At 38.7% G+C, this 72,089-nt stretch overlaps 2 protein-coding genes across 4 annotated transcripts; one reads left to right on the forward strand and one right to left on the reverse strand.

Annotated features, from left to right (window-relative positions):
- Positions 1 to 1,986: 1,986 nt before the first annotated feature.
- LOC139726735 (COMM domain-containing protein 4-like) lies at positions 1,987 to 28,996 on the reverse strand. The gene is made up of 10 exons (XM_071637728.1): positions 28,867 to 28,996; positions 27,829 to 28,017; positions 17,878 to 18,035; positions 9,389 to 9,460; positions 8,536 to 8,601; positions 7,159 to 7,198; positions 6,141 to 6,260; positions 5,453 to 5,533; positions 3,158 to 3,334; positions 1,987 to 2,070 (listed from the first exon to the last, which is right to left on the reverse strand). Exons 1-10 carry the CDS (start codon positions 28,994 to 28,996, stop codon positions 2,030 to 2,032), a joined length of 1,074 nt encoding a protein of 357 aa, XP_071493829.1. The 3' UTR covers positions 1,987 to 2,029.
- LOC139726717 (kelch-like protein 24) lies at positions 11,156 to 36,912 on the forward strand. 3 transcript variants are annotated; one of them, XM_071637703.1, is made up of 2 exons: positions 11,156 to 11,283; positions 31,645 to 36,912. In XM_071637703.1, exon 2 carries the CDS (start codon positions 31,760 to 31,762, stop codon positions 33,905 to 33,907), a length of 2,148 nt encoding a protein of 715 aa, XP_071493804.1. In that variant the 5' UTR covers positions 11,156 to 11,283; positions 31,645 to 31,759; the 3' UTR covers positions 33,908 to 36,912. The 3 variants fall into 3 exon arrangements, with proteins under 3 accessions (XP_071493804.1, XP_071493802.1, XP_071493803.1); XM_071637701.1 differs by lacking the exon at positions 11,156 to 11,283 and adding an exon at positions 18,936 to 19,402; XM_071637702.1 differs by lacking the exon at positions 11,156 to 11,283 and adding an exon at positions 28,822 to 29,044.
- Positions 36,913 to 72,089: the final 35,177 nt, after the last annotated feature.

A 72,089-nucleotide genomic window follows, 5' to 3' on the forward strand; every position in this document is an offset into this window, starting at 1 on the left:
TGCTGTATGGGTCACTATTATGAACACTTGCCTGTTAACTGAATAAGTTCACGTACTACATGTATAAGCTGTAGCTGAATGAATTGTCACTAAAAATTTCATCACTATATAAATTGTCATACTTTACCAATTATTTCACACTGAAACTTTACTTAAACTCACAGGACTGTATTGAAGAAACATAATCCATGCCATACATTTAAAAATGCAATTCTTTGTAGTCATGTACAAAAGTAACACTAACATTTGCATGGTAAACTCAACAGTAACATTGAGGATCAAATTGACATATCTCTACATGTTAAACCCAAGTAGGAAATATCACGTACAGTACAACACATATCTTTACATTATAAAGTGTGAGAACAGACATCAGATCTTCAACTATGATAAATTATAGCAAAATATAGTCATATAAATGTATAGAAATGATCACTAGTGGTTTTACTACAATTTCTTCACAGTCTCATTAGGTGGTACCTACCTACAATCTCGCTGAACCTTGACCACAGAAAATGGATTTCAATTTAATGCTGGATGAATTATTTTCAATCTCATGCAAGGCACTCTGGCATAATAACAGCACTGTGGGCTTTTATAATAGGCCAACAGGCAGCCATAAACTACTAAATGTATTTGGAAAGATGAATTCCCACAGGTTGATGCAGTTGTCACCAGCATGGCAGAAGGGCCCTAAGGCTTGGAGGCTCAAAACACACACACACACAAAATGATGATGGCATCATATTCTATGAAAGAGTATTCAAGACTCTGTCAAATTATGTCACAAACAGAAATTTGATTTGGGAGCGAAATGTTGTGCTTTGACCCATCTGCCATGCAGGCGACAGTATGTCAAAGCTTGGACATTAGCATTACATAAATACAGTATGTGAAACACTGTCCTAAGTGTCACTTTTAATGTAAATAGATCGCAAATGTTCAGACTGGTAAAAAAATTATGTTTTTTAACACAAGCCGGACAGTGCTATCTCTATGTTGAGATATTTTGTCCCAAGTGACAGCAGTGCAAGAGAAAAAGTTAATGTATGTGTTTAATTCAATGAGGAAGTACCCATTGGTAGATTTTAACACAATTCAACCCCACATCCTGTCATTTGCTGCGTAAATCAAGGAAAAGGTTTTAATGCTCCCCAATGTATATAAATGTAAACATTTAGTCACTTGGGGTCGGGTTTGTACGCTGGCCATATCCTACGTGCAGCAAACATAAATGTGGTGACTTTACCCAACCACGTGCAACACACGGAGGTCAAGCAGGGGGTCGCACACAGTCACAGTCAAAGCATATATGCGGTAATCACATCTAATCTTTCCCTTTTTATCATGACTACAACATTGTCACTTCACAACAATTGTAACAACTACTGAGAAAATCTACAAAACTATGGTAGTTTGGAGGTACATACAGAACTCCATGTTTTTGTGTTGTGTACTGTCAAATAAAGCTCACACTGTGGACTGGCACAGCGTTGTTGACACATTGTTACAGAAATTAGATAGCACTGATGCTGTTTTAGTTTTTACAGTTATGTGTTATAGGGAGAATTGAAATTCCTCAACACTGTTTTATGAATCTCAGCAGGACAAAATTGTGAGCACTCTCCACCAGGACTCCTCAACCATTGATACTAGTAGCAGAGAAAATAGGAATCAATGTATCACTGAAATGGCACAGGTCACACCTCTCCCTAGGTCATAGCATGAGATTTCAACTCATGATATGTGTATTTCACTTAAGAACAATCAAACTTATGCATAGCCAATACTCAATTGAAGCACACACACACACACACACACACACACACACACACACAAATGACTTTCATACACAGGTGGCAATGGGCTGGTTGTGCAGGTGTATGCACGGTGCCACCTGTGGAAGTTTGTAGTGGTTGTATAAAGCAGGTAGCCACTAACATATGTTTGACTGTATCTCAAATGCACCATGAAGTAATATAATTAGTCTGCATAAAAATATATCTCAATAATCCTCCATGTATTCTTCTCATGACAGTCCCTCCATCAGTGTCAGAGTCTGCCTCAGCTCTACAGGACACAGAAAATACACACAAATACAAAACAGAAAATGAAGCTTAAAAATGATGGTACGCTCAATAAATCATGCATATCTCAACAGTATCATCCATGCACAAATTAACAAAAGAGAACAACAATGTATATAGTCAATGTGGGGTGCCAATTACCTTCACTGTAAATGGATTCTCTTTCATACAACTGTAGTTCAAGACACCCACTAACTGAGTTCAAATTGATCCTTCAATTCCTTGCACCGTTCTTTGGAAGGGCATCACCATGGCTGGATTTGGGTAAAGCACTAAATAGATATCCTAGGAAACTAGGTACTTTTATCGTTCACTGTCAACCACGGAGAAAGCTTGAGGTGAAATCATTGTTCATTTTGTTGTTGCTTTCAGGCGACACAAAGGTGCCTTAAACACATCGATAGACATTACAGGTAGTCATGTGTTATGTGATTCACTGTCAAAGCAGGAATTTGCTAGAGGTGACATACAACATATCATCTGATACACACAATCAATTGACTTTAAATCTTGCAGAATTTTTGTGGAAAGTTTTTGAAATTTGTAGCAAACTTCACAAACTCCATCCATACGTGCTATCATGCCTTGAAGTCTTTGTGTTGCCAAAAGAGCAAGCTGACTTTTCTCAAAATGTGACTATACTTCCCTTCATTCATTAGCCCATTAAATGCGAACTGATTTTCCTTTGACAGACATTTTTCATTTACCCCAGCCCGAGAATACTCGGGACTAGTCTTCAATGGGCTTATATGTACATGAGTACATCAAATGAAATCATTCACCTCAAAGTATGCAATAAGTATCATATTACAGCAACATATCAAACTTGCATGCATTTGTTTAGGGTTTTTTTTTGGGGGGGGGGTGGGGAAGGGAGGGGGGTCAGGGGGACATTTTAACAGCACATGTTTCAAATGACTAATTGTTAATATATCAATTATTAAGGCAAAGAGATAAAAGTTTGCTAAATTGTGAATCACTAAAAATGATAACAAAGAAGGTGTTGTGACCGAAAACAAACAACAAATCAGTCTCAAAGTGGAGGAATGACAATTTACAAACATATCTACCATTTATGAGAATCCGGAACTTGTCTGACGAGACTGAAAAGGAGGTGACATCCATGGTGTCTGTGTCTGGGTTGCGCAGCTTCAGTCTGAGTTGTAGACTAGGCTCATTGATAGCCTGAATCTCACTGGAGCCGAGAATGTAGTCCACTCTCCAGTCAACGGAATCAAACTTGGATACTGTTGGGTTAAAAAATGCAATGGATGAATCATTTTTCTTCTACCAGAATAATTTGATTGTTTTTGTATGAAAGTAAAGGATGTAAACCTAACCCCGACCAAAACACATCAATCAAATTATGTTAATTGCTCTACTGTAAACTTTCCCAAGAACTTTAGTAGAGACACTTTGCTCCAGTTTTGCACCTTGGTGAGTAGGGACATCATGGGCAAAAACATCTTGTCTGCAGACAAAGGTTTGCGGCATATTCACACTGAAGACCTCTGTCTGTTCAAAAGTCAGTCACCCATATAGCAACTTCTCTCAATAACATTTTTCTTAGTCTAATCTCACACAACACAGATGATTATGACATCAGTGTTTTCAAACAAGGTGGGCTAAATTGTTTTCAAAAGTTGTGAGACTGATGTGCAAGCAAGTCACCCTGTATAGCACAAAACCACTAATATCGCTAAGCAGTAGCATTAAGAATTCATAGACGAAATTGACACAAGACATTCTGCAAGTATGCAGGCTTCACAGAATCAACAATCTAAATATAAAAAAAAACATAAACATCAGTTGCCCGCACACTTAATGTTTGAAGTGGCCCTATGATTGATGAAGCATAGTTGAATTGAATGTGACTTATATTAAACATTTCTAAGTGATGTAATTCGAATTAGAAAAATTAATTTGGTGATACTGAGAAACCTGTCATGCTTCTGAAGTCCAGCAGTAATTTTCCTGTAGATAATAACATCCTGTCCTCTCTAAAGTGACAACCCTTTTTCATCATTTCTTTTTTTTTCAGCATATCCTATATTCAAGGAAGATAAGTTAGAACTAGTTTAATTAATCAAATCTAAACAAAATCAGGGGGAAAAAATCTACAAATTTGCCAATTTGAAACATAAACATGAACTTCAATCTTGAAGAATGGGTTGCTGATTTAAGGATCTGTCATAAATGTAGCGATGAAGAAGCTTTCTATAGTTTTGTGACCAAAATGAACAACAGTGTAATGACCAAAATAGGGCTCAAATGAAAGAGAAGTATTTATTCCATCCTATGGAACACTATCAATGAATGTGGATACCTATCATGGGATACGGAACCTAACCACAGAAATGTGGTTTTCAGGACATGGTTGGATAACCCTTACTATATTTTATTCTCTGATTGGCATCTTGATCTGCTGGAGTGCTTTCTTAAATGACCAGCACAGATGTCTGTAAATTAACTGCCAATGAATAAGACTACCTAATGCCCTAAATACCTATTGGGTCACCTTGGCCTTTCTGTTGGACTGAGGCGCATTTGCTGCTCTGGTGTGCGCTTGCTTACTTTTACTTGGGTCAAATTTGGGGAAATTCATGGACGACAGGTGAAAAAGCATGGCAAGAAACAGTTAAATGCCCAGGCACATAAAGATCTTAATTCACTACCCACAGGGGTAGATTTGAAAACCATGAATAGCGCCCTTCAGCTAATATATGCCTCAAAGCACATGCTCACTGGTAACAGTAAACTCCAGATAAGATTCTTTGGCTGTGTGTGTACTTACATAGAGATAAGTGATAAAGCAATTCTCGGTATCGCCAATACCTAAGTGCCGTCCACAGAGAGCGTTTTAGATGCGTCATGGGATAGCTCAGGGGACAAACTTGCCCCGGTTTTGCCTGCAAATGCACTCAGATTACGCTCTGCTTTATCCAGGGGTACTCTTTGTTGAAGATTTCGTCGCTTTCCATCATGTGACAAGCACATTGAAGCCTTACAGTAGTTAACCATGACTCTAGTGACCGCAAATCAGCAAAATTTAGAAACTTTCAACTCTGTTATGCTGAATTATAGCCAAGAATAAAGGGGTAAAAATGGAAAAGCATACAAATAACTCCATGGAATTGTATGGGAACTGCGACTCGCACGAGACAACAGGAAGCGAACAATGGCACCCAGGCACACTGCATCTGTGACAGGGCTCTTCAGCGTGCGCAGATGTTTTCTGCGCACTGGCAATACCGAGAATTTGTTACAGGGATTCTCAAATATATCTGAGCCGGGCCAGTCTCGAGCCGGGCCAGTCTCCCACTACATGATATCCCCCTGCTAACAAAGTGTTGACTATGACTTACATCTGAGGCTCTGTGACCTCAGTTGCTCCTGCATCTTGTCCCTCTTGTCACCATAGGACCTGCTGAGGGCAGTAGAATGCTCTGCATAATAAACAGAATTAGAATTCATCAATCTTAATATCACATCTCATGACTGTCATACCCAAATCCACCACTTCAGCTCATGGCCTTCCTTCCATGCACATTGCATCACTTCAAAAACTTCAGCAAGTATGTGATTTACTATGTGAGTTCATCATCAACATGCCAGGCAATTTTCTGGTTTACAAAAACTGTGTCACAATGTTGAACATATCCTGCTGTGCCTACTCTTTATTTTCAATCTATAATCATTTTTTTTTCTCTTTCATTTTTGAAAAACAAAGCAGCATACCAAAAGATGATAATACTGGCATATCTTTCACAAACCATCATGGAATGTGCACCTGACACAGACCTCAAAGCATGTATTTCTGACTCATGGTGTGCAGTCTTAGCTCCGATGAAATGTGCTGGTATTCTCCTGCACACCTCCCATTGTCATTGGTATCATTTTCATACTACTCCTTCTATATCATCACTATTATTCTATCATCATAATTTTAGCTGTAACTACAGCAGCATTATCACTTCTATGATTTTGCACAGTGTATGTCCTGTATGCAAACCATGCATCATGCCCTAAATGCTGCACAGTGTACTACTATACCTTTGGGAAGACCCAGCTGTTGTAGTTCATTGGACAAAGATTCCCCATCTACGTTGTACTTGGCTGCACTGGTCAAGATGAATGTCAAGGCAGCAATACTGGCCTTCACATCCCCTGGCTCTGCAGATGCACAATAGGAACACCACAAACATGATTATGGGTATGTACATATTATATATATGTGTATACGGTGAAACAATAGAGCTGATTTTAAAATAGAGAATCTCTTGCTGCAAGAAAAGATGGGGGGGTGGAAAAAGAAAAAGCAAATGTTGGTAAAACAAAGATTAGTATATCTTTAAGTAGATATTGTCCTTGGATTCCCTTATGAATGGACTCTAAAATAACGTTCTGCATATATGCATTCATATAATGTGATTTAGAATGACGGCATGAACACCAAAGTTGATTTGCTTTGCATTCCTTTCTGTTAGAATTCTAAATGATATATCATGATCAAGGCCCATTTAAGAAGCTGATGATATACGGATTACAGACAAAATAATATCCTGGGAATATTCTCATTTAATGCACATCCATTGAACAACTGGTAGAAGATTCAGCATTATGATAGAAACCAAAAGCAGTATTTATTTATTCTACTCAAATCACTATTTTTGTTTGTACTTTCTGGTTTTTCCTGTGTGGTTTTTTTTCCGGGGGGGGGGGGGGGGGGGGGGGGGATGAGTGAGCAAGGTATTCTTTTTTTTGTTTTTTGATAGCAATTAGTGTTGATTCCCATTACAAAAGATGCCATTTCTGCAACAGTAAATGTTCCAAACCTTTAATATTCTAAAATCCAAACTACAAAATACTAAAATAACAAACAGGATTATTCAGTGGGGAACACTTGAAGCTCAAAAAGTTAATATTCATCAAAAGTGTTGATTAATGGGGCAGAAATAATGCTATCAACATTCTCATATGTTAATATCATTAAGAGTTTAAAATACAACATAATATGACAAATGCAGATGATCAAAGTACTGGTAAAACACTGGAAATGAATGCTTCTCACCATATTTGGCATCAGCTGTCAACTTGTAAACTTTTTCATACTGCAAAGAAAGCCAAGAATTGAATCAGAGTATGTTTAAGTAACCTATACTGATCATGTCACAAAAAGGCATGCATAATTGAACGGAAACTTTACCACACTCTACACATTTAGAAAAATCCAAATATTTGAACTGTTAAAAATTTTCACATTTTGCATTGCATTCAAACTCAAACTCATATAGTTTGAAAATTGTCATACTTCTTTCTAACCACAGCTCCCTTTAAGCTTTATGGCTGTAATAATCATTCTAACTCCATGACCAGAACTTAAGCATCAAACATTTTATGCAGGTGATATTACTTATGTTGTATAGTACATGTTTTATAAGAATTCCATACATGCTGTATTTTTCAATTCTTTTGACTTCTAAAAACAATGTTTTGTTGTTTTTAAATTGAAAGGTTAATCGCAAGTAAAACGACTGAAATATTCATGTATGTTAGATATTTACAGGAAATCCTTTGTTGAACAATTTTGCAAGAGATAATCTTAGATGCAAAATCCAGATGATAAAGTATCCCCCCATTCCTTCTGATTTATATGGAAGATATTTACAGTGTACATTTGAGCATCAAATCAGACAGCATTACCATAACATAAATTACTACTATTATGGGCACTGTTAGCAATTTATCTACTAGTTTTGATGAATTATCATCTGAGGCATCTAAGTACATTTATGCCATATTTCACATGTTACATTTGTCTACCAAAATAATGTGCACACTTTCTGAAACTGTATGATTTACTTCAAATATATGAATATCAACTAACAGATTCATGGGGACGGACAGCGGAGTTACTGTAAAGAACAGAAGTAGTTCAAACAGTCTCTTTAAGTTGAACCAAAATATACGGCCAACATTGTATAAATGGGAACATGGCTTTATTGGGACAATCATGAAGAGGTCATATCAGAAGCCTGTTATTGTCAATACTTAAAGAAGTGGAGGAACTGATTTGGGACACACTTTCATAAAGTTGTCATATACAAATTGAAATTCTTATCCTGCTAATGGCACAAACCCAATAAATAAGCCCAAATTGAAGCCATGGGTATTCCCTACATCTTACTTGTTATAGAACTACATAGAATGCTGAACGGCAGCACATGACTTATGGCCAGACTAAACATTATTTGTGTATGTATGGGGTGATATGTATGCCCATTTTTTAACTTTGAGTAGTACATGGGAAACTGAACTCTTGCCTCTATCAATCGGAATAGCAAATCAAATTGGGTGCCAGTCTTAATCCCAACTTGTCCCAGAAGAGCACTTGGGATTGTATTATATACTGGCATGGCAACACAGCACTTCATTTCTCATCACTTACATCAATTTGCTCTCCTAATAAGTCCTTTATGACTTGGCCACAAAGTTGTTTCATCTTTATTGAAGTCTGCAGAAATGAAGTACAAATCAATACACAAAAACAAAATGATGAGAAAATGTTTCAATTCTAGCTTGCTTATTGTGCAAAAATAGTCAGTGTTATATGGGATCATGTCAGTTTACTTGCGGTTTACCTGTTTACCTATTTGACCTTTCATTGACTATTTCTTTTTTTTCTGGAATTTCAACCAAATGAAAGTTGAATATTTTATCAGGCAGGATTTTACCTTCACTTTCTTTCTTTTCAATTGATGTTTGTGAGAATTACAATTCATCACACTGCAAAAGTTGTGGATGGATTAAAGAGAATTGCGATAATCTATATCTCTGAATGCTGAAAAACATGCTACTTTTCAGTTTCAAACTTGAAACTATAAAATTTAGGTGACTTACTCAGAAGAGAGAGCAGAAACAGGAGAAGTAGTACGAATCATCTAACAGAGAGACTAATATAGTTACACTGACAAAATAGTGCACATGTAGATGGCTACCACGGACAGGGAGATAGGCCAAAAGATACTACAAAAGGGAAAAAGAAAAGATCAGGCCATGAATTTGATCAGATCAGTACACATCACATGTGTTGAATAATATTGTTATTTGCTCCATCACTTTTCATTAATTTCAGAAAGGTAATTAGGGAATTACAATAAAGACATCTTAAAAAGAGCCAAACAGCCAACCACTGAAGAGGTGCTGACATTGGATGCCATCACATGCATACAAATACTACTCATTTCTTGCACCTCTAGAAAAGAGCAGCAAAGACGAATGTGCTTGGAAGTAAAACATACTATTTTACTGAGAATGCTGATTTCAGCGAGGACCCAGTCTGGACAATCCAAGTCTCCACAAAACCTGAACCTCTGTAATCACACAGAAAGGAAAATGAAATAAAAAAGCACTTTAGGATTATGTAGAGGATATTCATATTCAAAGTGAGGAAGACATAATATTCTTAAATCTGTTGTTTAAAGCCAAAACAGACAGTGTAGTGCTATTAAAGGAGGGCTCAAAATTCATCTTCCACTATCTAGAATTTGCTTGCAATACATTAAAAGGGTCTACCAAGATTTGCCAGGATGACAAGTTGTTTTGGAATATTTTGAGATTAGAACTGTAGGATAATTTCGATCATAGTGCACAATTTTTATTCCCGAAGAGCCCTCCCCATTCAGCACTGTTGGGAGGTGGAACGTTATAAATGTGATGATCAATTTTGCCCTTGCAATCATGTTCTTCAACAAGCTGTATACATGTACATGTGATTCACTATATCATAGCACGGAAGATCGATGGACCCTGATCATCTTTATTGGGAGGCAGACATGCTGCCAAATGAGCCAAATCACCACCCTTGATCTTGTCCAGTGAGTAGGTAGTACTATACTATCTTACCGGTATCCGTACACTTGATAGTGTTGGTACTAACTACATGCAGCCGCGGTCGCGAAGCGACGCACTGTCTCTACAGCGGCTGCGTGTAGCTATGTTGGTACTAGCTTCATCTTTATTTATGGAAAGGGTACCTTTCATACCCCACCCAACTTTTTTATTTCAATCTCTAATCCAACATTCCAAAAGAGGTCAAAGTTTTAATGGGGTTGCATGTAAATGGGATGTGGTATTTTCAGCAGGGTGAACATTAAAGAGAAATTATCAACCCAAACATAAACCCTAACCCCATCCCTAAATCAAGCTAACGCTAAACGAAACCCAAATCAAAAGACACCAGAATCTGCATGCCCTATTTATGTCTGGTTAGGAGAGGACTCTAGAATCCACCACAGGCCCAATTTTTTCAACTTCCTCAGCCTTTCATGCGGGTGGTACTATATTGTACATCTTATCTTTAGACCATCCAACTTGGCATTTTTAAATTACCAATTTCTGTAATCCTGGAGCATCGTCTACAAAAGTCAAAACATCAACGTAAACTTACAACCCCTTTTGTGTTAATGCACGGAGATCGGTCATGGGATCAGGATCAATCTGACAATTTGAATAAGGAGATGGTGTACTATGTACTAAGCATAGAACTACTGGCTGAAATACTACATAGTAGATTAGTACAAATTGAATTTAGCTGGTGCAATCATTGACCGAAAGATCGGTCTGTATCTGTCCGTCGGGGAATGTTCCGCGGAGACTGCGTCTGGCTTCACGGATCCCTCCGTCTACGGAGGACAGCGTTAATGGCAAATATAAAAGAGTCCTCCGGACGGACGGATCTTTCTGTCTAGTGCAATCAAGGAGGTAAATTTACGGTACGAGTAAATTTTTACCTTCTCCTTGCTGCTGCAATACCCAGCATAAAATCATATAGGTGGGGCTACATTCTAGTTGTACGTTTAGCTTGACGATTGATAAGTTGTTATGCCTAAACGCAATACAAGTGTATGTTTCAAGGAAATCAAATGATAATGAATGGTGCAAGAAGTGGGGGCTATACTCACCATTTTGCATTTACGCCTGATGAAAATCAAAAGAAACAGTTGGGTGTCTCTTGCGAGCACGACACACTATCGGGTCGGGTGGGTGAGGGTCAGTAACTTGCAGCTGTAACGTTTAGGCCTATATCGTATGTGACGTTCTCTGTGGATCACGAGTGCGAGTACGAATGCCGCCGCCCATCGAGCCCTGAGAAAATGCATGAACGAGCCCTCTGGACGTGTCTTCTCAGTCCCAGGTAGGTGTGTGCACAATCATGTTATCTGTGTGTTGGGGGAGGGGGAGGGGGAGGGGATGGGTGGGGGGGGGGGGGTAGATGTGAGCGAGGGTGATGACGGTGGTGATGGGGGGGGGGGTATGATAGGGTATTACTAGTACGTTGCACACTGTACCGATAGGTACACTTTTTACTCCATTATCGCAAATAGGGCAAATAGACAGCAAGTGCTAGAAAGACCATTTTACAAGCAGATCTCTAGCATGGTGATACTTGTTCTCGGTATATAGTGCTGACTTTAAGTTGCACATAAACACTCAGTATATAGGCCTACACATACAGATAAAGCAACGGAGAGACTAGAGATGTCGCAACATCCCAACAGAAGGGGCTTTTACAGTTGTTGAATATTATGTCTTTTGACGCAAAAACATACAGAACTTGAGCTATAAAATGACATTTTTTTTTTTTACTCATTTAAACTGCGGTTAGAAACGAGTGAAAATTCAGAACCTAAGTTCATAACTTTCTTATTATTTTAGGAAGTCATGCTCGATTTCGATAAAGCGTTCACCATATGAAGGTTCAGTTGATTTTACTCTGTTTGCTTCAAAAACTTGAGCAAAGACAGGCATTTTCAAGGATGGCACTTCAATGTGCGTTTACACTATAATGCATACATACCGAATTATGCATTAAACGTGGCCATGTGGAGTCATATATTATCAGCTTGAAATGCATGGGCAGCTAATACCTCGGTGGTAATAGTCATGATAGAGTGCAGACTTCGTTAATTGAGTCTGGTTGTATATAAGAAAACAAGAGCATCGACTCAACTTCACTTCTATTGGACCTTTCAAGATACCATTGCGTTTCTTTAGAGATGTATGATGTATGTGTTGATTTAGATTATTCATCGCAACCCTCCCCCTCAAAGAATACACTAACTCATATCTTTTAAAACTTTAAAATAGTTATTATCAATTTGACACAATTTTACAACCTGCATATACGCACATCACGTGCGGACACGATGTTGACTTACAAATGGCATGATACTGGCATATCAATATTTCCTCCAATGCAGTGGCGGATCCAGGCGGGGGCGCACCGGGCGCGCCCCTTTGATTTTTGCTAAAACAAAAGAAATAAAAAGAAAAATTGGGGGGGGACGTGCGCCCCTTTAATTTTGTAAAGGCCCCCCTTAAGGAATTCCTTGATTCGCCCCTACAATGGCATGTATCTCTAATATTGATATTGATATCATAATTGGCGTATATCTTTTGTATAAATGTCTATCATGCTTATGTATCTATACACTTATAGTGTTTTGTGTATGTATCCATTGGACGTAGGCCCATTTACCGATGTAACGTATATGCATGCAAACAAAACAAATTTCAATTATCATTGGGCCATAAAATAAAAATGAATTCTACCTTAAATGAGTGCCCGACTTCCTGTTGCATTAAACAAAATACGATATTGATCGCCCATGACACAGAAAATCGGAAGTCTCCTCAATCCCTAATTTCATTCCATAATCTGCATGTCTTCATGAATGTTCCGACAGGCAAGCGATTGCAACCATACAGACAGAAAAATAGAGCAGGAATATTTAAATTGTTGAAAAAAGAAATGACGTAAAACTTGAATCGTTTAGGCTTGTCTCTTCGTGGAGTCAATTCGTTTCCACGTTTTTTTTATGGCTTTTATTGATACTCTTCGTTTTTATTTGATAGCTCGAGAGCTTTATCCTTCATGACGTCATGCATGATACAGTCGTGCGGCATGCTGAAAGTTTACAAGACAGGAATGTGCCACCATTTACATCACGACAAGACAGTCTCGTGGCTCAGTACAGCGTGTGGCATTTACTCTTCCTTTCGTTCGAGACAATGACGTCATTAGACAGATGAAGCGAATGTATCCATTAAACTGCAAAGAATGTGCAGTGAAGCTTACTGCAAATTGGCCATTACAGACCATCCAAAACCCGACTCGAGGCAATGAGACAAATTGTGTTCATGTCAATTAAGACTTGACTATCTATCAATGAACGTTGGTCTCGATCCAAGTTCCAATTATGGTAAGGAAAAGTAATAGGAGAGTTATGAGGGCATGACATCATTGCCCTTTCGGGTGGGGGGCGGGGGGGGGGGCATTTTATGAAGCATTTTGTCAGATTTTTTTTCTGACAAACTGTTATAAGGTACTGAAATCCTTGCATCTGATTGGCTGAGTGCAATTTTGTCCGACAAATTTGTCGGACAAAACGCTTCATGAAATGCCCCCCCTAATTTGCGTATGAGACAATGACAAGTGTATAATCATTTTTGCGCGAAAACATGCAGGGCCTGCGTGAAAACTACAGAATTTTAGAGCTTGTACTTTTGTCCGCTCTTTGTGGAACTCTCTTGGTTTGACTTCTCGCTTCTTGTCAATTAAGCCTTTGGCACCATCAATCGTTCTCTTTAAAAACTATATCTCATTGGTATACGGGGGAAGCCTTGGGAGTGGTCGAGGAGGTGCACCTCGTTGGACTGACTACCTCTCTGACAGAAATTGATTCGTTTCATATCATGGTTTTGAATCTCATACTCTCTCAGATTCGTGATGTGTTTCACAGGGCTCGTTATTGGATGCTTTTGTTTGCTTTATACATTCATACTGATTTTCAGAGTTCACCCGATGAATGGTCTGTAATATTATTTGCTAATGATTCAAATCCTTTTTTTTCACATCTTGGTTGAATAACAGACGATTGATTGTCATGGAAACTTCACAATAGTCACTCAGATATAAATTTTAATCAAGAATGTATGCAGGAATTCTACGTAGATTGAAAAAAAATTCTTGTAATAATGCTGGTACATGTATACCATATTATACCTTAATTCTCCCATACCTTCCTCATTGTGTTCCTGCCTGGGACAGGTCATTTAAGCCATACCTTGATGATTTATAAGTAGTTCATTAGAAAGCAATGAGGATCATATATTTTGCATGTAGATTATCCCCGTTCAATTATATCCCGAATGGTAAAATGCTAAAGTGATTTATATCATTTTCATGTCTAAACTACACAAACAAGAAGTCCCATCACCGGCAGCGCAATCTATTTTGTTTGTTGAAAATAATAGTTTTCATCATTACCCTACAAGACAATATTCTCTTCATTTACCTCTGTTGAGAACCCAGGTCATGCAAAGAATAGTTATTAGTTCAGACTGGCCTCATATTTTGTATTCCTATGCCATCAAATGTAAAGCTATCCCCAAACTTTTTAAGAGCATGGCGTAATTAGTGTATGTTGAAATATATAAGTTACTATCAGAAGAAAAAAAAGTAGGCCCTATTGTTTGTTATGTCCATTTTCCCCACATCTTGCTAGTATTCGTCACTTAAGGTTACCAGTATTTGCATTCAAGCTATGTTTGTTTGTTTGTTTGTTTGTTTGTTTGTTTGTTGTTGTTGTTGTTGTTGTTGTTGTTGGGTTTTGGGTTTGTTTGTTTTTTGGTGGGGGTTAGATTTCCGTCCATAATGGTTTATTGTAACATTTTTTTTTTGCCAGTTCAAGAAGAACTGTTCTAATACATTGTTTATACTATACATGTATTTTGTTAATGTTATCTAAATGTTGTTTCATTGGCGTATCATTTATCATCATTATGGAAAAACAAATTAAATCAAACAAAATCAAACGTCGCACTGAACACGCGGACTTTTCTTTAATACTCTTGTTTACTCTGATGTATTGCTTCTTCTACCCTTTCATGACAAGATAATTTACTTATCAAAATATAACTTATGTAATAATGAATGGCTTTCTACAATAGTCACATAAAACTCTGCAAACAGAAAGGGTTTATGTAGAATAGTCTCAAGTATATAGCTAGTCCTGTCCAGTGAGAGTGTATAGAAGGAAACAAAAACCCTTTTGAAGGACAGGCATCATATTAACGGAAAGAACATCGTTGACGTAATGCGGCAAAGTTTACCTCTAACGTATACTAATCTACCTTTAGTGATATGGACGATTAAAGGTGATGATGATTAACGACAATGATATCAATTGACAATTCTCGATATTGGCGGTGGCCAGGGGGCCCGGTGGCCAGGTGGCCCGGTGGCCCGGTGGCCCAAGGCCACATAGGAATTAATGTCGGGCCACCAAATTTCCAAAAAGGTTATGTTTTTGTGGCCGAATCAGGCGACTAAGATTCAAAATGGATCGTTAATATCTCGGGCCTCCAAATTTCAAAGTCAAGGTTTTTAGTGGGCCACCAGAGAAAAAAAAAGTTAGTGTCGATCCCGGCAATAAGGTAGGCCTATAGCAATAATGACAATAATTATAGTCACTTTCTCACTTGTAGACATGGTTAGACACAAATAAACACACACACATATATACAATCGATACACACAATAGCTTCTGTCAAATATAAGATACGTGCCAAGTCTGCGCTTGCTGACGAGTGTGCGAGACTATAATCCTATATGATACAACATTCCTTCACAATGAGCCACATGAAATCCCTATTGGAAAATATGACTCACCTGTTAACCCGAAGACATTACAGTCAGCATTCCTTCAATCTTTAATTACGTGACGTCATATCTTAGGCCCCGGTCACGCAGACGCGAAGACTGGTCGCCGACCTCCAGCAACCCCAAAACACCGGCGACTATCGACAACCGTGGGTGACGAAAACCTCCAAATTCTCAAAAGTGTTGATCTGAAACTAGATGCCGATCTGTTACTTACCAGTTGCCGACTATTTATTTGCAAACATTTTACCTGTCAAGTTGTGTCATGTTGTGTTTCTCCTGTTTTGTTCCGTCCTGTCTTAAATTATTTTTGTGCTATATAAGTATTTGCAAATAAGTATTTCATAAGATTTTTTTAGTGGTTCACAATATACAAGCATGCTTTTTAGTGGACCTCTCAATTCTTTTTATTTTGTCAACTGAAGCATAACTTTGTATTTTTGCCGGTATGCATGTTTATCTTTATCTGTATCATTTATCCTTTGCAAAACCGAATGTATATGCTTAATATAATTCCTGATTTATTCTGTGTTATGTTTTGTTGGGAAAAAAAAGAATGAAAATAAATGAACAGAATTGAATTGAATATGTACCGGTTGTCAAGCGTCTTGCAAACGTTTTGTGATCAATAATTATGTGTGTTCTTGGAGACAAAGAAACATTGATGAAATAAAGGAATACATTTGGATAAAAAGAAGAAGCCGAGATACTTGGGAAACAAGGAAAGGAAGACAGGCACAGAAAGAGACTGAGAATTCAGCACGTGCCTGAGTATTGTTCAGCTGACAGTCTTCATGTTCCAATCGTTTCTTTCTATAAGATGCTCTATCCTGACGTCTTGTCAACAGACTAACCGACACTGAGCTCTTAATGATGTCTCCTGATTTATCACCTTGTGACATGTTGCTGCATAAACATGAACGCAATTCAACCTCAACCATAGCGAAAGAAGAATGGCCAATGCCAATGTAAGCAGTCCTATTTACATACCTAAAGCAACAGCATCACGCCAAACAGTATACGTGTAACGATAGGTCCGAAGCAAAAAAAAAATGATATATACATCAAACTATGTCATACAAGAAGAGCCATTAGCCGTGTGTTGTCAACGTCCTTCCGACGACAAAAATTTCACATACACCCAAGCAGCATCATTGGTTCCAATTTTTCTTAAAATTTCATCTGAAGACATCTGGGGACATTCAATGAATCGTTTTGTCAGATATTTCTTCTTTTTTTTTCAGACAAACTGTTATAAGCTGCATATATCCTTGCATCTGATTGGCGGAGAGCAAATGTATGTCAGAGAAATAGCCGACAAAACGCTTCATGAAATGTCCCAGGTCTCAATCTAAGCGCGTAAATATATATCATGACTTTTATGACATTACACTTTGTGTGGACTTCAAAAAGACGTTTCTATCAGGCATCCTTGGACTTCATCTCATGTACTTCATGAATGTTGCATTCTGTCATTTTATGAAATTGCTGAAGTTAATGTTTAAGGTATGACTTTTCAGTTCGGACAGAACCGAACCTATAATCGGAATAAGGATACACCCCTCACCCAGAGAGAGAGAGAGAGAGAGAGAGAGAGAGAGAGAGAGAGATTATCTATGACGATTTGAAATCAAGATTACTGCTTTGAAGGACTATACTCCAATGAACAAATGCTTTGCCAAGACTTGTCGGCTCTGTTTGCACGCCCTCTTCTAAATCACACTGTTCTTCTAGGTGTCAGACGCTGTGCTTCTCTCTTCTGTTATGATCCCCTTACCCGGGCTGTTTACCATCGCAATTCTCTCAGCTGTTCGTCTACAGCTGATGTAGAGTCCTCATACCGCTTATTCATAACTTGTGACTATCAATTTCGATGGGCCACCCTCCTCATAACACCTACACACATTCCCACCTCAACGGAAGTGTCCATGTCAATCACTGTTTAAGAAACTAGCCAGTGAAAGGGGCGAGGCAGTTTTGAAATACAGCATTCGGAATGGTGGCCAGCGAATGATGCCTTCAGCCAGCCGGCAAAGGGACTGGCACACGGCGCATGTTTCTAACGCAGGGGCATAGCTGGACCTGTGACGTCACTGGTACGCTGCGCTCCATTTTAGGAATGGCGAGACCGGGGCGGGCAGGCGGGCGTTCACTATTCAATGTGTGATGGATGTTTGCACCTCCTGCTGATTTTATCGTCATCACTAGAAGGAGTTTACGGTCTGGGAGGAGAAAGGGGCGGTGCATGAATGCAGATCAAAATGAGTGTAGTAGTCATAACATTCTTACTCTGTTTAAAGATAAGCATCGTAAATCGGTGAAGGAAAGCTGTACTGATCTATAGCACCATCTCGAGAAACTGGCACCTGCTTACACTGTTGCCCGCTGTCTTTCTTTTCCCCCACTTTCTTTTGTCTTTTCTCAGTTTTCTCCAATGACAGAAGAGTGAAATGAAGAAAAAAAGGTAAGCCCAACAACTTTATTTGATAATCTGACAAAATTCTTTGTCATTGGGTTTAAGTATACCTTCGTACATCCACGAGACTTGTCCATTTCTCTGACATACTAGTTTGTAAATATGTTATTTAACTTAAGTATGTTATCTTTGTATTGTATCTTTGCAAAACAAAATTAAGTATCAATCATATTAGATCAGGTAACTTGTTTCCATTTTACCACTTCTTTTTGTCTTACACTTTATAATACTCCTAATCTATACAATTTTAAAAATTTGCAGTTTAGTATGAATATACACAGTATTTTTTTACAAAGATAATGCGTGTGTTTATTAATATTTTAGAATTACTGCAAGGTAATGTTTAAGGTTAACACTGAATTTACTTTGAAATAAAAAAAAAATAAACAACGTTGGATGTCGGTTGCAAAGATTTAGAGATTCGGTGGTGTGCTCCTTACATCCTCATCACCGAGGTTCCGATGTATGACTCGTTTTGTGGAGCAGACGATTGTTGCGATGACACAGTACGGTTCGAATTCGTTGGTCCCTCTTCTGCGTGACCCGACCTTTGCATGCCATCGAGCTGACGTCCACAGCCCCAAGATCCGCCTGCCCCCACGATGCACTCATTCCAATCGACAGGCTACACACGTCTGCATACCAGCACCTCAAACCTTGTTTTCATCACAAGATACTGATCACCACTCGGATACGTCGATGGCAGCGAGGCTCTAGCCGGTCTATTCTTAGTAGGTCCAAAAAGTGTTATCGTAGAGCTATTCCCTACTCCTACTCGGACCAAGAAGCGGGTGGCACCGCGATGCCAAGGCACCGCCGACGTATGCAGAGAGATAAGGGACCCGAAGAATTGTTGACGAGCCGCCGCGATCAAGCTGCGTGGAAGCTGTAGGAGATACGGCTTCAGGAAGTATTTACGGCGCCACCCCCACTCGCCCATCTACCGAGCTTGTTTGGTATGGTTGCGTAAATGGTCTCCTCCTTCGTGACCTTTGGGGATAGCTGACAAGAACCCTTACTACTCCCCGGCTTTCATACCGACGAGCTGGGTTTATTTTTTCTTCATTTCAGTTGGACCCAAGCCTCGGCCGTCACAAGACATCTTCTGCCACTGTAAGTCAACCTCTTCTTTATGTTGATGTTTTAATTCATCAAAATCCTCCTATCAAAGGGTGTAGATATTTCTACACGTACACTTTGTTTACTTCATCCTTACCTTTCAGTATAAGTGTCTGTGTGTCACGAGAGAGTGAAAGGTTTCTCGTAAAGATACTATTGTTTTCACATGCAGATTTTGAATATCTCGTGATGTTTCCTGTAATCATGGGTACTGAGTAACTTGTGATGCACAACGCAAACACAGAATGATCGAGTTGTACTTGAATGATAATTGTTTGTCCCGAGGTCAAAATACCTTTGATGGTTCCTTGTGACACTTGAATTGATATACCTATAAGAATGTATATGCTGTAGAGAATCGGAGTAAACTTGTCACAATTTCCAAAACGTAACACCAAAACTTCAAGACGTCTTCCCTCAGGATCATGGAACAACGGAACGGAAAATGTGTGTCATTTGAGGAGCAAGGAACCATGATATCACAAACTGGAATAAAAAGTTGGAACACCACACAGAGGATTATCCTGATGAATCTCACCAATGATGTACATAACAGAGAACCAGCTGCTGAATACCACTTAAAAATGGCACCACCGGAAATCATATACGAGATGCCAAACACGACGGGATACACGGGTAACCTCATGGTAAAGTGGGCAACGGACACATGTGCTCTTTAGACACTGACGTGGAACGTACCACTGCTATCGTCGCCGCCATACTGTGCGGATATGTGTTACATCGCTATAGGCCCTCCCACTGCGAGTTCAGGGAGACGGCCTCACCTGATACCAGAGAATGTCACGCCTGTTTTATTCGCTTCTGAAGCGAAGATACCGGCTTGACCATGGTCAGTAGGTTTCCTGGCGAGCTGTAGATTTGGCTATAATCTACGTCCATGGAATTATAATTACTCCTGGTGCGGAGGAGTTAAAGGACCGCATGAGATATGGGTGGGGTATATAGTTTGCTCAGTCGTGAGGCTGTATGACACATCGAATGCCACAAAAAATTTGAGACCTTCCAAACTGTATGAATTTAGCTAAGAGGTACAACGATGAATAATTATGGTCAGTTCCTTGTAGCCCGCGGGCAGCAAGTGACATACTTTTGATATATATATTCTTGATCTCTTGATATTTAGAAAAAAAACTACAAAAAACAGCAAAAAAAAAGTAAGGAGAACGTTGAATATTTTCATTGGTGGGTCGACATTGGCCTCTAAAAGCAATCAGAACGTGTTCGCTTACTATTCACAAGTCCGTTCTTTATGATGGAACAAGGATATTCTAACGAAAAATTTCAAAAGTGGAATCCAGCAGTTTGCAGACAAAATAGTGAAAAATTTGTAAAGTGAGTCAAGAACAATGTCTCGTGTCAGGGAGCAAATTACGTCGATTAAGGCGACGTGAGTTACACCACTGCGACGGAGTTGTCTTGGCACGATCTGAGTTATGATGATGATAGTCGGGGCTCTATTAAAGTCAGAGCTGCTTGAAATACCAATGGTCTAATTTTAGACGCGATCTGCGGCAATCCCTCATATCGTTTTGCAAGCCATACTGATAACTTGGCGTAATCTGTAAGCGCTTCACGTTTAATTCTTTACAAAGATATGGTCATATTGCGCAACGCTTCTGTCTTGTGTGTGTGTATATATATATATATATATATATATATATATATATATATATATATATATATATATTAATGGTGTGATCACGTATCTAAGTACGTATGATTCAAGTATAAACGCATGTGATGTGAAGGCTGTTATAAACTTCTACTCGGAGTTATTAAGTGTGTAACCAAGTATTTATGCTTTTGATGAGTATGAAGATATCACATCCTTGTGGTTGATATTCGACGGATGCAGGGGCAGGCAGGAATATTCAAAAAGTCATACAAAGAAGAGTCATTTTGTCAAAAGTTTTCTTTTCTGTGATGTTAATAACTGACAATAACGACGGTTAATCTATACTTCCAGGCTGTATTTTCAAACTTGCATGTAATGCGTGAAAAAACTTTTCTTCACTTTGGTATACATGAGGATTTTAAGACAGTGCGCTTACCACCCCTGTGCAGTGTTTTGAGAATGTCTGGCCTCTTAAATGATATCAGATGTCTTTCGCATCGCTTTCGCATTCCTATACAGCTCTGTGTAGGTCGTTAGAGATGACCCATGTGACCTTTCAATGCACGCCAACAAAAGACGGTGATTCATGCATAATGAATAATATTCATCAGTCTAAATAAGACACATATATCTTGCTCTTAAGATTTTTTTTTCTTTTTTGTTAGTCAAAGTTCGAGAACGCGTTACGCTTATGAACGAGAGCTTCTTATCCGTGCATATGCATGTTTAGAAGTTTCTGTTTACGTTGTACCTTTGCATGGGTGTCCATGTGTAAAGAAAGACATCGCGCTTGCCTTTCTAAATTACCATAATGACTTAAACCTTCTTAGAGTAGATCAGACAATTCTTTTTAACTTTTTAGCGTATATTTAGTATATCAACAAGAGTGCGTAAGGATGTACCGACCGAAAGCGCAAAATATTGTCCTAACCGTGATACATATTTCTTTGACGTTATCAATGTGAACATTGAAGAAATGGATGGTAAGGCAAACAAAAGAACAATTTGCTTCGAGACAAAATCTGTTAGAATATCACACAGGACAATCAGTATAAGTTGGATATGGCAGATTTATCAATGAAGTGTTATGACATTTCATGATTCATAATATTTAATGGTAAATTCACACTATTTTATCTCATGTATTAAAAACAAGTTTGTTTATATGATTTTACGGTATAGGATTTGTGACACCATACGTTGAAAGCATTGGAATAAAACATTGTCTGGTCATCGATATTGTGATTAATTATGTATATGCATATATATGTGTATGTATATTGATTGTATTCCATTATTTGCAATGATATTGATTAACTTATATACATCTGTAAGTTTTTAACTGTAGATAAACTATAGGCTATATACTGTATAATGCTCTGTGAACAACGATACAGACATTTTGCTCACCACAAACATCCTGCTCGCTTGTGTGGCATTTTTGAAATAGTTCGCATGTACGTGCGATCCCGCCGGGTTTGGGATGTCTCAGATCTTAACTGCGCCTTCTCTCTGTAAGATAGCCATATGATCTCTATTCACTGTGGAAGGATTTAGGTATGAAGTCCTAAAACTGTATAAGGTATTGACTTTAAAGTACACAATATGCCTTTCAAATAATGTCATCGCATATTCATACATAATATATATATATATATATACATATATGAATTATAAACATTGTATACATGCACTGTACATATATACATCAAAGGTATATAGTATACAAATATACATACACATATACCGTACGCGTGTATCTGATAATTTAACGCGTGTGGTCATGCAATGTCATATTGAGTGTCTGAGTGGTCTGTCGCATTTACCAGAACTTACCTATTTAAACACTTAACCATCATAAATAAATGCACACTGATAATTTTTAATGCAATATAATTAAAATATAATGAGAGTTGACTTTCGATAGCATTAAATAACATTTGAAATAACATTCAGAATTACACAGGCCTAAAAAAAGATTACAATATAGACATCAATGCTTTTCTGAAATGCTGATTTAATGGGTGATGTAGTACATATAGTATAGTATAGTTAGTGAGTGAATGAGATGTAAAATGTTGTGCGAGCCGGGAGCCTTTGAATACTCTGTACGGATTGATGGCGCTGTTCTTCATCATCATCATTATACACACACACACACACACACACACACACACACTGTGTTTGTGTGTTTCTGTATGCGTGTGGATCTGTGTGTGTGTGTGTCTGTACTCAGTACTAAGGTCAAAGTAGTAAAAGCTCTTCAGAACCCCATCATGGATTTTGATTGGTGCAAAACTCGATACATAGGTTCAAGAATATTCGCGGTTGAATGAAAATATCAAAAGTTTTCGATGAGGATCACGTTACTTTACTTTGCTCTCTTGCACGGAGCGTTTCCATTACTTTCGGGTTCGAAATACATCTACATCTAAGGTAGATAACGGAGGGATTTTCAGCAATGCACAGTCAATTTACGTTAATACCGGGATAACTTGAATTTGCTTATCATTGAGTATATCAACAAGCTATACAAATAATCTACCAGTTCTATCAGGGTTTTTTTTCTATACCAATGCAGGTAAAAAGGGGAGTGAAATCTTTCGAAAAATATTGTGAATACATGTATGCAGTAAAACATTCATCGTGGTATGTTCAAAACGGTAGTATCTTAAATGGTTAATGACAATCTTTACTCTGTCAAGAAAGTGAAAAGAAATCATTACTCACAAAATGTTTGAAAATAATCTCACACAAACTTCATTCTGAAACAAAAGTTGCGGCAGCTGAACGAAATGTACATTTGTAAAACCATATTTCTATGATATCCTTCAATTCTTCACTATTGTCTTACAGAAAGAGTCAAATTGATCAAGTGCCCCCCCCCCTTCTCTCTCACTCTCTTTCATAGAAATCATGCAAGTGTGACGTCTGAATATACATATCTATGTAGAATTTTTCCCTTCAATTTTTCAATTTCAATTTTTCTCTTACTCTCGTGTATGTGTACATACATGTCATCGAGAGTAAGCATTTGTCATGTCACTATAGCCTGTCACCGACCCCCACCCCCAGTCAGTCTCGATTAATGGGAGCCTGCTTTTGCTGTGATAGGCCTTGGGCGGTCTTTGCAAGACAAAATGTATATAGGGACCGGATGTATCTCTGAAAGCTATCGTCAGCTGATATCCGATTTCACTCTGCATATTGTTGTACGTCCAAGAGTGGGAGGACGCCAACCTTTGTGCCACTCACAGTTAGATCACAGCTGAGATTTATGAGGTGATGAAGTCAAAAGAAACAAAAATGTCGTCAGGTTCTTACAGTATTACTAGTTCTGTTGGTGAACCCATCTTATGTAGCATTCTATTTGCAAACTGTATATATAGCTGTGAGTCACTATTAATTTCATGTACACCTGTACACATAAACACACCTATACATAGTCATAATATCAATGTTCCACAATAATTTATTTTCACTTGCCCAAAAGGAAATCCTACTTTAACGGAACTAGAAATAAAAAGTAACAATAATTTCTTCTAATTGGTCTTAGGTACCAATACCTTTTTATGGTATTTGAAGTTTGAGATAAATCTTGGTTTGAGAGCTGCAAGAGCTGTCATTTATTATGAATTCAGATATTTTCGCAACAAAGCTCAACAGAACAAAAGGGTGGGCGTTATTATCGTTTTATTGACATCTCAGAACCCTTTTAAAATATTTTTCATCTACTTTTTCTTCAGATCTTTTAGATGAAAAGATGAGGAGAAGGGCAGGAGGGAGCCCTAGTTTTAATGTCCATGATTTTGATGATAAAGTTATCCGATAATCATTTCTGTCTGTTGATCATACTGAAATACCTCAACGACTATAATCAGATTCAAGTCAGCGGGGCTAATTTTGTTGTTGATTTTTATGCGAACATATTCCATTCTATTCCATTCTATTTTATTTTGTTTTATTTTATTTTATTTTATTTTATTTTATTTTATTTTATTTTATTTTATTTCATTTCATTTTATTCTATTCTATTCTATTCTATTCTATTCTATTCTATTCTATTCTATTCTATTCTATTCTATTCTATTCTATATTCTATTCTATTCTATATTCTATACCTGATTGGCTCGCTGTGGGAATTCTGATTTTAAGATAGAAATTTTAGATTTTTACATTTCTACTTCCCATGACATAAGATTTCGCATGCTCCATGCAAGCGGACACACACACACACACACACACTCACACACACACACATATATATAAATATAAATATATAATATATATATATATATATATATATATATGCATATATATTTGTGTGTGTGTGTGTGTGTGTGTGTGTGTGTGTGTGTGTGGAAAGAATGCACATAAGGACACTCTGTCATTGGAAAGCATTCTGTACTGTAATGCTTTTTTTTTTTTCCGAAGAGATATATATTCATCGTTAGGTTCATTCCACTCTCTTTGAGATCCAGGGACTCAAATGAAATTACGGGGACATTCCAATCACCAGATATTGAGTTGCTCCCGCTGCTCATAACTACCTCATTCCACAGTCATTCCATGCAGTTAACATTAGTGTGCTCGGCAATGTTCTTGGTTGTTGGCACAGTAAAGTGCCAAAGGAAATTGCCTCACTTCTTACATAGGGCAACGTTCGCAAATGTAGCATGGTGAACATAGATCAGCGTGCATCACGATAAAAAGAACAGGTGCTTAACAGAATATGCGTTTACATCTATCTCAAGTCTTCTATGTACAATCATTCAGTGATATTTCAGTCTCTGCAGAGCTACCAAGTAACACAAACACACACACGTACATGCACACACACAAAACATAGATTTCCAACCACCTAAAAAATTCACATATTTTAATAATATTTTTTGTTATCAGAATATCAAATCCAAAATGTCAGATCACAAGATTGACAGCTTAAAAATGCTAAAGCTCCCTGCCGTAGGAGGGGTTTGGTACATCCCCCACACATACACACGCACACACACCCTCCTCTGCTCGGTCACTTTGATCCCTCTGGCACTGACAGTCCCGCAAAATCTCACACCTATAGTTGCTCTATGACCTTGGCATATCTTTCGCTGCTGTCTTCTTATAGTTTGCAAAGCAAATGATTTATACTACAGCAGCGAAATAACAAAATACTAGCATATGCTGAGCTGGTCTTGGGTAAGACGTGAAACACAGTAATAATGTAATATTGCGAGCACTCGCGTCGTATAATCGCCTACCTCCCTCGGGAACACATACCTATCGATAACATTGTAATGTCGATTAGATAAGGTCACGAAGAAGGCGGAGTCACGGGTTCACTATCAGAAGAGTGAAAGGCCATCAGAGACTGGACGGCATGAAACATGTTGCAATGTAAATGCGTACTTATAAACTGTGCATGTTCTTCAATGACGTTGTCCTGCGCTGACATTTCATTCTATTTGGTCTGGCTTCATCGTAATTATTAATTGCAATTCAATATTAAAGGACAAGTTCACCTTTATAAACATAAGGATTGAGAGAATGTAGCAATATTAGTAGAACACATCATTGAAAGTTTGAGGAAAATCAGACAATCCGTTCAAAAGTTATGAATTTTTAAAATTTTTGTGCAGCAACCGCTGGATGAGAAGACTACTGCAGTGTATGAATAACTTGCGTACAACAATATAAGGAAAATATAAAGAGAATTTCACAAAATTCCATCTTTTGAAAAAAAGTACACATTCCCCTGACTCGTTACCGACAAATGTTATGGGCAATATTATTCCCCCTGCCTTTAGAAAGAGGCAAGTCAAGAGCTCTTTTATTATGCGAAAAAAGTGATAATATGTTGAATTTTCTTTTACATTTTCTTTATACTGTTGTACGCATATGACTCACAAGCTGTAGTAGTCTCCTCATCCAGCGGTTCCAACACAAAAATTTTAAAAATTCATAACTTTTGCATCGATTGTCCAATTTTCCTCAAACTTTCACTGATGTGTTCTACTAATATTGTTGCATTCTCTCAATCCTTATGTTTATGAAGGTGAACTTGTCCTTTAACATGGTACGTGGTGCAGTATATCATTAATCCTAGGTATAAACAGGCAATGAATTATTATCCTATAAGGGACGTCTTTTACATGCAATTAATGCGGGCGTTTAAGAATGCATTGCTGTTGAAATCACAGAGTGTATGTATATTGCCTCGACCTCCATCCTATATTGATGGAAGACCTCACATTAGGGAATGAAAATCGTCCTTGACTTTCCCCCCTTTTTACTGAGCAAAATACACTGTCTAAACTAAGCTATCCAAACAGTCCACACGCTTGCACTCGGCGTATGCAGATTGTAAAGCGGTATCAACAATGTCAAAGGGAAAAAAAATCATATTTCAATAACCTAGAAAAAATAAAAGAGTGAATGCAGGCATTTCTCCTGCAGAGATTGCCATGTTATTTATGACCACGAGATTTATGACCATGATAACATGTTAACTAATTTTTGGTAACTCTATTACTTTTGTAGCCTACAATATTCAGTGAATGGCTGCTGAGAATAAGCACTGCTCTTCTATCGAGGAAATTATTTAAGCTGTTTTGTTCAAAACTAATATGTTATTCAAAACGTATAGTTTGTACTCAATAAATGAGTGTTAACATTTATTGCTCATACATATTTTGCACAGAAATTTTCATCTGAACAGTGTCTGTCTATTGATTACATTGCTTTTTGGCCAGCCAGCATCGGCCGATTGAACGTAACAAAAAACCTGTACAATATCCAGTGGACGTGAAGACAAGTTTGATCCTCCCTGGGTCATCAGTATTCATCGCCTTCACAGCGGTTGCATTCTGCCCTTTCGAATCGGCGAAGGCCTTCTCTGCACCTGGGATTGTCCGATGCCATGTTGCATTAAAGTCGGAATTTGCAAAACGCGAGGGACTGCTAACTGTAGGAGGCAATCCTGTCAGAAAAAAAAAAGAGGAGCCTTGTCCGTGTGATATGCATGGCAAAGAGGCTTGGTGTACCAGCAAACGTTCAACCCATTGGGCATGGAATCTTCCAGCCTATGATTATGATAATTCTGACATGAAGATTCTTCACGCTTCACGCTTGTCAAATCAGATAATTCGGAGGTAGATTGATAGTTCTCTGGACAATTTGGGATTTACTGCAATGATACCATGGTGATGGATTATGATAAATTTGAGAGAACGAAATGCATAATGGGTATCTTGTAGTTACACTTCTATCGTATATAGCAACTTGTGAAATTTTGTTTCATCAACTTGCTTGCGTTTCATCTCCCCGCGATAAAAGTGTATTGACTTTAAGTCATTCATCAGGGCAGGGCCTCCCCCTCTTCTTGTTTTCACTTGCTCGACGGGGCGTGCACTCATCCTTTAAAGTTTCAAGGAAGGTCACGGTAAGCGGCACTATAATCAAGGCTGACATGCGCATGTTGCTCCAATCATGGCCGCCAGTCTGCCTGCAGCAGAGGAATATTATGGCTTGAAAAATGGCTTGATACGCAGCATGGTAGGAGGACAAGGTTCCATACGACGCCCAACAAGCTAATGTATTACTGGGAGTACGAACGGTCGGATATAGGAATGGGTTTTTTCCCCTCGCCATTTACACAGGGAGCGTTCATCACCGGACATCTTGCATTCGTTTCCACGCAATTTTTACCGTGTACTCTTTTTCGTGGTGCATTGTCAAAGCGGAGTATATCCGTAACGAAAGAGGAGGAAAATGGATTGTAGGAACCCGCAGAATCGCCGCATTGCGGCTTTCATTGCCCTTCTCATACTCGTCATCACAATTGCGATTGTGATCATTGTCATAGTATCGTCATCGTCAAAGTCATCAGACACTTTGTCGACAACTACGCCGATGCCCCCATCACCCTCGGAAGAAATACCTCCACGGACCACGCCCATGTCCGAGTGACGATGGCTTTAACTGCACCATGTTGATACGCCTACCAAGTACGTTTTCTGCACCTAATCTTGTACGTTATCTGAAATACTCGCAGTGTTATGAGGGAGAAAGAGAGGATGGGTGCGATAACCTTTTCTCCCCCATTCATCCATCACAAAGGTTTGGAGAGTTGTCTCTTTCATAGCTTGTTTCATCTGACATTAATGATAGTGTCTGGTAAAGTGAACTCACGTGTCCCTTACTGTTTAATGAGATCGTCGGCACTCGCCACTCGGTTTCATGCTGAGTTCAACTGAGCATGACAGTTTGAGCATGTTGTTACGTAGCATAACAGACGTACTTTTTTCAGCTACCATGTCTGAAATATTGTAATGAATGGTAATCGGTCATTGCAATGTTTGTTGCGGTTGTTTTGAGACATCATGCAGTTTCGGTAACACGGTTAAGGTAATGCAGCGAAGATATACCCACTAATATTTGCAGCAACATCAATGTCACTGTTGACAGGAAAATCATGTAGCTGGAATTGTATAGGCCATGACTGTACGGTATGTGGTTTACTTGTTTGTTTCTTTGTTTGTTTTGTTGTTGCTGTTTTTGATGGAACTACAAGCGTTAGAATGTTGTTAAAGAGCACACGTATTTCCGTCTTAAGCGCTGCCACGTGGACGGCTGTATGGTGTCTGAGCTAGAAAGTCTAACTCATCATTGTTCATCGATTGTTTGTTTGAATATGTGATCACATGTCACCTAAATCAAGTATATCGTGCGTACAGAAGCATAATTTTGCAAAGTGATGATTTAAAAGGAACGTATACAATAGGTGCATAATGTGGTTAATGGGCATCATCTGTAGTATGACACACAGCATTATGCTAGGGAAAGAAAATGGAAAGGAAGCTCCTATTGGCTCTCATCCGTCATTTATCTTTCATGAATGAATTTCTTGTCAACATCTCATCTATTCTGTTTTTGCAACAGATTTGTTGCGTACTTATATCACAATGACAAGTTTCAACTTATGTAGATGAAAAAAACTTGCAATATCTAGGTGATAGTTTTGTGAAAACCTGGTCTTAAAGGGGCATTCCAGACGATTTTCATAATTTCACATCATGGAGTACATAAATCGAAAGCTCCATGTATAGATTTGTGGAATTTATGGTGGTCCTTGAGCAGAGAAATCAATACTCTGAAAAAAACCAAAACAAATTACACTGAACAGTGATGATGACATAGGAGCCTCATATAAGATTATTTCAGAAATGTAGCTATGTAATACCATTACATTACCACGTGCTTAACAAGTTTACCTGTGTAGAATTTATGCATGCCATCTTCTTTTGTTCTGCTTCCTTGAGCCCCAACTCATGCATTTTTATAGTGAGGCTGCCATGTCATCATCCCTGTTCATAGTAATTTGTTATAAATTTTGAAAATATTCTTATTTCTCATCCCAATCACTATAAATTCTGAAACTCTGTACCCAGTATAACCAAAATATACAGTTAACAACAAAATTATTCATACCCCTGAGAAATTATTAGCTTTGAGCAGATTTCTTACAAGTGAAGGATGGAGTGATGGTGATTGGGCGTTAACATTTTACTCTTATTCGTCCTCTATAAATTGACATTAATTCCAGTTTCACCTCATTTGCATAACAATAGAAATGTTGGAGATATAACACCCAATCACTGTCACTCCATCCTTTACTTGCAAGAAATCTGCTCAAAACTAAAAATTTCCCAGGGGTATGAATAATTTTGTTGTTATCTGGACATAGTTGTTCATATGTAAAAGTTTGAAAATCATCCGGAGATCTCCTTTAAAAGAGGTTAAATCTACGAATTAATGTATGGGAAAGTACACCCGTATTCATATACGTATGTAACTGAAAGAATTTGGAGATGGGTGTGTGTTATATCAATTACCTGATGCAACAGTTGATTATCTTATTCAGTCTTTTGTACTCTTTGAAGAAAATGTATCATGCAACGTAAATTTTAATAGAATTTAAAATAAAGTTTAAAGATCAAAGAAAATCGACGTTACATTTTAAATCTAGCAGTGCCGAACCAGTTTGCAGCTTGATGAAACATTGAAAAATACCTGCTAGTTTGAATCCCATTCGTGTGACATTCGCTCCTCTACGGTGCAGTGGAAAGTTGCTAGAATTGTTACACTCTTTAACTCTTAAACATAACTTATAGCCACAGACTATATTTCTGTTAATAATGTCAATAAATTTTTGATTTAAAGTTCCTAAGAGACAGAGTACTATTAGAATCTGCTTTTCCGTAAGCAGATTGTATTTTCTATACAGCGGCAATTCGTCTATAAACTATGAAATGAATGGTAGTGATGTCTCCACTGTATTTCCTGTATCGTATTAGGCATACTTGAGTTTAATTTCAAAGATGAATCGTAGTATCAGATTTCAATCATTTTTGCGGGTTCTCAGCTTCAACTTCAGTTAAAATGTCATGGGCGTAAAGTGTGAACCTCGTTCGTTGTGCTTTCAAACGAGACTTCTTTACCTGCACTAACATTTTATACCGTAGGCCTTACGTGTTATTATTATGAAATATCTGTGAGTGCCTTTTTAATCACTTCATATATATTGTTTGATTGTTCTTTTACACAGATCCCACCGGTTTCATCCTTTCTTCTCTCCGTAGCAAACACAAGAAACTTTCTTCTCTCCTGGGTACAACTTCCTCGGCCTCACGATAGGGACCCCGTCGCGCCGCAGACGTAACATGACAATTGCTGCCATGGAGACGTCTGCATCCCTCCTCGGTGGTGGTGGCGACGACTATTCGTACTCCTATCGGGTCCGTGACCGTCGCAGCATTTCAAGCAGCCCTACTCCGTCAACGACATCGAGTTCGAGTCATTCGTCTTCGGGCTTGTCGTACTCTTCGACGACATCGTCATCCCCATACAGCAGCGGCAGCTCCCATTCGACTTCAAGATCGTCATCGGGTCAATCAGGCTACGGTGGATCTTCAAACTACAGTGGCTCATCGTCTTCCACTGTAGCGCTAGCATCGATGTTGGCCGGCATAGAGGTGGTAGGGGAGAAGCATGCTGCAATTATCGAGCGACAGGGCAGCAAAGCAAAGCTGCGAGCAAAGCTAGAAACACAGGACTCTCTTGACAATTTTCCTGATAAATATCAGTTTGAAGATAATAAGCATGTGGCAGAAGTTGTTCATGGACTGAAGTCTTTGTATGAGCAAGGTGCACTGGTTGATGTTACGTTGATAGTCGATGACGAAGAGTTTCCTTGTCACAAATGTGTGTTGGCAGCCAGCAGTCCCTACTTCAATGCCATGTTCACCACCAACTTGGCTGAGAGCAGACAGAGTAAAATCCGCCTGATTGGTATAGACGCCCCTTCGATGCGCCTCATCCTGGACTACGCCTACACATCACAAATTGAAATCAATGAGGACAATGTACAAGGATTAATGCTTGCGGTCAACATGTTCCAGATGCCTACACTGCGTGATGCCTGCGCAAGGTTCCTGGAAAAGCATATCACCGTAGGAAACTCTATCGGCATCTACTTTTTTGCTGTTGCGCACAATTGCGAAAAGCTGGAGGCACTTGCTAAAACCTTGGTCATGGACAACTTTTCCGAAGTTTGTCGAGAGGAGGAGTTTATGAGCCTCAGCAAGGACAAAGTGATTGATCTCATTTCCAGAAATGAGCTGAATGTTGACAAGGAAGAGATCGTGTATGAGGCCGTGATGGCGTGGGTCAAGCATGACCCTGAATCTCGCCGTTCCGACCTCGCCGATGTAGTTGCTCACGTTCGCTTTGGCCTTATCAGTCCCTACTATATCCACGATGTGGTTGAGCGGGATCGCGTCGTATCGCACAACAAGGGATGCCAGCAGATCATTGACAGTGCCTTGCAGTATCACGTTTTGCGTGACAGACGCCAGGATCTCGACTTATCCAAGGTCAACACAACTGCGCGCAAGGGAATGCCGTTCGCCGATATGTTCGTCTTCCTGAGCAACACGAGCGAGATGTTAAGCGATATCAACAATCCGACAACGTACCGCGTAAAGGCGCTGCCGGAGCTCATGGAGGATGCGGAGAGCGTCATCACCGGTGAGAACAGCATCTACGTCATGGCACGGCAACCGACGGAGTTCAGCGGGCGACGTTTGTATTCCAATCGCAGAGGCGGTCTATTTCTCTACGATCATTTCGAGAAGAAATGGCTTCCGCGTGCCGCGATGAACGTCGCCCGCTGCAACTTCAGTATGGCGGTGTTAGATGGTCTGATCTATGCTGTTGGGGGTAGTGATGGCGATGACGCTCTTGCGAGCGTTGAGTGTTACAATCCTACCACCAATATCTGGAAACAGATATCACCAATGCCGCAAGCTGTCAGGTTTGGTCACAGGGCCGTTGCTGTCGGAGGACGTCTCTACTGTATCGGCGGTGAATCCGAAGACACTGTCCTTGATGGACTCTACTGCTACAATCCACGACTCGACACTTGGGAGACCGTAGCCAACATGATTCTTCCTCGTACCTGTGCTAGTGTCGCCGTCACCAATCGCGAGATCTACGTGATAGGCGGAAGTGTGGCCATGGGTGAGGTGGGACCTGAAAACATGTTGAAGTCTGTCGAGATCTACAACCCCGACAACAACGAGTGGCGCTTCGGACCGGAGTTGCAGGAGGGTAGAATGTCCTTCGTCACCGCTGTCTTGAATGGAAGCATCTACATCTTTGGAGGAGAAAATGGGATGGAAGACTGTGAGGCGGAAGTGTGGCGGTTAGAGCCTGGTCAGTCGTCCTGGGTGGAAGACAAGGAAACGTGGCCACCTTTGGTGTCTCCATATAGCTGCGTAGTAGGGCGAATGTCTAAGGACTCGGAATAAAAAGTATCTGCATTTATGCTTGCAAATTATGTTACAATCGCAGCGTCATAGTAGTTGTTCTTGAAATGAGGACAATTTCATAAGGTTGTTGGTTTTTGTTTTTCATTTTGTTCCTTGGTCATTTCTACTTCTAACACCAGGTGATCTGAAATTAACCCATTATCTTAAATGGCCTTTTGAATTGGATTCTCAAACTGGAGTTTCACGTTAGCTTAATTGTTGTTTAATCCCCATGTTTGGATGTTCTATCTTGCAAAGTATAGGGTAGATTGGTGTAAATATACATTTGTCATAGAGACGTATGAACATTCTACTGTTTGAAGCTTAATGTCTCATTTTCGCCCTTGACTGCATGCTTCTGAATCCATCCAAGTAACTTTGAATCTTTTTCACTGGTTGTAATGTCTATATCTTTATAAGTATGCCATCCTGAAATTATTCATTTAAACTTTTGTACTTGATATGAGGTTCTAATATGCTTTCCCGTTGGACTGGACATATCAGATACCCATCCCAATAATGTACCATTTTCAGGGCAGTTGTATGATTGTAATGTATTTACTCTCTCTTTTTTTAGTCGTTGTTATTGTTGCAATAATCGCATATAGCTTTCGCAGTTCTGTTGATATCGGTGGAAATAAGTGAGAAGGGTTGGAAAGTTTAGATCATGTATGGTATGAGTGCTCTAACACCGTCACTATTTCGGCTTTGATTGAAAGGTATTTTAAATTGAAGATTTCGCAATCTGCGCATCTGCTTCAAAAAGCTCCATGACCAAGATGCAATTGGCCATGATTTTAATGTGGTAAAGAGTAGGGAATTGTTTTGCTGATGTGGTGGAGTTGACACTGTTAATGGTACGTGACAATGATCGGCGGCATCATATCAACTCGAAGTCACGATTCAAAGAGAGTACGGGCTAATACAACTGTAGTGTGGAAACCGTTGGATTAGCAAGAAAGTTATTAAATGCAAACCTGTATTGAAATCAGAAATGTAATTGGTTAAGGAATGTGGTTCGAACTCATGTCGTCCTAATGGAATAAGTGACGAGATTTGGTCCATAAGGACAGTAAGAAGAAAAAAAATGAGACGCTTACTTTTTTGTTACTTGGTGTAAAGGTTTGTAACTTTGTGAAAGTCGGTCTTACTCGCTAAAACATTGTTTGAACATACTCACCTCTCGTAGCGCATGGTAGTTCGTGTGACATATAAGAGCATTTCGTGTTATTTATCATGAAAACGAAAAAAAAATAACCTTAGCCATTTCTACAGGTACAGTTGGCGATAATCCAGAAAATATGATGAAAGTCATCATAAGATTGCAAATGATTGTGACAACTATCGTTTTTAATGAAACATAATCTTGGTGCTGTCTTTAGTATTGTTGTCCTATCATCGTCAGAATTATTCTTTTATCTTTCAAGGTGTTTACTGATGTCCTTTGATATCTATTATTGTTTCATGACCACTGCAAGACAAAAGCAACATCCCCCCCCCAAAAAAAAAAAAAAAAAACACGATGTTGAAACCTGGCAGTTTGAATGGTCTTGACCTGAAAGTCGACTTCTCACATAATTACACTTGTCTACCCAAAATTCATCATAGATATCACATCACAAGAATTCCTCGAGCAAAATTAGCATGTCTTCTTTTGTATTGTATTGCGAACACACGACAGAAAGCTTTTCTTGGTTGTTATATAGGCAATATATTTCAATTCTTCGGCTAGCTAATGTATTATCGAGTATAATCAAATGCAATTTTTAGTCATACCGCCGCGTAATTTGCATGTTTTCCTACCCAAAAATTCGCAAGTTTATAACATGGAACAAATCACTGCTATACTAGATTATTTGTCAGATGGCGAATATATTTCCGTTGTATTCACCCTTTTCGTATAGCTAGCCATAACCCTGTCCAGTATATATGGAGCTATGTCACAACTTGTTCGACTTGTTTACATCATTGTACGTTACTGTAAGAACGCATTTTGGCCTTTACAACCTCTTGTTCAAGCAATAACAAAATGATTTACCAGTACTTGTTTACGTAAGTATTCACATTTCTGGATATTTCCCCGAAGGACGTACAGCCATCTAGTCATTTATTTATTTCATCTGTTCATTGTAAATACGTTTCGATACGTGAAATCTGTTGCTTTGTCAGGAAAGCCTGGAGTAAGGATTCTGCTTGTTAGAAACATTCTTTGTCAGTAGTTTATGTTTAAAACTTGAAGAATTTTGTATAAGCCCGTTTCTTCATGCGAACAAAATCGCCACCCCTGTCAAAAGTTGAAACCATTCCATTAAAAAGAATTGAACAAATCGATCATGAAATTAGGTTTAAATAAGACACAAACCCTTTACAGTTTGATAAGGCTGATCAAATAGTTTTGCTCTTTGAAAAGTTAACGCTTTCGAGTTTTCAAGATGTAAAAATGCGGAGAATCATAATATGTACTGCTACATGGATATATGCAATCAAATATGGTCTATCGAACTACACTTTGTTTATTGACCAAAACACTTTCGATATCACCGGCCTTTCAATATGCCAGCTTATCACACGAACACGAAAACGTAGTTTACGATAGGTAGTTGAGAATAATCAAGAAAATGTACCACTTACCGCTAGTACCCGTATTGTGCTCAAGGAAAAACAGGTTCGCAGTGTCTTTACAGACAATCGTAATTGTGCACTTGAAAACACCACAAAACAAAACAATATCACTTACATTTTGTTGCGGGGTTGCAATGGGAACAAAATAATAACATCTGTGACATGTGACGTCTTCATTTGAAAGTGCTTGTAACATTAATGTTCGGTTATTTGTAGTTGCATAAGGTCGAAAATATTCTTTAATTGGTCATAAACGTGGACTCGTCTGACAGGATAAGGTGATTACACTGTAGCCGTAATGGTGTCGTCGTATGCATAGTGTGTCAATGTCATAACATTCATTCATTCATGTTAGTATACAATAAACGACTGTTGCGCACGAATGTTGTTCCTGTGTTGGTCAACTGTGTGTTGATTATGGTGTAAATTTTGTCCTGTGCTATCAATACTATTACGCGTTGTAATATTTACCTTATCAATCATCTCTAAGTAAGTTATGGAGTTTCCAGTCGCTTCAAGACACTACACTGAAGCAAAAACCTTCAAAACAACTTCTCCATCCAAAGACAGGTTGCCTTTTAACCCACATCGCCATATAGTTTATAACTATTTGCTTAAATCCTATGTGCTTTTATACTCAATTAACGACAAATTTACCCTGAAATAGTGATGGTGTGATGGTGTATGCACTTGATAGTTTTCTTCTATTTTCGTTATATCACACCGCAGACACTATGGAATGGATAACACAGATACACATGTACACGTGTGTAGAAGTAACAGAGAGCACAACTGGCTCAAAAACGAAGGAACGTATGAAATGTATCTCGGCTAAATGTCAGTGAATAAATTACCGACGTACATGCCCCAAGCCTTGTAATTTCTATCCTGACCACAATTTATCGGGGATACGTGTCCCGTTATCAGTCCGTGAGAGAAGCGCATTTTGTTTCTCTGCATAAGTGGATTTATTCTGCAAGCATAATCTCACTCGAAGTACCTTGATTCTCGGGTTTGTCTTTTTTTTATAATGCAAGCAGATCACTTTAACCATATAATTATGTTGCAAATGTGCGGCAGCAGATACATTAGGCTATATCGCAATAAAGACTTACGAAGCAAACACATTCACATGCAAACTTACTGAGCATGCAAAACACTGAGTAATCAGACAGCACACAATCATGTAGAATTTAATAAAGATGCCTATGATATGGCGCAAATACACATGCTGAGATGATAAGCTAAAGAATAATGCAGTCATAGCAAACGCTTTTCTGTATATTGGATTTATTGATTGGTTAATACCCAAGTTTTGATCTGATGTTCCAAACGTAGCTTGTGAGCGAGATAATAATCGGTAACAATTAAGGCCTTCTGATTACAATATTCTGTGAAGCCAAGACCTATCGATACACTATATTATACTATGTGAGCAGAACAGCTCCTTATTTGCGGTCATCGCATAATGATGCGCTCCGGGACCACTAGATTACATCTAAATCGACTTAAGCTGCATGAGGTAATCAACGCCTACGATGTTGCAGGGGGGCAATCTCGGTTACACACACACACACACATCCAACAAAAAACAACAACTACGATTTCGTGACTTTTGAAAGCCTTACGTAAATTCATCTTCTTCCTTTTCCCTTATTGTGTAGTTGGAAATGTAGAATAAATATTGAAGACATGTCTTCTATCATTTTTATCATTTGGTGTAGGATTTTCTAATGGGGTCACATTTCCTACTTCATACAATGATTTTTAAGTAGCCAATCTTTCTCTTTCCTGCAGGGATCTGATGTCACTGGTATGGCATCTTATATGAACGCGTCATGCCAATCACCACCACCATGTTGAAGATAGATTAGGTAGCCTAGAGCAGCCCTGGTAAAAGAGAACCTTGGCTGTCATCTGGCTAACTCTACATTTTCTTACTGACTTGTTTTCTGCTCGCGGTTTGGGTATTAGTTCATCACATCTGAAATATGGGACAATGAGAATACAATATCCGCAGTACACGGCATGCCCCAGTTTTATAAGAGATAAATACAGGTGACCCTGGCACGTATCTTTTTCTCAGTATGAACAACGGCAAAGGTCTCAGAGAAGATTTAAAAGTTTACAACTGGTATCCTCGACATTTTTGTCAACAGTATCATACTATCATCCATTGTAATACTCAAATTTTACTGATTAAGGAAAATGATTTATGACATGCAATGAGAAGCACATTTCTTATGAACATTAATTAAGAAGAGGATCGCAAATTAAACATGGGTAGCGTCCTATAGTAGAGACATAGGACTAAATGATGTATTAACATTGGCTACGTCGACGTGAATTAACTTATGTATAGGTGTTTATAAACGGGCGAGTCACTTGTAGTGATGCACATATATATATATATATATATATATACATTCAATCAAAAAAGTATGTTCCCCCTAGCATTTTTGGATATATCTCAATAAATATTTTACCGATTTTCATAATTCAAACGGGAATGGATAGGGAATCTTATTACTCATAATATAAATGGCATATCATTGCCACCAGATATCATTACTGGTGTGAAAATGCATTTTATGTCAAAATGCATGGGGAAAAAAGTTGCATTTAAGGTTATGTGAAGCATATTGTGTACATTTCCTATGCAAGTTAGCAAATGACCTTTTTAAACTGTTATGTAATTCTCAGGAATTTCTTCAGGTACAATGTGCTTCCCTATTAAATAGATGTTATGCATATTTTTTAAACAATAGGCCTTTTCAATATGAAAATGTTTGTCGAAGCCATGTGCTTTTTGCAGAGAGCATGGGCCAATATTGAGCCGCGCCAAGTACAAACTTTAGTTAACAGTATGAGGAAGAGATGCCGGCTGGTCATTGAAGCGGATGGTGGACATATTGATTATTGAATACTTCACTGTATGCTCATGAAAACAAAGAGATAGAGAAATATGCAATAAACCATGCTTAAAAGTTCAGAATCATGAGTGATTGTTAGATTATTTGTGTAAAAGTCAATGCAATTTTGACATAAAATACATGTTTTCACACCAATAATGATATCTGGTGACAATGATATGCCATTCATGTTATGAGTAATAAAATTCCCTATCCATTCCCGTTTGAATTATATCGGTAAAATACTTTTTGAGATATATCCAAAAATGCTAGGGGGAACTTACTTTTTTGGTTGAGTGTATATATATATATATATATATATATATATATATATATATATATATATATAATATCTGATAAACTCCATCTGGATGTCGATCCCCTTTATGGTTAGGAAAGTTTCTGCTGATAAAATGCGGTCTGTCGTCAACGTGAAATTATATTCTTTTACAGCACTGTTTGCTTATAGGTACAGTATAGAAGAAGGTTTGCCGTTATTTCCATATCTAAGTGAGATTATGCCAATACGAGTAGAGGAAACACTGACTCATGCGAATATTATGTCTCACTCGAGAGATTCACACACATATGAGTGGAGTTTTATACAAATTGAGTCAAGTCAAATGTTACAATTTACCATATACATTCATATAATTTCACCGTAGGGAGTGGTTTAATTGTATTACTTACAATACACACGCACACACTTCACAAAATATACATAATCGTTTCTTTATGTTAAAGAATGTATGTATATGTATTATATACAGGGCCAGCGGAGCGTTTTCAAAAGTGGGGGGGGGGGCACTTCCGGGTTTCATGAGCTGAAAAAAAAGGTCTTCAGCTCATGTTTCTCCTTCCACTTCCGGGTGTCTTCAGCTGACAAGTAAAAAAAGAAAAGAAAAAAAGCTCTTCAGTGGAAAAACAGAGCCTTCCCGCGCTCACACTTCAAGATCTCTATCTATTTCTTTTCAGTGCCACTAAAGCCCCTTTTACACTTTCACGGATCGCATCACGGATGACCACGGATCGTCGATCCGGGATCATCCGTACTGTTTCCGGCATGACCGTGCTGACTCCGTGAAGTCATCCGGCATTGTCCTTGACCACCCGGCATGTCCGCGGGGAAAATTAAGCTTGCTTAATTTTTCATCCCGGACATCACGGATGAAAATCAATACGAACTCTTCCTTGTTGGCACCGTCTACTCCGTGTTGCCTCCGAATTCCTTCCTTGTAGGCACCGGCTATTCCGTGTTGCCTCCGTACTCATTCCGGGACAATCCGTGAAGACATCGGGACTTCCGTATTAGCATCGGCTCCATCTGGGATGAGAAATTCGTGTGTTTTACCAATACAAGCTCATAAAGTCCACGAAATTTGCTCACATACCTTCCCCCATCTGTACAGCCAGCAACCCCTCATACTCTTCGAATAATTGTAGCCTGAGAAGCTTCAGTGACCCACACACATTTCCTTGATGGTTTTGTGTGTGTGTGTGTGTGTGTGTGTGTGTGCGTGTGTGTTTTGAATTGTTTTGTTTTGTTTTGTTTTGCTTTGTTTATGTCATGATGTTCCCGCAAAATCAGAGTTTACAAGAAGAGATTTGCCTGATGTCTACAAGCCCAGGCGTATGTAGGCTGCTGTAGATTTTCTGACGGTGTGCTTGTTATTAGCTCTGGAGGCATGTTGCCCGAGAATGATAAAGTATCAAGCGCAAAAGTAAATGTCATCTGTCATCATTTTAGAGAAGTCCGTGTAAAGAGCGCGAAGGGACCCAGTTGCATCCGTGCTCTTCCTTGATATCCGTGTTAGCTCCGCTTTGGTCCACGTTCGTTCCTTGCCTGTCCGTGTAGGCACCGTACTTGTCCGTGCAGCCTCCGTACTTGTCCGTGTAGACACCTAGTTGGGATCGTATTCACACCGGCATTGAGAGGAAAATTGATATTTTGCATGCCGGAAGACCACGGATGACGATCCGTGGTCATCCGTGAAGCAATCCGTGAAAGTGTAAAAGAGGCTTAACGTACTTCCGGATTAAAAAAAGTGGGAAAGTGATGACACCATATATATTCCTTGCATGGTGCACAAAAAGTGGGGGGGGGGGGGGGGGAGCCTCCCTGCCCCCCCCCCCCCGGTTCCGCCGGCCATGATATATTATAAGAACTAGTAAAAAAAGTACTAGTATACACTACACTGACGAAGGCCCGAGGCGGGTTGAAAATTTTGTGAATAAACACCTTCTTGTTGGAACTACAGATGGCGTATTCGAGACTCCCTCTTCTTATAATAATAATATTCGAAGTCCAACACACACACACACACACACACACACACATATATATATATATATATGTATATATATAATGTATATAAATATATATTGTAGTTGCTCCGCGTATTGGCAGTACTAGAAATAGCAATAATAATGTCACAACAGAGGAATGCATTAAATACCAATCTTGACTTTAACTAAAAATCCGAATTTTCGGGGGTCCTCCTCCTTCGTCAGGGATGACAGTGTGAATGTCATCCGGACATCATTCACACTGCCATTCCTGACGAAGGGGGAGGACCCCCGAAAATTTGGATTTTTAATTAAAATCAAGATTGGCATTTAATGCATTCCTCTCTTGTGACATTATCATTGCTATTTCTGTATATAATATATTATATATACATTACATAATATCATATAATATAAATAGAATTATGCATATGTACGTACTCTGTAGTTATTCATTTTGTCACAAATCACGACCATTTCAAAGGTTAATCAATTACATTGGATTTCGTGATCTGTTTGTTGTGACGGATATCAAGCCTATCATTTCCGTTAACTTTCAAGTTCCTCACACACACACACACACACACACACACACACACACACACACACACACACACACACACACACACACACACACACACTCACTCTCTCTCTCTCTCTCTTTCTCTGGTGTGCCTCCAAACAGCTTTGAGTTACATATTAGGCCATATCTACAGTCAAATACGAACTCACCATCGAGTCACACACAAAGTGCCACAGTATTTCCTAGATAGTAAAAACATATCTACACATTTACAATCGCAAGTATGGTATATGCAATGTCAGCCAAATAAGTTAAAAGAAAATCTGAAAATATCAAGGCACTCCCATCACAAATGAATATTTACGGAATATCTTTTTTATATAATATTTATAATGTCAAAGAATCATTTTGGAGATTTTTTTCCCCTTCTTGTATGTATTGGCATTATCGAAGATAGATGGCGCTCTATTGTTTGCTGTTTCTGTTCACATTCAACAGTTTGCGCGAGGTATTTCAGCTGAGTCAAAAGCTGGACTGGATTGACATTTTGACCAGTTTCGACATACTCACGGGATGAATCGATTCTATTTGGACTTTCAGAACTGCATGGCAAATGTGTAAGCTTAGAGCGCCCCCTTGAGTCCTGGGTCGTTTCATTAAGGGGGGGGGGGGTCCTTTGGTTCCTTTAGCACTTGGCATTGTCCTTTCTTCCTTATCTATTCCCCATTCTACGAAATTGCTTCCTTGCAGTTATTGCTTTACTCCTTTGGTTCGTCCCTGCTATATCAGTCTATTCATCTCTCTCTTTTATTTGTTCTCTTTTTTATTCTTGGTGTATAAACTTTACGTCTATACTTTTTTTTTTCATTAGTTGACACTTATCTTTTTTATGTTTATGGTAAAAACCCGGATGCTAATTCTATGTTACATTATAATCTATAATATATATATATATATATATATATATATATATATATATATGTAACTTTGAGCAAAGAAAACGGGTTTTCATCGGGATTCGAACCCGAGACCTCCGGATTACTAGACCGGTGCTCTACCGACTGAGCTATTGAAAGGCTTTAATTCTCTTTGCTCGTGTGGTCAGAAGCTCTAGTGTGTGTATGTGTGCCACACACACACACATTAACCTGACACTAACCCAAAGGATTTAAATCAACTTTGGAATAAATGCGAGGGATCGCCGAAGCGATACAGCTTTTATAATATATATATATATATATATATATGTATATATATATATATATATATATATATATATATATATATATATATATATATGTATATATATACATATATATATAAATAAGCCCTCAAAAAGTTTGGAAATTTGAGTTTGATCAATCATTTCTCATTTTCCTCAGAAATGATTCATTAAGATTTTGTGCTTAGTACCACACAAAGATTGTTTAATTCTCTTTAAAATGATACCATACTTGTTATGATTATCGTATACATGAAGGTGCAGTGACTACAAATATGAGGTAAAATCAGGATTTAAAAGCTGCAAAATGGCCCAATTTTTGACGTTCTTAATGGAGTTTCCTCGTTATGAGTGAGTTCCCCATTGTTTCTTTGGTGTTCATTTACTGTAACATCAGCATTTTTATCTAATGAAACATGTATGCGTTCAACCAAACAGATAAACAAACACACACACACACAAACACAAACGATCATGGCTCAAACCATTTTATCTCACAGAAGCTCACCACATTAACCACAACAAAGACATAAAGAAGTGAAATGGCATGGTCTTGGTTTTATTGGAGTTTAATCTTTATTTTGTCTTCATTTTGTCGTTATTTTTGTCTTTACTTTATGTTTACTTTGTCTTTATAATTGTCAATGAACATGATCGGGGCTCAGTATCTGGTGGACGACCCAAGTGCTTGCACCACTGCTTGGCACCGTGTCCTCATGCTGTTGATTAGCTTCGTGATTCACTGCTGAGGAATGGCGTTCCACTTGTCAACCAGTATACCTGACGGAGTCCTGCCAATGTCGTTGCATTTGTGACCCTCTTCCCCACAGCTCGGCCAAGTTGATCCCAAAGATGTTCTATGGGGTTGAGGTCGGGGCTGCATGCAGGCCAGTCCATTCTAGTGATGCCCTCTCTCTCTCGAGAAAGTTGCGCACAAGTCTCGCTCTATGTGGTCTTGCGGTGATCGTCTTTTTGAAGCATCTCAGCTTCAATTTGCCCTATGGAGCGGGCTTTTTTAACATTGCTTACACGTGGCATGATGTACAACCATAAAACTTGATGAACTATCAAAATTGCCTGGCATGGCACCACTGAAAACTTGAATGTGAAGTTCAAATGTCTATCGAAATTTGCCTCCATGGCTGACCAGTTGAGAACAAAAGACATAACACAAAAGAACATGTTCTCTATTTACTCTTCACGACCATTCTCATTCATACGGACAGTTCTTGTTCATTTTGCAGCTTTTCAATGCAGACCTTATCAGACACTTTTGAGTACAGCTTTTTACTTGATAACATAATCATATAATGAGTAGGATATCATTTCAAAGAGAATTTGATGATCTTTCCATTGATATCAAGCATGTATTGTACAGTGCTTACAAACTGGAGAAATTTACAACTGAAGTCAGATTTCCAAACCTTTTTTGAAGGGTTTATATATATATGTATAAATACATAATTATATATATATATATATACATACATACATATATACATATCATGCATAAAGCATTGATGAGTGACTGATTTATTTAGTATGTTATTTTTTCCTATCATGGAACAATATATGAACAAAGAAAATAGTGTGCGCGAATATGTGTATGAGTAGACCTCTTTACGAATTCATACGAGTTTAAAGTCACAGAGTAAAAATCTATGAAAAAAAAGTATTCAACATAATGGGAAAATCTGCATATATCCCGTAGATTTACAAATGCGCTGGAATATTTGACAAGAGGAAGCATTTCAATTTGCTCTGGACTCCTGTTGCGTTGTTTCACCTTGTCTCCTTGAAAAACGTTTAGGGTATACCAATGATAGAAAAATAATAGTAACACTACAATGACATAAATCAAGTTGATAAATAGCAGCAGTGCATACGGGTTGGTACTTTTATTTTAGAATATCTATTCAGTTGATGACTCTGAAGAGATTAAGCTTTTCATTTCTTTTTTTTTCATTTCATTTATTTCATTCTTTCTCTCTTTTTCGGCAAATATAACACGAAATGAATCAGAAGATATAACATAGGCATGTAATTCGACTTTACATGGTAAATGATAGTTAACTATATTACAAAATTATACATGCATACCGGCAAAATACAAAGCCATGTCTGGAGAAAAAAACGAGAAAGAATTGAGAGGTCCACTGAAAAGCATGCTTGTAAATTGTGGACCACTCAAATGATTCGTAGTTTTCTACTTTCTTCTCCGCGGTCTATTTTTCGGTGATATGGATGGTGATCTATAACAACATCATCTTGGAGCGTTTTTATATTCTCAGGGTCATTTTTACCTTGGAAACACTCCCAATAATTTTTACCAGGGATTGAAATAGCCGGATAGCGTGAACTTAAAACATAAGATTAAACATAAAACATAACCTTTCTTCCGTTTGTACTGCGATGGGATGGCCAACTAGGGATTTTTAATCAATATTATAAACAAGTAGTATTTGACTTCTGAGGGCATATATTCATTGTTTGCTATTGTTGATAATCCACTAAAAAATGATGGATTTAGCGCCTTTTGGAAGCAAGCTCTTCATATATATAAATCATATATAAACCACATACGTTGATCACTAGCTACGTCCGCGAATGCTCTTATCTTCTCGCACTGAATAAATAATGAAGGAGCTACACTGGTTCTGTACACGGTCGGGACCCCTTCTCGCATCTTGATATATATATTTCTTTATTTTTTCCATTTATTCATATGTGATCATAATTTTTGAGTCTATTGATCATCCATGTCATTGTTTTGCTGAGGCAACAACAACAAATAAAGAACAATGCAATATATTACTGGACTATTCAAGTGAGCTGTTCTATAACATCCACCTTCCTACAAACACATACACACAGACAAGAATTATTTACACTTTCACAGACTACAACACATTCTGTATGAAACGATGCGAGCCTTATAAGCAAGTGCTTACCAACGATGACATAAAAGGGGACATACAATGCGCAAAGGCAAACCACGTTCACGCCATCCGGCTATTTCAATCCCTGGTGAAAATTATTGGGAGTGTTTTCAAGGTAAAAATGACCCTGGGAATATCAAAACGCTCCAAGGTGATGTTGTTATAGAACACCATCCATATCACCGAAAAATAGACCGCGGAGAAGAAAGTAGAAAACTACTAATTTGCAACTGCGTTCTCGTGACGGGAAAAATAAATAGAAGTTAAGTTGTCGCTCACGACAATTTGCGGCATACATCCGTTCGTTAGATTGCGTCTGAGATAGGCTTCTTGGATTGGTTAGCAATGTGTGTTTCCGAACATCCGATGAAGTCTTTGATTTCGCACATTGTGGAAATGGGGATCGCCGCGTTTGCTTCAGGCAACTTGCTATTCCCTCTACCATAACGATGAGATATCGCTATATGGTGATATCACTATAATATATCCAGTGACGCATCAATATTCTTTTGCATTGAATTCATCACTCTAAACTAAGCTCTCTTTACTCATAAGAATAATTTAGAACTGTCGGAGTGCCTCATGCACAATATCTTCTTTGTACGTTGTGCTTTCCTTTGTCCTATGTCATCAGATATCTATGAATAATTGCATAACTTAACGCGGCTTGAATCGTCCAGAGTAGATTCTGTTATCTATTTGCTGGTATATTATAGCTTTCGAATATCATAAACGATTGTTTTAAGGAGTAAAATTATTTCGAAACATTCAACGTGCATATGACGTATCTTGTTCTTTTAATGAATGACTACTGCGTCATCAATTGACGTGAAATTGAAGCACAGGCTGCAGTGTTATAACATATATGACATGTGATAACATATTTTGACCGAAGATACTACCAGCATCTTAAAAGCATGATACCTTCTATACAAATCTGTATCAAGTAATATATACAGTGAGAGTAGGAATAGAGAACATTGCAGGATATCATAAATCCTTTTGAGTGACAATGAAGGAAATACGACAAATGAAAAAAAAAACACACACACAAAGAATAGACTGTCTGTAAATGAATCCTTGTAGGTAGGATTTCAGTTAAGAACTTGTTGAAAAACGCCATGAAAAGGCTTAAAACTGTACTGCATTTATCTTAAATCATCACTTATGGCGTCATGAGTATTCCGTAAATTACTTGTCTAATGATCATTCGTGGTTATTGTAAACACTACAAGGCAAACACGCATCGATACAAGTCAATCATTTGCCTACCGTATCCGGGCACTTACCCCCTGGGCAACTACCCTCCGGATAACTACCACCCGGATAATTACCCCCAGGTCTATTCCCCCTTAGGGCAACTACCCCCCGGACAACTACCCTCCCAGGGCAATCACCCTCCAGGGCCATTACCCCCTAGGAAAACTACCACCCGGTCATCTACCCTCCTAGGGCAACTACCCCCAAGGGCAATTACCCCTAGGACATCTACCCCCCGGATAACTACCCCCTGGGTAACTACCCCCTGGATGACTACCCCCCGGATAACTACCCCCCAGATAACTACCACCCGGATAACTACCCCCTGGATAACTACCCCCCGGATAACTACCCCCTGGATAACTACCCCCCGGAGAACTACCCCCTGGGTAACTACCCCCCGGAGAACTACCCCCCGGATAACTACCCCCCGGATAACTACCCCCCGGATAACTACCCCCCGGATAACTACCCCCAGGATAACTACCACCCGGATAACTACCCCAGGATAACTACCACCCGGATTACTACCCCCCCCCCATTAACAATACCCCGAACCCCCCCCCCCGCCCCCTCCTGATACTTACCTATCACTGGACAACCCTCCCTCCCCGCCCCCCGAAAGTTACCACCCGTCGTATATTTTCCATAAGTTCATAACACCATATCAGAAGATGCACCTTTCTCTTACACTGTCATCACTCTTTTGGCTTGTCATTTATTTTCTACCGTTATAACACATGATAGACGATAAACATAAGAAAAGGAGAGTTGATTTCACTGCAATTCATATTCCCTTAACATTAGCGAGGGACTCTTCGATATAAAGCCATAATTTCTGATAGGATCCGGGCACGGTTTTATGAAAGTTATCAGTCCTGACAAGCTGTCAGTTCCACACAATTACCAATCGTTGTAGGTCGATCAAAGCAGGTCCATGGTAACAAGTCAGTGACTCGAGCTTATCAATCAAGCAGAACCCATGGTTTTATTGAAATTATTAGATACTAACAAGATGTCATAACTGGCAACTTTTATCAAAAGGTGCCCTAATCTGTCATGAGAGTAAAATTACAGCTTGTTTTACATACAAGTAGAATTGTGCTAGTTTTCAAATTAAATGTTCTCGACACTTTAAGAGGAAATCCAGTTCAAATATAAGTTAGTCTCATTAGAAAGAGTAAAATATTACGAGTTTAACGGTATTTTTTTTTATTTTTTTTTTTTACAAAACACCCCTAGTTGTTAACGAAGTCTTTTGTCCTGCACCCTCTTTTTGAATAGATCTAGGGAGAGTTGTAGTTGACAGAATCCTTTTTACATTATAGGGCTGCTCTGTTTTATCCCGGCCATTTCAAGAGTATTTTTTTTTCTCAAAAAATTGAATCCTTCTTGGAATAACATGCTCTTTAATATTTCGTAAGGGGTTTCTAATTATCTCACCCAAAAGATGTTTAAAACCTGAAGTTAGGTCTCGACCAAAACCAGACGATATGAAAAAATGTTGGGTTTTTTTTTTTTCAATTCAAATAGCTAATGTGTTCGAAAATAACAATGAGAGACGTAATTTTCTGGGGGAGAGTTATTGTAAGAGGGGTGATTGTTTGGAGCCTAATTTTAATAAGGAGTAATTGTCAAGGGAGGTAATGTTCTGCAGTGATCATACCAAGGAGGTGACAATCTCTTCCCACATCCGTGATATACTAGTTGTTAATATGCCCAATAATGCAGTAGGGCAATTCTGAAATGAGCGTTAACGGTATAACAGTAAAATAGTTACAAAATTGATGAAACAATGCAAAGAAAGCAAATTAAGACAGAGACGAAGTACACAAATAAAGATACAGTGCACTCCCGTTACAACGAACACGGTTATAACGAAATTTCGTTATAACGAAGCAAAACTTCTGGTCCCAAAATTATCGCCATTAAAGTCTATGGTACAAAATTCGCTTATAACGAAGACGGTTATAACAAAATTTTCGTTATCACGAAGTGTTTTCTGAGCGCCACTGACAAAGAAAAACAAAAGAAATGCGCTCCGTTATAACGAAATGCGGATCGCATTCGAAAATGCGTAGCGGAACAAGCATTATTAAAGCGTCTCTGCATGAGCGAACGCATCATTAAATGTTCACTCCGTGTATCACGCACAGTTTCCGAGGGGAACTTGCGTTGTTGTAATAAAATAATTTGAATTCAGATAAGGTTTGTTTCATTGTTCCGAAGTCCTTTAATACAAAACACACAGATTCTGATACAACTAAATGTCCGTTAGTTCGGAAATGAAAGAGGGTTTGTTATTAAGCACATTTTGGCGTTATTCCAAAGGTTCGTTAATTCGATAATAAAATATGGTCCTTATTCTTATTCTTATACGGTTCGTTAGTCTGAAAATGATAGGAATTCAAAACGTTCGTTAATCGGAACATTACAAAAAGTATCGTTAATCCATGGTGGAAAAAGGAGAGTACACTAACAAAACTTAAGAATTGCAATCTTTATAATCGTCTTAAGATAAATAAATCTTCGAAATAACTAACCTTTCTCATCTTTTTTTTTTTTCATTAACAAAATTTCTTCGGAATAACGAACCTTATTTCATTTTCGGATGAAAAAGCCTTCGGAACAACGGACTTTCTGACTAGTGAACCTTTTTCTTTTTTTTTTTGATTTATAAACCTTCAGAATGACGAACCTCATTTCATTTTCAGATCAACGAACCTTCGGAAAATGAACAATATATTATTTTGATCTAGATTATGAACTTTCGGAATGATGATTCTGCGGAAATGCGAACCTTCACATAAACAAACCATCGGAATCCCGGGAATGGCGAAACTTCGGAATAAGGAGTCTTCGGAGTAACGTACTTTAGTAAGAAAAGAACCTTTGGAATAGCGAACTGTAACCAAATCCTACACCGTCATTTTCTACACATGTGTGACAACACAAACAACATTATGCTCTTTTTAAAATGTAATATTTAAACGAAATTAAAAAGGTATTCTCCCATTTCACATAGCTTTCCAGCGTATGATGAGGATTCAACAAACAAAAATTTTTTTATGCGTGGTTTCCTTCTTTTCGTTATACATTGCATATTATATTTGTTCGGTTACAACGAAATTTCGTTAAAACGAAAAAAAAAACCAAAAACTGCCGGTCCTGAGCATTTCGTTTTAACGGGAGTGCACTGCACATGAACACACACGAGATAAATCCCTTGTAATGAGAGAAAGAGGAAAGGTGAGTTATGAATGACAGGAATAGACTACCTTCACAGTGGACAGAGAAAAGCGAGAGGGAAGAGGAAGATGATGGGTCAAAACCAGGGCACGTGAGGCATGAGATATAAGCTCCTCAAAATAAAAAAGTGTTACATGGAGTTGTGGTAAACGATAGACAATTGTGGTTAAAAAATATTGCAAAAAGTTTAACTCATTCTGAAGTGTAACATTTCTTCAAAATGTCTTTAGTTCAATGGTAAAGGCATTCAAACTTAAAACTTCTTTTATACTATACTATCAAGAGAAATCCGAAATTTCGGAACAGTAAAAGAAAATACAGATTTAGCGAAAATAGTTTGGTTAAAGGCATTGACATTTACTGGATTACCGGGTAGGATATGAAGGGACAGCTTCGTTTTTTATGAACATAGAGTCAAAATACAGAGGGAGAAATTAAGCTTTTACATAAATTGTCCTAAGTGCAAACGATACAAATCGTAAATCTTTAAAGGACAAGTTCACCTTCATAAACATAAGGATTGAGAGAATGCAACAATATTAGTAGAACACATCAGTGAAAGTTTGAGGAAAATTGGACAATCGATGCAAAAGTTATTAATTTTTAAAATTGCTGTTTTGGAACCGCTGGATGAGGAGACTACTACAGCTTGTGAGTCATATGCGTACAACAGTATAAAGAAAATATAAAGAAAATTCAACATATTTTCACTTTTTCGCATAAGAAAAGAGCACTTGACTTGCCTCTTTCTAAAGGCAGGGGGAATAATATTACCCATAACATTTGTCGGTAACGAGTCGGGGGAATGTGCACTTTTTTCATAAGATGAAATTTTGTGAAATTCTCTTTAAATTTTCCTCATATTGTTGTACGCATGTGACATCTAAGTTTTTCACACACTGCAGTAGTCTTCTCAGCCAGCGGTTACTGCACAAAAACTTCAAAAATTCGTAACTTTTGAACGGATTGTCCGATTTTCCTCAAACTTTCAATGATGTGTTCTACTAATATTGCTACATTCTCTCAATCCTTATGTTTATGAAGGTGAACTTGTCCTTTAAGATGTTGTTTTCATAAAATGATGTATCAGTATGGCATCTCCGTGATTTCTGGCAAATAATGCAAAGAACTTCGTTTCCTGTAGTAATGATATTCTTTTTATTAAAGGTAAGATGGGGGGGGGGGCAATGACCCGGGAGGTAGTTACCCAGGGGGTAATTGGCGTGGTGCACTGTCCTGGGGTAATTTTCGTCTTGATAGTTATAGGGGAGGGGGAGTTGTAGGCTTGCTTATCCGGGGTAATCATCCTCGGGAAGTTATCGGAGGGTGTAGTTATCGGGTGGAAGTTATCTGGGGTCTAGTTATCGGAGGAGGGGGTAATTAACCTGGGGATAATTATCCTGGTGGTAATTATCGGGGGGGGGGGTGATTATCCGGGGGGTAATTATCCGGGGGGTAATTATCCGAGGGGTAATTATCCGGGGGCTAGTTATCCGGGGGGTAGTTATCCGGGGGGTAGTTATCCTGGGGGTAGTTACCCAGGGGGTAGTTCTCAGGGGGGTAGTTACCCAGGGGGTAGTTCTCCGGGGGGTAGTTATCCAGGGGGTAGTTCTCCGGGGGGTAGTTATCCAGGGGGTAGTTATCCGGGTGGTAGTTATCCAGGGGGTAGTTATCCGAGGGGGTAGTTATCCAGGGGTAGTTATCCGAGGGGTAGTTATCCAGGGGGTAGTTTTCCTAAGGGGGAATTGCCCTGGGGGGTGATTGCCCTTGGAGGGTAGTTGTCCGGGGGGTAGTTGTCCTAGGGGGTAATTACCCTGGAGGGTAATTGCCCTTGGAGGGTAGTTGTCCGGGGGGTAGTTGCCCTAGGGGGGAATTGTCCTGGGGGGTAATTATCCGGGTGGTAGTTATCCGGAGGGTGGTTTTCCAGGGGGTACTGTTCCTAGAACCTTTGCCTACATCTCTTTATATGGTATATTGAGAAAGAGAAAAGCAGACCCTTCTTATGTTTCGGATTTGCTTGTCTGTTGTTGTTTTTTGGCATGAATCTCCTTAAATTGACTCAGCTAAGCTATTGCATAAAAATGCTTCTTTTGTGCGTATTGGATGACAAACACTGTTTACACAGGTTTGAAATAGGGCGGGATCATCGCCAGGCTTTGTAATGGCCTCGTTACCTGTTTCTGTAAGTGAATGAAATAATGGGTATCCTAATGCGTCACTCAAAGTCTGTAATTCTGCAGTTTGAGTACAAATGGAGAAACGCTGAAAGCTGTTACAATACGCAGATGGTTCATCATTGACACCCAGTACTTGAAGCCATGACTTGCAAGGTTCCCTCCTATAGTTTAAATGAATAATAAGATGGAATGATAGACATTGATGATAGAATGATGCACTGTGGCATAGTGGATAAGACTCAGGACTTTCATTCAGAGGTTCCGAGTTCGAATCTCGGCAAGTGCCTACATCCTTGTACAGCTTTTGTACAAGATGCTTTTACCCACTACATGTCCCAATCGAGCTATGCGTATAGATGGATACATAGCAACAATTTAAATAGTAATGGCATGTAGAGCAATGGCAACACGGAAGGGGCTACCCTTAAAGAAGATCATGATAAGTTTTATCATGAACATTATTATCAATATTATCATTATCATAAACTAATTAACTAGTGATGGTGGAATTAAGAACGGGGGATGACTATTTCTTTTTTTTTTTTGGGGGGGGGGGGAGGGGGACGCACTTAGTCAGAAAACTCCGTTTGGCTAGTGACTGTGTATCAAAAGCAAAACATGAAATCAACACACATATACATGTATATAAGTATATAATATGTTGATTTAATGTTTTGCTTTTATTTCTCTCTCTATATATATATGGATTTTATATGTATATATATATATTATATATACACATATATATGTTATATATTATATATATATATTATATATATATCAAATATATATATACATATATATGTTATATATATATATTATGTATATATATATACATATATATGTTGTATATATAGTATGTATATATATATATATATATATATATATATATATATATATATATATATCATTATCCGCTTTAAGTGTGTAGTACTATCAGACTAAAGATTTAGTTCCAATAATTTCGGATTTGATTATTTTTCTTAATTTCTTTACACAGGTAAGGATTGCATCAAATTTAAAGGAAAAAAGAGAAATCTGTAGCTAAACAGCTTGCCGTCTCACTTATGCAGGCAAACGGATATCCGTATAAGAGTGGATAATTCCACCTTTTCTACACAATCACGTTTGTATTCATATGATTTAACTGGATATATATTTGCCAGTTAAGATAAAAATCACCAATAACCTTTACAAGAGTGTTACAAAAATTAGTTGGAAATGAAATTTTACCCTTCTCTGCATTCACGAGCAATTTGTCGAAAGGTAAGAACACCACATGGCTGACCCCTCCTTATCATTACTGAGTCACCAAAGTGCTCAAATGAGGATTTTGAACGGCAGTTTTTGGCAATAACAAAATACCTCAAAGGCCGCCTCTACAAGGAAATATTTTTATCATGTTAACCAAATTTTTGTCATAGGCTGCTTTGCGTGTTGTGTTCTCTCTTCTTCTGCTTCTTTCTCCCTCTCTATCTCTCTCCCTCGCGTACCTGTTCTTTCGGTCCCTTTAAGCCATTTTATGTGATATTCATGAGCTCGAATTATTACTCCCGTCAATACCTTTTCAAGAGGATATGATAACAGGTCTGAAATGTTGTTTTTTGAAGAGATATGCCTGCTCTCCCTAATGCTTCTTTAGCCTGTATACTCTTACCGTAACCGCAAGGGATAAAAGGAAAACAAGCATGAATATATTATTCTTTCCATTTTAAATGCCCCCGCGGTAATAATGCGTCAGTGCGATTGAATCTTTTGTTCCCATGCTGATGATAATCTGCCGTGTCTGAAGAAAAAAAAGGATAACAGTTCGTCATTCCGAAGATTGGTAAAGCCGAAAATGAAATAAGGTTCGTGTTCCGAAAGTTCATTAGCACGTACCTCCTTTTCATTTTCGGATTAACGAACCTTCGGAATAACGAACCTTTTTCGCTATCGAAAATACAATGTACCACCTTTCGGAATAACGCCACAAAATTGTTCGGAATATAATGAACCCTTTTCGGATTACCAGTCCTAACATCTATAGGTACACTTGAGTGTTGAGAGGGGTTGAGTTTAATTTGTGTGTGAGTTTTGATTTGTGTTGAGTAATTTGATTTGATTTGGGTTAGTTTGAGATAATTCACTTCAGTCACATCGGACAAACAATAGATATTGTGCAAGGGCTTATGGCTTCAAGTACAGGGTGTCAACAATTATTCGATTTGATTTGATTTGATTTGATTTGGTTCAGCGTGAGATAAGTCAATGCAGTCACATCGAACAAAAAATAAGGTGTGGAAGAGCTCTCAAAAGCATTACAGAAGTAAAATGATACAAGATTTCGGTCATTTTTCTCTCTATGTATTTCGAAAATATGACTTTTTTGCTACTGCTTGACTCGTTAGTAAGGTAATATGTAATTATTAAGAGGTCATTTTGAAGAGAAATTGTTTTTGAGCAATCTCGAGTAATTGATCGGAGTTCAGGCCTGTTTTTAATGAAAGGAGTTTTTCCTTTTGTTGAAAATGAATTAACAAACGTGCTTTCTCCCACTGTCGCGTAGGGATGGACATTCCCTACAAAGTTCACAGAAGTTGCCTTTACAATTCCTTCACAAACCTCTAAATTCACCATTCTCGGGATTCTTCTGACCAAGCCTGCGGCAAAGGATGCGTGATAAATGCAGGTCTGTATCCTCTCATATAGTGTACTGAATGACTAATTCAAATCCGTTTTGTTGACATGTTGTGACGATAACAGGTTTGGTGTTCTGTGGGATTTGCAGAGAATATGCCTTCTGTAATCCAGAATACACATTTTAAAATCACAAAATTATTCGTAACCACTCTTTCGATTAAGCCTGCACGTCATTCAGCTCTTTGTATGGTTTTTTTCATCTTTACTCTACAAGGCCTTGCCCTTTTATGCCCTGTCAAATTGCTTTATTTCTTAGTTTATTTGTTTGTATAGTCTCTAATACAGATTACTCTCGAGCATAATTATGGGTGAGCAGGGTCAGTGCCTTTCTGTATGGCTTCCACTTACTGTTTTGTATTCGAAAAATCTACTTTATCCATATTCATCTCGACGTACACGAAAAGTGCACATGGCATTAAGTCAAGTATCAACAACGCTAATAGTGTTTTTAACAAGGTCATTATCGATGGTCAGTGTACGTTGACATTGTATACTTCATGAAATGAAGAAAGCGAACTTTTGAAAACAGCTAATCTATTTGCAACTGATTGACAAATTGCTAAGTAAGCTGATTGATTGTATAGCTTTCAGCAGTCAGCAGGAACTATATGTTACTTTTCCACCGATTTCCTCGTATAGGGCCTACAACATAAAATACGCCCTCGTCTTGCACGAAGAATTTAGAATTTGTCATCGCAAGTTGTTTTTTTTTTCTTTTCTTTTGGTACTGTGATACTGTTTTGCCATCATTAAGTGTAGTTGCAAAACCGTTCTAGATATTGCCTTCTATTTCGAACTTCCCTATTTTGCATCTTCTGGTTTCCTTCTAGCAGGAGTGTGAAGAAGCATGTTCATTTTTCTCTCTTACTCAACTCACATTATTTCAGTGCATTCTAATTGAATAAACTAATTTTATTCATTTACCCGACAGTAAGCAAACCATTTGATTTATTCAACATATTTTCAAAACAGAGTTAATCCACCTTTTTAATCAGATGCATAACATGTCAGATGTAAAACACCGCAAATAAAAACTCGTTGACTCGTTTTAGTTTGAAACAAAAAAGATAAACAGGCGAAGGAGAGCAGATTAGATAACTAAATGTATGATGCGATCCATAAACACTTGTAATAAATTATGCAAATCTACTCTAAAATGTTGATTAGAATAACAGCATTCATATTAATACAGACACAATAGAAATAACTTACTTGACCCAAACGACTCTTTCGAAAACTTTATTAGGATCTGCTAACGGAAATTGAACCGCATGCCACTCCTACAAATAATCGTCATTAAACTATCAAATTATTCAAGGAACTCAAACAGTCAAACCAAGAAAATCCAAGCGGCATATTACGCGAACTGTTAACTGTCTTGCTGAGTTGATATTTTAATGTATAATCTAAAGTATTTTCTAACAATTTTGATTTATCTTTTTTTTATCGGATCGTTGTCTAGACTCACTAAATAAGGAGAAAGGTCGTAGTTATTTCAATACCAAAAAGAAAGAAAGAAAGAAACAAACAAACAAACAAACAAACAGGACATCCCGTGCCAAATACAGGATCCCCATCCGATTCCATTACATCTCTCCTTATCTAAAATCATTGAAAAGAGTGAACTCGAAATAGTTTATGGATTTTTGAATGACAATGGATTGTGCTAATCCCTGACCAGTTTGGCTTTAGAAAAGAACACTTAACTGGTTATGCTGTAAACCGTTGTAGATGATTATTCATCAAGTCGAAGTGCAACCTTCAAATCTTTATAAGCTTGAAACTGGTCTTTAAACTTACGTCGTGGGACGTTTCGCCGATAAACAATCAGCTTCTGATTCAGCCTATCACATTCATGAGACTTACGTTTGATACAATAGATCATATTATTTTTCTTGTACACAATGACAAATATACGGTATTCGGCAAGGATACATTCTAGGGCCCCTGTTTTTCTTCAGAATAATCATTTTATGTAAAATATAATGATCTGGCATATCTCCCTCCGTTGCTTAGTATTAATCTGTTCGTGGGTGGTACGAACATTTTCCTTACTGGTCACATTAATTAATTTCAAATCACTTGAATCATTTCAATATGGTTTAAAGGGGATGGCAAGTAACTGATCAGTGGGAATCAGTGGGAATGCTGGAGGATGATTGTTCCAGTTCTTGTGGGACTCATCTAAGAGTACACTATATATCTATTGTTGTGTGAAAATTATTTGCTTCAGAACGGTCTCATACTCAAGTAATTAGCAGTTTGATGCCCCGTCACTGTACAGGCATGCCAGCCTGGAACCATTTAACTGCACATTACTTTAATATGTTTAGATTTATTCCAAACAACGAGTTTAAGGTGATGATATCAAAACATGTTTCCCACATAACATGAACGTGCAATATTTAATGTATAGTGTACTGAACACACTTTTACAGGCAGATCAAGATCATCGGAGCATAACGCATACACCTCATAACACTGTACACTCTCTGCACTGCTGTTCACTTTAGTGAATGCCGGTATAATTATATGATGTACTCTTTTTTTATGTCGTAAGTTTATCTTCCTAATCAAGCTCTGCTTATGAGGATGTCCCCCTGCATTTCCAATTTCATATATACATGCATTTGATATATATGAAATGCATGTATTCTCTTTTAACTTAATTTTGAACTAAATTGAAGGTACACTGTACCTTCAATTTGACATTGTTTTTATATTTTATCCTTACATGTTTTTTTTTTATACAATCGTACTTCAGAATGCGCATTACAGCTTTTGAACAATTCATAAAATTTATGACATATTGTCAAAGTTTGTTACATGTTATATATTAGAAAACGGAATGCAGAAATAAACTCAACTGAACTGAATTGAACTGAAAACGAATAATATCCTCTGTAAAAATATTCCTATGTGCACCGTTACAACGTATAATTCTTCAACATGTGAATGCGAAGTGGTGACACTGAGTGTCTAGCCCATGGGCTGTATGACTCGTGAGCTGTGTAATTCATGGGCTATATAATTCCTGGGCTGTGTGACTCGTGAGCGGTATAACTCGTAGCTTGTTTGACTCGTGAGCTGTATGACTCGTGAGCTGTATGACTCGTGAGCTGTATGACTCGTGGGCAGTATGACTCGTGAGCTGTATGCCTCGTGGGCAGCATGAAACGTGGGTGACGTGACCAGTTGGCAATCACTGTTTCAAAATCCGTTTCAAAATATTGAATGCTGAAAACTGACATTCAAACGGTACACTGGAGACTAGTGAGTGTATTTAGCAGAGACGACAATATGTGATTTCTCTGTTGGATATGGAAACATGATGGCCCTAGTATGTTGCGGGTATCTCTTGTGATAACGCATCCTGGTAAAGAGAGTAATGTCATTTTGCGTTTCTTAAGGAAAATATATATACTTTACAAGCACAAAGTGTACTCAGCATGGTATTCCTAAATTGCCAAATTGCAGGCAAAGTTGATAAGATTTATCACCTGATCATTATATCTACAAGAAGATTGCTAAATTTGAGAGTGTTATATGTGTAAAAAGTAAGGAAGCAAAAAACGATTTAGACAGGCACTCGTGGTTCAAGAGAAAATGCACCTGACATGAATATTGATATACTGTAGCACAAAACTGGCACATTCATGACATTTGACGTTTCATAGAGTTGAGCAGTTATACGAGTGTCGGCAAATCGCCTCAATGACGTCATAATCATGCGCAGCTCGGGATGAGTGCTCATCGTAGAGACGTAAGGTCATCATAATAACTGCCATGACATAGGTCTCCACTCATAGTTTTAAGGATGCGCGTGGATCACTGGCGCAGTTCATCGTGTAAGTAATCTCATCAGCAGTTCAGTAAACTCAATCCCCATAAGGATTGTAATGACGTGTCAGTCCGCATCTACCCCAAAATAGGGCAATGTCAAACGCCCGCTAATGCGTCGGTCGGCGACGAGTTCCCTGCCCTCCTGAAGTCGATGCGAATTCTGTTCAATCGAGTCTTCCAGTCAACCACGATAACGAGCCAGGGCGCGGGAGATCCAACAGGCCATGCGATGCGATCAAAATGCATTGACTTTGTGTTAATGGCCAGTTACTCATCAGACCGTGAAATATTGCGAATTACGAAAGGGCGGTACAAAGTATTGGTTCCCTGAAATGGTCACGTCATACACGTGACCATCCCCACTGCTGTGCGAGATAGCACAAGCTATTATGAATAACTCTTATCCTGTATGATAGAGCTACAAAGCGACACCTTTGTTTGTTTGTTTGTTTGTTGTTTGTTTGTTTTGTTAAGGTCATGACTGTCTCCTGATGATGGAGTGGACAGTCCATGAATGCGCTGGTGTAATTATGTACACGTGAGTACGGACAGTTTCCCGCTTCAAAAAGATGAACAAAAAAAAAACCCAATTAAAATCTCCGAGCCTAATATTGTTCAATACGAATTATTTCTGTCGTGATAAAGCACAAGACGCTTTGAGTTTTGCATTCAGGGAGAAGAAAGGTTTCCTCATCAATTTCAGTTTCCAATTACCTTCCCCGGAAATAGATGAATAGATAAAGGGTTTATCAATTGTTATCTGTGTGTTTGGGAAAATCCCAAGAAAACCTGTGAAAAAAATTGTTGATGATGATGATAACGGTTCGTTGCCGTAGGGATGGTCACCAACGGTGATTTTTTGTGCCCTGCAGCATGGATCGATCCGCGTTCATACCTAATCAAATCGATGACGTCTCTTTGGCGGAAACGTGACACCGGTTTGAATGGAATTTGAAAGAAGAAGTCAATTCTCAGATATTTATGTCCATTCTGCATTATGCGTCATAATATCCTGTACTCCCGAATAAAACAAAGTTTATCTCTTCTTTTCGCTCATATTTCCTCTCACCTCCCCCCTTTTCTTTCCCTATATTGACTCCTTGCATGCCGGTGGTTGTTGCGTTATGTACATTGGACTGACACAAAATAGAAGCACATCCCCTAGCAGTATCTCAGAGTTGGGGAAAAAAAAACCCGAATATCTGCTCAAAATTGCAACATCTGTTGATATGATGTAGATCTCTAGTTTGCCTGATTATTTACATACGTGTTTCCTTCCTCGATGTTAATCCCATGCATTTTGTAAATCATTCCTCCTCTTCACATGAAGCCATATACACATATAATGTATCTGGGGAATCTGGTGCAAGGTGAAGTGAGCTCTACTTTCTGAATAACAAGTTTGAGATTGGGATTTTGGTTGCTCAAGGCTTTCCAAGCGCTATGGCCTTCCAGAGGCAAATGGTAAATGAGTGACGTAACGCCTTCAGCACTCCAATAAAACACGTTTATCTTTTTGTTCTAATGATACCTTACCACTGCCTGTGATCCTTCTGAATCTCATGAAATGCTGCCTACCAGAAATACAAGTTCTTCTGTATGATTAGCAGTGACGTAATTTTTAGTTGAGAGTCTGTTTCATGTTGCTATATTTACACTGTTCGAAAATGAGTGTAAGCCATTCTAACGAAACTATGATTCTTACAGTTTTATATCATCTTTTTGTTTGGTTATAATGTCTGACCTTAGTTAACATGGTTACAGTGATCCATGGATTATCTTCGTACACAATGTGTTCACTATGTAGGATTTATAGAAGTTTTGGTTTTGCCTTCATCCATAAAGTAGAATCATTTGCAGTATTTTTGTTAACGATGTCCAGAACGTGTTAAAGGCCAATGAAAGCACTGATTATGTTCCATTTAAATCCGGTCTTACATTTCAATTCGATGAAAACAGCTAAGAGGGCTTAAATCACAAATACATATTTGTTGTGTTTAAAAAACAAGCAAACAATAATACACTCAATTATGATTTACTGATATAACTTTAACATGTTATATCCATTTGAGGTGTTATTTTGCTCTGACGTAGTTATATACTTGAGCCTTCTTTTTTTTTTTTGGGGGGGGGGGATAATTTGCTTGCCTTGTACTGATTTAACATTAACATCTTATATCCATTTGAGGTGTTATTTTGCTCTGACGTAGTTATATATTTGAGCCTTCTTTTTTGTGTGTGGATAATTTGCTTGCCTTGTACTTTAGCATTTTGTACAATACATAATTCTAGATCTATCCATGGATTATTAAGATTGTGAAATACGCTAGCTTCTTTCACCTCTCCTGAGACTACCTCTTCAATTTGATCATCTAATTCCATTTTACCACATTTTCTTTTTATAAATGATTTCATGTGTGGTCCACGAAGTGTATTTTATCGAGAAAGTTAAGTAGTACATAAACGTGTCATTGTTTTTTTTTTTTCACTCTGCACCTCCTCTACTTAATGTCCGTATGTGTGTATGTACATGCATATGGCTGTGTATGTATATAATATACCTATATGTATGTATTATATTCACATATACATATTTGGGTTAGTAAAGCATGCAGATGCGCAACTCCAGCAGTAGTCACTTTTTCACCTTTCCGCTTCCTATTTGCTCACTCCCTGCATGTTCCACTGTGGAGCCGGGAAATGTGCAAACGCCGGGAAATGTGCAAACACCGGGAAATGTGCAAACGTTTCGCCGGGAATTGTGCAAACGTCTTGCCGGCAAATGTGCAAACGCCGGGAAATGTACAAATGTCTCGCCAGGAAATGTGCAAATTTCATAGACGGGAAATGTGCAAACATGACGCCGGGAAATGTGCAAAAGTTCAATTTTGCCGGGAAATGTGCAAACCATTTACGTTAGCAATACTGTGTATAAAGATGATAGATAAGCTCCATGTCAAAACTGCGCAAGAACCTCCACCATTGATATTTTCTTTATAAGATCCTTGACAGATTATTTAACAAAATTGGCAGGTAGCACCATTATGGCAATGGGATCTCAATTTGTTTAGATTAGTCGTACTCCCCCCCCCCCCCCCGTAAGAAGGGGGGGGGGGGGGACCTCAAAGTCCCAGAACTACGGTTTTATCAAAATTCTTCTTATATTTTATAACCAAATAAGATAGAGCTTGGTTGGTGCTATAAAGACATTGATGACAGTAGTTGAAGTTTAATGACAAATCCAGGGATGCAGGGCACGAGGCCATGTGTGTGTGTGGGGGGGGGGGAGGCTTCAACTCCCCTCCCTAGCCCCCTTTCGGGGGGGAGTTGAAGCTTAAAGGACAAGTTCACCTTCATAAACATAAGGATTAAGAGAATGCAACAATATTAGTAGAACACAGCAGTGAAAGTTTGAGGAAAATTGGACAATCGATGCAAAAGTTATGAATTTTTAAAATTTTTGTGTTGGAACCGCTGGATGAGGAGACTACTACAGCTTGTGAGTCATATGCGTACAATAGTATAAAGAAAATGTAAAAGAAAATTCAACATATTTTCACTTTTTTCACATAATAAAAGAGCACTTGACTTGCCTCTTTCTAAAGGCAGGGGGAATAATATTACCCATAACATTTGTCGGTAACGAGTCGGGGGAATGTGTACTTTTTTCAAAAGATGGAATTTTCTGAAATTCTCTTTATATCTTCCTTATATTGTTGTACGCATGTGACATCTAAGTTATTCATACACTGCAGTAGTCTTCTCATCCAGCGGTTACTGCACAAAAACTTCAAAAATGCATAACTTTTGAATGGATTGTCTGATTATCCTCAAACTTTCAATGATGTGTTCTACTAATATTGCTACATTCTCTCAATCCTTATGTTTATGAAGGTGAACTTGTCCTTTAAGATTCCTAAATCTCTGGAATTTTTAATCTTCTTCTGAAAAAAATGAAAAGATAGAACTATGTTAATGCTATGCAGACACTATAGTTACTGAAATTTCAGGTTTGATGATGACGGATCCAGGGGTGCCCTGATAGGGGGTGTGAGGGGGAGGAGGAGGATCTTCCACATTTTCTGTATGTTCTTGAAAAATCTTAACGGAATTTCACCTAACTTGATTTTGATTTGTTAAAATGATCCCCTCCCCCGCCGAAGAGGAGGGGGGGGGGTTGAAGCCTCAGAGTCCCTGTACACTGGATTTTTTTTAAATCTCCTGTAGGACCGAAAAAGATAGAAATAAGTTAGTGCTATGAAGATATTAATGACTGAAATCTCATGTTTGATTATGGCGGATGCAGGGGTGCCCTGATCGGGGGTGGGTCGGGTGAGGGGGAGGAGGGAGATTTTCCAAATTTTCTCCATCTTCTTGAAAAATCTATGACGAATTTTCACCGTCCCAACCCCAAAGGTGGGAGGAGGTGGAGCCCCCACCCCCCCCCCCCCCCACCCATCTCAGCCCCTCGAAAGGGGACGAGACGAGGGTTTGGGGTCGTTCGGGTGGAATTCAGAATTTCAGGTATTTCTTGAAAACCCTACGCATGACAAAAGGAATACATATTTGAAGAAATTTTCTGTACAACTAAGAGTAATAGAACACAATTTGATCACAATTTTTAGAAGGTTGGCATACTTTGATGAAATTTCACGTCTACTTATAACTGTCAAGTGGTGGCTACCCTCGTCTTATAGCCCCCGCTTTGGGGAAAGGGAACAAATTGGACTTGTTGCCCCTTCGAACAAAGTGGGATTCTATTACCCTAGAGATGCTACCTCCCACGTTTGGTGAAAATCCGTCAAAGATTTCTCGAACAGATGCAGAAAATGTGGAAAATCCCCCTCCTTCCCCTCACTCTACCCCCCCCCCCCCCTCCCCCCGGATAAGGACACCCCTCGATCCGCCACAATCAAAAATGAAATGTCAGTCATTAATGTCTTCATAGCACTAACTTAGCCCTACAGAAAAAAGTAAAATTCCACAGTTTATGGACTCTGAGGCTTAACCCCCCCCCCCCCTTCAGCGGCGATCTTTGCGGTTTGACAGAAGAAGAAGAAAATCCAGAGTTTAGGGACTCTGAAGCTTCAACCCCTCCTTTGGCGGGGGGGGGGGGGCTCATTTTATCAATTAAGATCATACTACCATAAACATGCTATCTGCCAAGTTTGATAAAAATCCGTTGTAGATTTTTACAGAAGATGCTGAAAATGTGAAAAATCCCCTCCCCCCCCCCCCCCCACTCCCCCCCCCCCCCCCACCCCCCCCCTCCCCCGATCTGGGCACCCCTGGACCCGTCATAATCAAACTTGAAATTTCAGTCATTAATGTCTTCATATCACTAATTTACCTCTATCTTTTCTGGTTTGACAGAAAAAGATTTTAAAATTCCAGAGATTAGGGATCTGACGCTTCATCTCCCCCCCCCTCCTTCGGCGGGGGGGGGGGGGGGGGGTAGGACTCATTTTAACAAATAAAGATCATATCACCGTAAAGATGCTATCTGCCAAGTTTGGTGATAATCTGTCGTGAGATTTATCGAGAAGATGCTGAAAATGTGGACAATCCCCCTCCTCTGCGTCACCCCCTCCCCCCCCAAAAAAAAAAAAAAAAAAAAATCAGGGCACCCCTGGATCCGCTCTAATTAGAAATGAAATTTCAGTCATTAATGTCTTCAAAGCACTAAATTAGCTCTATCTTTTTCGGTTAGGCAGAAGAAGAGAGAAAAAAAAATCCATAGTTCAGGGACTTTGAGGCTTCAACCCTCCTCCTTTGGTGGCGGTGATTGTGGGCGGGGCGGGGAAGAATCTGCCGGTCGACGACACCTCAGGGCTGCCGTCCTTACAGGTACCAGAGTGAAGATAGCAGGAAGAGCAACAGTCACCCCCGGAAGAAGACTCCTACGATCGATAGAAAGAGGACATCTACAAGGAACAGCGCCAACAAGAACAACACAGGAAAAGAAGACCATTAAGAAATGTAGTAAGCGACCAGGAACAAGTGCAGGATCCAAGGTAGTCAACAAAGCATGACGCATATTATACATGAAAACACTTCCCATAAACACAGGAGTGGTGACATACTCAACATAGGCACATGGAATGTGAGAACCATGAGGACGGATTGCCTGTGGGACATTCTCACTGAAGAAGCACTGCGATTCGACATAGATATCCTTGGCCTCAGTGAAACGCATCTGACAAACAGAGAGACGTTCATAACCAAGGACAAATTCACAGTCATCCTCTCCAGTAGAGCAGACAACATCGGCAGGGAAGGAGTGGCCTTAATGATATCAAACAGAATGATACAAAGCCTGGTTAGTTATGCAGCAGTCTCATCTCGACTTATAACAGCTAAGTTTAAGATGAAGGAAGGCACTCTGAACATCATCCAGGTCTATGGACCCACATCAGCCCATAGTGAGCAAGACAGTGACCTGTTCTACGACATTCTACTCCATCACATCCAAAAAGTCCCAAAGAAAGAAGAGCTCATTGTCATGGGCGACTTAACGTAAAAGTAGGATCTGATGTCAGCACATGGGCACCAACCCTAGGCAAGTTTGGACTGGGCCAGAGGAATGACAGGGGAGAAAAACTCTTGGAGTTTTGCACACTTCATAAGCTTGTCCTATGCAACACACACTTCCAACACAAAGACTGTAGGAGGACAACCTGGATCTCCCCATGTGGAACCTACAAAAACCAGATTGACTTCATGGTTACAAAACAAGAAAGTCTGAAACTCTTCCACAATTGCAGATCATTCTCATCAGCAGAAATTGGTTCAGATCACCGTCTAGTCTTGGCAAACATAGAGATGCAACCAACAAAGTCAAAGCGAATGAAGAGCCTTCCAAAAACTTTTGATGTGAGCAGATTTAAGGATCCTGCCATCGCAGAAGAGTTTAGAGCAAGGATTGGAGGAGCCTTTGAAACGCTACTTCAGCTCGAGGACAAAGATGTTGAAACCTTGTGGACGAAGTTCAAAGACACAACTAATGACATCACTGAAAAAGTTGTCGGGTTTAATATTGGTAAACGTGTAAAAGGTTTGCTTGAAGACTTGCGTAACGCCTGTGAAGAAAGAAGGAAGGCAAGGATTACAGTTTTAAACCATCCAAATTCAGAAAATAAGAAGAAATACAAATGTCTGAACCAGAAAGTAAAGCGTGATGTGAAACAGTGGAAGAAGAATCTGCTCAATTCAGAAGTTCAAGAAATGGAATTAGCGTATGCAAAAAAAAAAAAAAAAAAATGACAGTCATGAGTTATTCAAAAGGGTTAGGCGATTAGCTGGAGAAAAAGAAAGACTTCAACCGGCTGCTTAGAATAAGGATGGAGAATTGAAAACTGCTCCTGCTGAAGTCCTGGACTGCTGGAAATCTCATTTCAGCTCTCATCTAAATGTGAAGTTCTCAAGAGATGAAAGCATTCTCCGGACTATACCGGATCCTCCTCCTGCAATTTCACCTAGTGAGCCATTCTCTATTGAAGAAGTTGAAAAAGCCGTCAAAGCAATGAAGAACAATACAGCCTGCGGTTTGGACAAGATATCTGCAGAAACTCTGAAGTCCGGAGAACCCTGTATGAATCAACTTCTCCTTAAGATCATCAATACTGCGTGGGCTGAACGTAAAACACCGGAAGACTGGAGCAAGGGACTCGTCACCCCAGTACACAAGAAAGATGATAAGCCTGACCCAACTACAGGGCTATCACTCTACTATCCACACCAGGGAAAGTGGAGGACGGTACTGAACAGAATACAACAGACCATCGACAGTTACCTCTCAGAAGAGCAATGCGGCTTCCGAACTTCCAGAGGAACGACAGATGCCATATTTGTAGTACGCCAAATCATGGAGAAAGCTAGAGAGAGGCGGATCCCGATTCACTGGAACTTCATAGATTTCAGGGCAGCGTTCGACACTATCTGGAGGGATGCCTTGTGGAAATGTCTCCGTTCCATTGGAGTTGACAGTGTATTGGTGAACCTGATTGAAAGTATCTACAATCAATCGAAATGTGCAGTACTTGTGAATGGAAAGATCACTGAATGGTTTGATGTTCTCACAGGTGTAAGGCAGGGATATCTCCTCTCCCCCAGCTTTTTCAACCTCTTTCTCGAATATGTGATGGATGGCATCAAGACATCAGATGGTGGAATCCACATTTGCAGAATGCATATCAATAACATACGTTATGCCGACGACACCACGCTATTAGACCTGGTATTTGATAAACTACAAATTTCTACACAGAAACTGGAAGAAGCATGTAAAGCATGGTGAATGAAATTTAATATCTCAAAGTGCCGAATAATGTCAAGCGAACAAGGTGACATCACAATAGATGATGAAGCGATAGAAAAAGAAAGACTTGTCTTTCTTGGCAGCACTGTCCCATCAGTAACAAATGATGTTAAACGAAGGACTACCCTTGCAGCCTGGGTTTCGGTCGTCTGAAAGGAACAATATGGTCAAACCAAAACATCTTGAGAACCTTAAAAGTGAGAATATTATGGTGCTGAAACATGGACCCTAAGGAAGGCAGACACAAGCAGATTGGATTTCTTTGAGATGAGATGCCTCAGGACTATTGCAGGCGTTCAGCTTCTAGACCGCATCAGGAATGAGGACATCAGGAAGTCTCTGAACGTCACAAGATCCATCAGCCAAGAAATCACCTCAGGCATGAATGAAATGGTTTGGGTATGTCATCCCCATGCTAGAGAATCGCCTGCCACGTGAAGCTTACTATAACGACTTCCACACAGCACGACCACCTTGTCGCCCTCCCCTCAGATGGAAAGACCAACTTCGCTGTGATACAGGATCAACTCTACTGACCTTGAAAACCAGGCAAAGGACAGGAGAGGTTGGAGTGAGCTCACCCGGAGGAGTGCAAAGGGACACACCGTCCTACGCCTATAAGTCGAGTAAGTCATACACATTTCTTTCTTTATCTCTCATTCTCCCCTTCCCGCTATCTCTCTCTCTACTCCTTTTTTTTTTGGTATTATTATGATACTTATTTTGTGAATTACGCTCACTATCTCACTATTTTCCCCGTATCTCTGCAATTTCAAATGGGAATATATATAACTTAGTTTATATAAATGTATACATATTCTGGGACAGCAAGAGGTATTGTTATATTAATTTGATATCGTTAGTTGGGGATTATTTGAAGAAGGATGTGGGTCACGGGGTCTCAGAGTATGGGTCGGGGTCGGGTGAGAGTGCGAGGGTTCCCGATTATTTGTTTTATGAGATAGTCTAGTCATTTAAATGAAATTTGGAGAAGAAATATATAAAGAGTTAATATATGTCGGGGTTGTGCAATCACATTTCCAAACACGTTATTTTTGGCTTATTATTCATGTGAAATTGTTGTCTTTATTATTGGATATTGCTCAACTTATTGATTTGTGTAATCATGATACTTTCTCACTCATTTGTACTATACGTGTCAATGCTTCATTTTGTAACTGTCTGAAGGTCATTGACACTATCCCCTGGGCTACGAGTTGGTCATACGAATAAACAAGCCTTTCTGATATTATTATTACTATTGTTATTATTTTCATTATTATTATATAGACGTATTTCACTTCTGTTTAACGGTGTATGTACACATTTTGCAATACTTTCACAGTAAATGGCCTTTTATGGCCCATTCCTATTTGGGGTTTTACTTTGCTTGATTTACTTCACTTTTATGGTTTGTTTGTTTGTTTATGTTTGTACTCTCTGTGATGGACACCATGGAAGAACAGCATTGTCATAGTAACAAAGCTGATTATGGGCAATCCATCCGTGTTTTTTATTGTTCTTTTGTGGATGTAAAATATATTCGTGGCAGGGCTCGACACGAGCTTTCTTTTTTTTTTCGTATGGTGGTCCGCCGTTCGGGTCACTAAACTCTTTAAATCTGAAATTTTAGTGGCCCGAGAAAAGATGTATAGTGGCCCCAAATAAATGCAAAAGTAACAATCCATTTGGAATCTTATTTGCCCTATTGGGTCACCAAAAGATGAATTTGGTGGGTCGACACCAATTTTTAGTGGCCCTTATGTAGAGCCTATACATACATGAAATATGCCTACTACCACTACTACTACTACTGCTACTGTTGGGAGCACCGCGGCATTGCAGGCGAGGTTTGAGACTCTAAATAGGATATCCTGCGATTGAGCTCTTTCAAATCTTGGGATTAAAATTCTTTCAGTAACTATGTCGTATTTAGCCAAGATGTTTAAATGAGTGCCCGGCAATGCTTGTGTGATCGAAGAGGCATGTTTCTCTCTAAAAAAAACCCCAGTGTTTACACGGTAATGATTATCCCTAAAAAATATCAAATGGAGATTTATTCAACTCCATCACAACAGAACCTCTAGAACTAGAACTTGAGCCCAGCAGCTACAAGTCGCACTCTTCATCCTCCATTGGCCACATACCCTCAAACAAATTATGGGTATTTTGGATGTGCTATTCTTTGTTTCCTGTCTTACGTATCAAGATACAGGAGAAGCAGAAGATATGTCGTCAGATCAAAGTCACGACGTTATTAAAGGCACACAGCCTACGGGCATTTCGCGTAACTTGCTGTTTAAATACAGGTTGATCCATAGAAAAATGAGTTTTAACGTTCTTACATCCAAACACCCATAAAAATATGAGCCGACACATCGGCAATGTAATTTTATGCCACCAGCATTTTGGATCCTTGTGATGATTGCTTGCATATAAGTACATAAGAATTGGTACAGTTCTGGTTGAGATTGGCTGCAGGTTCCCATTTTTTTTTTCATGAGATGACAAAGGTCTTATGAAATATTAAAGGCCATACAATCTTAACAGGAATTCGAAGTTTATTTGATGAAAATCGGTTTTTAAATGGATGAGGTGTTCAAAACAAAGATGTCCAAACAAAAGATGGGACCTACCTTTAATTATGTCCACTTTGTTTCACTTTGGGGGTTTTTTTGGTTGTTGTCTCAACCATTTCAAAACCGACTTTCGTCACATAAACTTTGAATTCCTCTAAGAATTGGACGCTTTTGAATACACCATTTATATGGTTTCTAATTATCTTGCAAAAAGTTTAAATCTGAATCTTGCATCTCAACCAAAACTAAACCATCCCTTTAATTGCGACATTTTGGAATCGCTGGCAGTCTTGCCAGACTTTTTATTTCTCACGTCCAACTAGCTCCTCCTACTAATACGGATATGAGAAACGTACTCCACGTGACATTGTCAGCTGAAGAGAAATTTAGGGGGAAAGCCATTTTGACACTTTGTTAAGAATGTAGTGCACTGACATTTGTTTCCATCCCTAAGAATTGCACATAAGATCAGTGAAGAAAATTGTTGTGGAGAGATTTTTGTTGATTCCTAATTTCTTGGTGCTCTCTTGACATCACATCATTAATGTTAAGAGAAGCGTGTTTTTTTTTTTTCATCTTCCTTAACACTTTAGGTCTGAGTGTGTGTTTATTTGTGCTGTGTGAGTATTTTTGTTACCTGTGATGTGTATCTTTGTCTGCGCAGTTTATGGTATTTTTTCAGAAATCTTCTCGTGTGGCCCCACGAGGGGTCGGCGTTTTCCGCCGGGGTTTTTTCCGTGTATTTAGGGAGAATCTCTTCACTGGGTTTGTCGTTGTCCATGAGTGAAGAGGAATCATACACAAGCAATATACAACATTGCTCATCTAACATCTTCAGTGGGACTCGAACCCAAGTCATATTTTGACTGCGAGGCGGACACCGTACTGACTAAGCAACCTAGTTTCTCTTTTTAAGCTATTCACAAAAATTAACAGAAATGTGTCTTTCTGTACTCATGTTTTGATGTATGTGTGTGCGTTCATGATTGCGTCAAAAAAAACCCAATAACAATGTTGATGAAACACTGAGTTTTACAAAAGGGAGTCATGTGAACAAACGCAAAAATACCACAACCTATTTTAATCGATTTTTTCATTTCATTTTTCATTTTGAAAAACAAACAAACAAACAAAAACAAACTTACAAAGAATTGACGCGTCTCCTGACACTATACTCGAATTTATTTGGGAGTGGACTAAACCATTTCCTGTCCGCCTATACAAAGCTCATGAACATTTTGTTTACATCACTCACTTCCACAGGAATATTTTAACACGTATGATAAGACCAATAATTAGTCCCTTGAACATGGTGATTTTTTTTTTCATAGAACATTGCGGTCATTAGCTAGTATGCTTCAATCACGAACTAATTATCATGATATGAAGAACACAATCACTTAATGAAGGACACCTTAGATTTTTTCCTTGATTTAAAAATTATCGATATAAATCAGTATTCGGTATAATATAGGTCATTTGAAAGTAGCTATGATTTTCCAATACTTAATTGCTCGAGTTGCACTAGTCATGTATTTAGACGCAGTCACTGAACCACATCATTCATTGAT

The sequence above is a fragment of the Diadema antillarum genome, unplaced genomic scaffold, assembly GCF_040938485.1.
Source record: "Diadema antillarum isolate AM-2024a unplaced genomic scaffold, OU_Dant_1.0 seq00000097_RagTag, whole genome shotgun sequence".
Classification (NCBI taxonomy): Eukaryota; Metazoa; Echinodermata; class Echinoidea; order Diadematoida; family Diadematidae; genus Diadema; species Diadema antillarum.

Coding starts and splice junctions, on each gene's coding strand:
- LOC139726735 (XM_071637728.1), bottom strand. CDS start 28,996: ATGGGCGTGGTCCGTGGAGGTATTTCTTCCGAGGGTGATGGGGGCATC. Junction 8,602..9,388: donor TCAGCATTCTCAGTAAAATA/GTATGTTTTACT, acceptor TCATTTCTGCAG/ACTTCAATAAAGATGAAACA. Junction 3,335..5,452: donor GAGGTCACAGAGCCTCAGAT/GTAAGTCATAGT, acceptor TTAACCCAACAG/TATCCAAGTTTGATTCCGTT.
- LOC139726717 (XM_071637703.1), top strand. CDS start 31,760: ATGACAATTGCTGCCATGGAGACGTCTGCATCCCTCCTCGGTGGTGGT.